This window comes from Armigeres subalbatus, chromosome 1 (genome assembly GCF_024139115.2).
Source record: "Armigeres subalbatus isolate Guangzhou_Male chromosome 1, GZ_Asu_2, whole genome shotgun sequence".
Taxonomy (NCBI): Eukaryota; Metazoa; Arthropoda; class Insecta; order Diptera; family Culicidae; genus Armigeres; species Armigeres subalbatus.
In genome coordinates, this window is record NC_085139.1 from 262333534 (window position 1) to 262394481 (window position 60948).

At 41.9% G+C, this 60948-nt stretch overlaps 5 protein-coding genes across 6 annotated transcripts in view; 3 read left to right on the top strand and 2 right to left on the bottom strand.

Annotated features, from left to right (window-relative positions):
• LOC134207148 (carbonic anhydrase 1-like) overlaps positions 1-23845 on the top strand; it is a 154752-nt gene extending 130907 nt beyond the window's left edge. For both annotated transcript variants that reach the window (XM_062682869.1, XM_062682870.1), the window contains exons 2-4: positions 1562-1648; positions 22581-22739; positions 22811-23845. In XM_062682869.1, the coding sequence (XP_062538853.1) occupies positions 1562-1648; positions 22581-22739; positions 22811-23454 (890 nt within the window). In that variant the 3' untranslated portion in view covers positions 23455-23845. The remainder of the gene's footprint in view (positions 1-1561; positions 1649-22580; positions 22740-22810) is intronic.
• Positions 23846-36099: 12254 nt separating this feature from the next.
• Positions 36100-37273, top strand: LOC134213368 (putative carbonic anhydrase 3). Its single transcript, XM_062692378.1, has 2 exons — positions 36100-36501; positions 36558-37273. The coding sequence occupies exons 1-2, from the start codon at positions 36219-36221 to the stop codon at positions 37220-37222; spliced, it is 948 nt and encodes a 315-aa protein (XP_062548362.1). The 5' UTR covers positions 36100-36218; the 3' UTR covers positions 37223-37273.
• Positions 37274-48208: 10935 nt separating this feature from the next.
• On the top strand, positions 48209-49747 carry LOC134213375 (small lysine-rich protein 1). The gene is made up of 2 exons (XM_062692390.1): positions 48209-49026; positions 49086-49747. Exons 1-2 carry the CDS (start codon positions 48763-48765, stop codon positions 49152-49154), a joined length of 333 nt encoding a protein of 110 aa, XP_062548374.1. The 5' UTR covers positions 48209-48762; the 3' UTR covers positions 49155-49747.
• A 5926-nt stretch (positions 49748-55673) lies between these two features.
• LOC134207277 (uncharacterized protein K02A2.6-like) lies at positions 55674-58199 on the bottom strand. The gene has a single exon (XM_062683001.1). It carries the CDS (start codon positions 58197-58199, stop codon positions 55806-55808), a length of 2394 nt encoding a protein of 797 aa, XP_062538985.1. The 3' UTR covers positions 55674-55805.
• A 1081-nt stretch (positions 58200-59280) lies between these two features.
• On the bottom strand, positions 59281-60243 carry LOC134207278 (uncharacterized). The gene has a single exon (XM_062683002.1). It carries the CDS (start codon positions 60241-60243, stop codon positions 59281-59283), a length of 963 nt encoding a protein of 320 aa, XP_062538986.1.
• Positions 60244-60948: the final 705 nt, after the last annotated feature.

Consider the following 60948-nt stretch of genomic DNA (forward strand, 5'->3'; position numbering starts at 1 on the left):
CATGGACTTGTCACGCTTTGCACTTTGAGTTTACGGTGGCAGGCATGAAAATATTTCTCACGTTCAAAACTATATTTTGTCCATTTATTGCTTAAACATTTTTCATAGTGCCACTTTTTCGCAACTGTCACTCTCATCTCTCGCATAATTTTATGACACCAATAAACAAAACAGGAGTAGAGTTTTGCAACCGAACATGGTTTCGGTTACATCCTGTAATCTTCTGAAAATATATGGCGACGTGGCGTAGAAAGTGTCTACATCGAAGTCCTATTCATCACACTGAACCGGATGGTAAGTCGTAGAATGGATGAAATCAATATACCGGAGAATAAACCTGTCTATCATAAACATCGTCTTACAAGAAGTGTTACAAAAACAAGTTCGCCGTTGGGCGTTGCTTATGCTGGTACCTATTCAGAGCATATCGAGGTATTTATACAATATTCTTGCTTTTTTGCAGATGAATTGCATGTTCCGGTGGACATAAACTGGCGTCAAACAACTGCGCAATGTTGTGCCTAAAATGCGCTTCCGACGAGTGGCTATATTATTCGGTCAGCGGTCATCCTGACGTGGGAGCGAGAATAGAAGACAATTGTAAATGCATTTAAATAAATAATGAAATTAAAAAGAATTATTATTTTTATTGGACGGAGGGTGAAGAATATGCGGGTTCTTTCTGGTTAAATAAATAATTTTCAAATGAAAATATATACTCTCCTTTTCCATAGTTTTTCTGCTATTCGGATTGACAGTATACTACAATTTCGTTTTGAATGCTCGAACTTTTAATTCCAGAGCGGTATGCAGCTTTTTCCCCCATGGTTGTCGTAAAAGTTGGCGTACTTTTATTTCTAATGTGCACAGCTCTCTACGAAAAAGAACCAACCCACCTTTTATTTTAACCAACGGTTTTCTTAATTTTATTAACGATTTTTCTTTCTGTGTATGTATAAAAAATAATTTGATAAGCATATACCTAATCATAATTTGTCAATTGCATATTGTCACAGTAATTAGTCAGTTTTCCATTCATCATAGGCATTGATGAATCGAATAATAACCTAATCTACCGTAATTTAAATAGTTCATAAACATAGTCATTCCATTCTTTTATCTGTATTGCGAACACATCACAAGGGCCAATATAAAAGTTTTATGACCTCTTCAAACCATTCTGTTCAATTTCCGTTTAAAGTTGAAAAGTTCCACCATGAATAAGGTAAAATAATTTACAAATGGAAAGAAATCCCATTTTCAAGGAACAAATATAATTGTGAATTCCCTTCATGTTATCAAGTGTCAATGACTAATGTTAAGTCGGATACTAGATAACTAGTTTGAAACGCATGAATGTGATATCACACAGTGAAGTGTTGAATCAAATTTCTCCAACTTTGTTGCGGACAAAGCATGCTCAACGTATTTTAGTTTGATTCCATACACAGCTTTTCCAGAAAAAAAGGTTCTAGTTTAGATATCTGTACCCCATATATCAACCAGCATTGCTTATTGAATAACCATTTTATTAAACAAAAAAATTCCCATCTCATTGCAGCTATCTTCGTAGCATCACTTCTTCCTTGTACATCCCGAGCGGACGAATGGCACTACCCGACAGCTGCCCCAAATGGCGTCGTTAACGGTAAGCTTCCGATATCTTAGGAAAAGATTATCTAATTAAATCATTGCAGTGCATCAAAGATCTTAATAGGCTTCTCCCTGTTGACGAACAAAGAACTTTATGCTAGAGGGTAGACTTTGGAGTTTCTCGAGCTGGCGAAGGAAACCGCAATCTCCTGCCCTGGCGAGTGCTCTGGAAGGCAATGAGATAAATAGCGGATACGTTTCAACGTTGATTATCTTGATCATTGTCATCGCAATATCAGCGCAGTGACCGACCGACCCAGAATTGAATTTATTTACCTACATTTGCGTTCTTGCATGCATATTGCTTGGCTCCACACAACACGACACATATTTATATGTAGGCATGATCGTTTTCATTGCTGGGCCCGTTCAGATTGCATGTTGTGAGAAAATTTGCGGACAATCAAGTCCCGAACTCTGAACTCTTCGTACATCAGGCTTCTGTTCTGGAAGACAGAACGAGACTGGCCACGGTGATGAAATAATCACAGACTAACAGATGGTATTTTTTGAACAACTTCAAAACGCATTGAAATTTTCAAGAGATGCTTCTGTCCGTCTGGGTTAACAGTCATAAATCACGCCAACAATGTTTGATGTTTTGCTCTCTCCCCTATCGAAATGGCGTGTTGAAACATCTCATTAGCAGTGACCCCTACCCCGGATCAGTTGCATTTAATTTCTTGAGCTACGGGGTTATCGGTCAACGTACTTTCCTCAGCCACTGGATCGAGTTCGACAGCTTCCCATACCAATCGCTACGCCACATAAGAAGATCATAAATTATGTAAGTGACCGAAAAACAGACAAATTTCCTTGATCTCGGTCCGGGATTATCAGTTGCATGACCAAAGTGTTTGCAAGCGCTTTTGACAGCCCACATCCCGTCACTGCCATGATGCATCGAAAGAAGTATTATCAATTGATAAATGGCGCCATTCGCATCCAGGTAAATTTTAGTGATGAGTAACGGCTGGATTATCGCGCGTGATGTTCTCCTGATCTCTGACGGAATAAACGGTTCGGTTGCCCAAAAATTTCCCCCAAATTCAACATTGTAAATAACCACAATCAATTCGCTAGCAGACAACCGTCACAATTGGATGGTGCTCGTAAAGTAATCAACGAACAATCTGGTTTATCATCGCGGGGGTTATTTGGCAGCTTGGTAGGTAGTGCGTTCCTGTCTCATGATGGGTTCATTCATAGGAATGTTATTGTTTATGGTATTTTTGTCTTATCGATGCCTTTCCGTTTTGAATAGTGAAGGCGAGATATGTATAAAACTGACACATAGCGGCACGATATTCGGAAAGTCATTGCAACATATTGAAATGCGCTACTACTGATCTACTCAAATATGGCATGCAATTTGACTGAAACTGGTAAAAAATCGACCCAGATTGCTCAAACATTAGTGGGAAGACTTGATCCCCCCTCCCCCCTGTTTTACCACGAACCAAATTAGTTTTGTTCTAGCATATTTTTAAGTATAGGTAGATCCTCTAAGTCATAAATATGCTGTATAAATAATCTGTACTGGTCAAAATGTCAAAATTCCATTACAATTTTAGGATACTTGGAATTCAAGTTGTTGCGTCAATTCGTAGACACTTGCTCCCTCATTTGTCCAATACAAAAAATTGGCAAAAAAAACTCTAAGATTGCATGCGCTGTCGAATTCCGTACAAAAAACCGTTCATGAATACACACAGCAAGTCGGAAAATCTGCGTATTTTGGAGGAAAAATATTTATAAAATCAGAGAGCACCTTTCTACTTTTATCAAAGCAAGTTCTTGGAGAGGAATCAATTCTGGGCGAAAATTTTTAAATTCGATTTTTGACAGTACTCCAGAAATTCGATTGTATTTCAATAACATTAACACATCAATAAAGTTTTGCACGAATTTGCAACAGATTTTACTCGAGTTTTATTTCGTTCAGAACAATAGAAAATGACGTCATCAGCTACAAAAAATACTATTTCATCGACATCACAACAGTTTGACATTTGAATTTGCCTCGGAAGATTATTTTTTTCGTTTTCCAGTATGAAACATGTGCATCTTCAGTTGACAGCCTCGCCTTATACGAATCGGTCGCGTTTTCTCTATCCGTGAAAAAATGGGTGCAAAAAGAGAGAACACTTTGGTTATTGATTTTAGTGTTTTGCCTAAACGTCCTGATGCATCGGTGGTGCACAAATCCATGTGCGAAGAACTGAAACTGGACAGAAAGGACATGATAAATGTCCAATTTCATAATCTACGAAACTGTGCCTATGTGGAGATGGTGGATATGGATACTGCCAGAAGATATGAAACCACTCATCACCTGCTCCATCTTCTTCAATCTGGCGACAGTGTTTATAAAATACCAGTGTATCAATATACGTGTCCATGATTTACCACCAAAAACACCTCACTCGGTGCTGGCTGAGCACTTGCGGAAATACGGTACTATTCTCTTCATTGCCAGGGAAGTGTGGAAGCATTATTTCCCTGGCCTTTACAATGGCGTTCGCGTAGTGGGAATGTAACTCACTCAACCTATTCCCTCGTACGTGACCATTGATGGCGACGTCACTTTGATCACATACCAAAAGCAATCAAAACACAAGAAGGTAAACCAAACCAACACCACGGAATCTGCGTTGGATTCCAACAATATCAGCATACTTAACAACACGGACTTTCCACGATTGGATACTCCCGAACACGTCGATCAAATAAATCATCAAAAGCAAACGAAACTAAAAAAATCCGAACAAACCCATCAACAACGTGAGGACAACGTATCTAATACCATCTCCAACAATAGCAATGTAGATCAATCAGAGAGTGAGTCTGCCGAAACACAAACGGCAAACAAGCGACGGCTGTCAGCGGATCGAAAAGAGAATACTCCAAAACGGCGAAGTACGGAAGAAACCGAGAATGATAGCGAGTTCGAATTAAATGATCATATAGTAATAGTAAATTCACCAGTTCTCACTAGAAGTACGAAAAAACATATGAATAATAACTAATGTAAAAATCATATCTTCCGAGACGAGCCAGCCACGGGCTGAAAGTCTCGTCAATAAAGACAAAAAAATAAGTGCAGCTTATAACTGCTACTGAAGATGCATTTCTTGTTTTATATCTTTTACAGTTATAAAATGTAAAACTTAGGAAATAAATATAACTATAACTGTAACTGTTATTTTTTGTAGCTGATGATGTCATCTTCTATTGTTTTGAACGAAATAAAACTCGAGTAAATTCTGTTGCAAATTCGTGCAAAAATACAACTGAGCAGTATTCCAGTTATAAATTTCCCGACGAAACTGTTCGAATTTTTAAAACTATAACGTCTGTTGAAGATGGCATTTTTACAGTTTCAATTTTATTTCCTAACTCCCATACGATTTATAACTCTACTAAAGATGCCCTAAAGGAGCCTAGGATTACCGAGGACAGTCTGTGCGAAAACCGCGTAAGTTTATTAATTTTTGGCATCGAAATTGAGAAAAGGGAATCAAATCCTATTTTTTATAACGTAGTCAGTTTAAAACCATTGTTTTATTAAATCAATCAATCTGCGTTTTCACAATTAGTGTGAAATGAAATTCAAAATTAGTTTTATAGCTTTTTAGTGGAATTTTTAGGTCGAGGGCAGCACTGCACTATGGTCCAGGATACAGATTCACGCGGAAAGATGAATTTTACGCCAAAACTATTTTTTTAGAAAAAACTGTTGTTCTACAAAATTGTTCGAAATAGTAAGGCCATCATTATGGTTTTACCAAAAAATAGGGTGGCCCATCATATAAAAAAAATTAGAAAATATTTTTTTTATTTCTTGGAATATTGACATGTTATGTTCTACAAAAATGTAGCGTAGCTTATTCCAATCAATTTTGCTAAAAAAAACTTTTTCTGTAGCTCTTAAGTTGGCTGATTTAGAGCAATTTTACCTAATTGGATTAGGGTGTACCTCAAAAAAACAGTATTTTTGATCTATTTTTTTTTGTTTCAGATTTCTCGAAAAAGTCGTCTTCAGGTGACTTTTAGAGCTCGAAAAAATGCAACTTTTGATGGGTAAATATGCACAATATATTTTTCCGATCAAAAGTTATAATCGTTTTTCTGTCAAAATTAATTTTTTTTCATAAGTTGATATCTCCAGTTAGGGCAGACCAAAAAAATATGTTTACACGGCATTTGGAAGATAAATTATTATTCTTTATTATGTCAAAAAATTGGGGATATGTTATTTTTTTTATCTCAAGTTTTACCAATTTTACTAAAATCATGTTTTTTCAAATAAATTAATATAACTCGACAACGGAAAAAGATACAGACGATATTCTTATAGCAAAACACGCGTTTTGAAAAGCCTCAAAAGTCATGACATTCGTGAGAAATGAAAAATAAAAAATCTACAGCTCTAACACTTTTTATAAGTTTTATCATTATCATCGTATTGCAAGATTTACGAGAAAAGCTGCATTTTCGGTCTGAAGCATACTTTTAAGAAACAAAATTTGTTCTACAAAGTTTTTCTGGATACTTGGGCCCTTATTATAGAGTTACCGAAAAATAGGGTGGGCCATTTTATAAAAATGTAAAATCTTCATTTTTTTATTTTGCGGAATATTGACGTAAAATGTTCTACAAAGTTGTAGCGCAGCTTTTTCCAATCAACTTTGCTATATAAACTTTTTATGTAGCTCTTAAGCTCACTTGTTTAGAGTAATTTTACTTACCAGGATTAGGGTGTCCCTCAAAAAACAAGATTTATGATCTGCTAATTTCATTTTTTATTTTTCACGGGTGTCACCTTCTGAAGACTTTTGAGGCTTTTCAAAACGCGTGTTTCGCTATAAGAATATCGTCTGTATCTTCTTCCGTTGTCGAATTATATCAAAAACACGATTTTAGTAAAATTGGTGAAACTTGAGATAAAAAATAACATATCCCCAATTGTTTGACATAATGAAGAATATTAATTTCTCTTTTAGATGCCGTGTATGCATATTTTTTTGGCCTGCCCTAACCGGAGACATCAACTTATGAAACAAATGTAATTTTTACAGAAAAATGATTATAACTTTTGATCGGGAAAGATATTGTGCATATTCACCCATCAAAAGTTGCATTTTTTTGAGCTCTAAAAGTCACCTGAAGACGACTTTTTCGAGAAATCTGAAACAAAAATATTAGATCAAAAATACTGTTTTTTTGAGGTACACCCTAATCCAATTAGGTAAAATTGCTCTAAATCAGCCAAAGAAAAAGTTTTTTTGGCAAAATTGATTGGAATTAGTTGCGCTACAATTTTGTAGAACATAACATGTCAATATTCTGAGAAATAAAAAAAATATTTTCTTTTTTTTTTATATATGATAGGCTACCCTATTTTTTGGTAGAACCATAATGATGGCCTTACTATTTCGAACAATTTTGTAGAACAACAGTTTTTTCTAAAAAATATAGTTTTGGCGTAAAATTCATCTTTCCGCGTAAATCTGCATCCTGGACCATAGTGCACTGGCGGCACCAGAGTTCTGGTTTGGTGGGGCACCAGTATTTTTGGCGTATTTGGTTCGTTTATAATTTGGCGTCAGTAGTAAGAACTAAATGTTAGGTAGTTTCAAATATAACGAAGTTTTTATTGCATATTATCGTCCACAGTCAAAAATTGTAACTCGTTTTATTGTCTTATTTAAGGTCAACTTTCCCAAAGAACCAATGTATTTTGAAGCCTCTAACTATTTTTAAAATCGAAAACAAAAACCGAAAAAGTGCTGCACGTGTGAACCGGTCTGAAAAATTCACCCGATGTTCGTTCAAAATCGGGCCAATCTTTAAAAAAACTGTACTTTTTTGATTTTTGTTTTAAATTTTAAAAATACTTAGAAGCGTCAAAAAAAATGTGGGTTCCTTCTTGGGAAAGTTGACCTTGAATGAAATAAAGAATCGATCGGGCAAATAAATTTTTTGACGGGAAAGGTCAATTTCAAAGTCAAAACCAGTTTTTACTATTGATCAGAATTCTTCAAGGGCCATCCATAAAGTACGTCACGCTCCTAGGGGAGAGGGGGTTCCGAGCAGCTTGACGACGTACTTTATGGATCTTCCCCAAGTGTTTTCAATAATGCCTGGGAAATAATAACTTTTTCGCAAATAACTTAAATAATTAGGATTTTTCCAAAAGAATCAAGAATACTTTCAGAAATTTTTGAAGAAACTCTTTAGAAAATCATTTCAAGTATTTCTCGAATAGATTTCGGTATTGTTTGACAAGATATTTAAATGACTGATAATTTATTCCCGCGATATTACTTTCAAATTATCAAGTGTTAAAAACTTGCCAGCGATTGAAAATCGTTTGAAAATCGTATCTTGATTTGATGCATTTACCGTTACATTTTGAACTCTTTTTCCTTACTACCACGAAACCATAACGCCAAATGGAAGATATAACGGGACTGTTGACAATTAGTAAAGATTAATGTTTGAATGAAAATTCTGTGTTTATTATCGTTTGAGTACTTTAGTAATTCCTCTGGAGCTCACAGCAAGAATTCTTTCTACAATGCTTGGACAAAATTAACCTCTTGGGATTTTCCCAGAAAATTCCCAGGAAATTACTTTAGAGATAAATTCAGAAATTCCTTTGGATATTTCTCAAGAGATTCATTTGAAAATTCAATGAAAGAAGAAGAATTTCAAAAAAATCTTCGTTGATTATTTTACGAGTTATTTTAGGAAATTCTTCAGAAATTCTTTAAGAAATTCCTTTGGAAATACATATAGGAATTCCTTTGAAATTCCATTAAAAAAAAATTACGGAAGTACCTGAGGAAAATCCTTCGGATATTCCTTCACGAATTGTTGAAATTGTTTTAGAAGAAATCCTGCAGATATTGGTCAAGCAAGTTAAAAAAAATATTCGAAGGAATTCCGTGATACAATCTCCGTAGGTAGTCAAAAAATCAAGTTCGTTTAAACATTCCTTTAGGAATTTGTTCGGTAATTCCTGAAGGAAATTCTAGCGGAATTACGGGAGCCGAGGGAATGAAATATCTGAAAAAAATAATTCTGATCGTATTGCTAAAGGAATTCCTAAAGGAAATTCCGGAGGATTTTCCTAAAGAATTCCTAAACATGTGGAAGATTTTTCGAACAAACTTTTGGGTAAATTCATGAAATATCACCTGGATGAATACTTTAAGAAATTTCTGGGGAAATTTCCGAAGCAATTCCGGAAGTAAATTCCACAGAACTGTAGAGAATAACCGAAGAAGTATGATGATGGATCAACTGCGATATTTTAGGAAGGAATTCTTAAAGATGCCTCTGGCGGAATTTATGCAGGAGTTTTTGAAGTAATTTCCGAATGAAAATCAAGAAATCAAGAAGTTTATATAAAAATTCCAGTAGTATTTGTCTGAAAATTCCACTGGAAATTTTTTCGTGGATTCTTTTGAACGTTCCTTAGGAAGTTTCTTCAGAAATTGATTAGGAAAATATTCTCAAAAATCTATTCTGGTTGTTCCTCGGTAATTCCTTCAAGAATTCATTCGGAAATTCCTCCGGCAAAACATTTGGAAATTCTTGCAGTAATTTCTCCAGAGAATCTTTCGGGAACTCCTCTCGGGAATAATTGAACCGTTTGTTTGAAAAACTGCATATGTTAAATTTTTGGCCAAAATGAGAATTAAATATATTCTGAATCCTCATCCAAAAATACGTATTCTGGCTAAGCATATGCGGTATTTCGAAAAATTTCGTTTCAGGTGGTTCGAAACGAAATTCCGCGGAATTTCGCGGAATTTGAACATGACGAAATCTGATTTCTTAATTTCGTTTCGTTTCGAAAAATTACAAAAATTTCGCTAGAAAAAACTAGCTTCAAACGAAATTTAACGGAATTCCGCGGAATTTCGAAACAAATTTAAACTTAAACCATACTTTATATTATCAAAAATTTTGGCTGCGCCGCTGAACTATATCGTGAAGTTGTTTTCAAAACTTAAGGTTACACAAATGTTTCTATTACCGCTTACTACATAACCCCATTCTTAGTAGACAAATACGTATGTAGTTTTCTTCTATAAACGTCTTCAGTGGATTCTTCTAGTGAGCAAATGTATGCTATATGGAAAGGAAAGGTATTCTACCAGGATTTGCGTAACAAATGTTTCATGTGCCGAGCGGAAGGTCACCGGAAGGTTGCGTGTCCATAAAGAACAAAAATTAACGGTCAAAAGGAACGATCAATCGAAAAGAAAGAGGCGAATATGGCAACGGAAATCATATTACGGTGTCGTTATCGGATTTAATGCAGCAACCCGTCAAACATCATCGGATGCAGCGCAGAACGGCGTAATTGAAGTGGTTGAGGAAGAAGTGATTGGATTGGATACCGGCTCAACTGAACGGATGAAACCATTTGAAATTCCCGATTTAATGGTGAAACGCGAAAAACTAGCAGACACTATGACATTCAAGAATAATACAGATCGGATCTAATTCCTGAAGAAAGAAATCATGGGCTACACGGACTCCTACAAAAAATGAGAGAGGAAGAGGATAAAAAGCAATCAGCGCAGTCTACGAGTCAGCGACGGGATCGTTTGGTTACTGAAGGATCAATGGACCGATCCGCACAAAAGAAGACCTCACGCAGAAATGTTTCTGAAACTTCTTCGGAATAGTTAGTTTTATTATTTTTATGTTTTCGGCTCCGTAGAGTTTATTTATTTAACATCCGAGCCTCATAAATAAACAGATTGGTAAAAATGTGTGCTATATATATGTAGACGAAGAATAAGAAGGAAATGGCTGTTACGCTCTTTTCAAATGTTGGTCTAGTAATATCAATTCTTTATCTGCGTATACGCTTGGGAGATAAGGATACATAACTGAGTATCCCACTAAATAAAAAAAAAGCTTTAATTTCCTAATTTTGAGCACGATACTATAAGACCAGGCTGACAAGATAATATGAATAGAGGTGTGCGCTGGTCTGAAAATCGTCGGCGGCGGCGTTTGTAAGAATTTTGATCGGCGGCGGCGTGAATCGGTGTGGAGATTTTTAGCGTTCGTTTTTTAAAGTTTTTTTTCCGCATTTTTATAGAATTCAACGGGAGAATCTTTTGCATTTCGTCGGAAAAATCTGATGAATTTCTCTCGAAAACTCTCTGAGCTCCTCCAAAATATTAATTTGAAAATTATTTTCGGACTTTCCATGGCAACAACTTTGAAGTTTTGATAATTCTTCGGAATTTCCAAGGAAGCACTTTGGAATTTCCAAGGAAAATTGTATGAGTTGCTACAGGAAAATGTTCGGAAAATCCTCGGAAAGTTTATGTTGAGTATTCTCCGAAATATACACAGAAAATTCTTCAGATTTTCCGCTGGAGATTGTTACAAATGTGGACATCAACAAAACAAAATAAGATTTCAACAGCGAATTGATCATAATTTTCATAAGAATATCATTAGAATTTGCACGGGATTATTTTCAAATTTTCTTTGGAAAATTCTTCGGAAATTCCGAGGTGAATTTTATGGAATCTTAACCAAAATTATTCAGAGCTCCAACGTGATTTTTTTTTTAGTTTTTACGGGAAACCGTTTAGTATTTCAACGAAAAAAAAATCGGATTTTTGAAGGAATTTCTTTGGATTTCTACAGGACATTTGTTGTATTGTACACGTAAAAAATAACCTTATATGTTATGGCAAAAAACCATTCGAAAATACTTATACTCTTCATTATGCCACCTAATGAATGATCCCATGTAAAAAGCTAATAACATTAATAAGTTAATGAAAAGTATAAGTTTCGGAATGTATGTGACTAATGCGATGTATAAGTTTTTTCTTATACATATCATTAAGCGCCTGCTTCGGCAAAAAAGTATTAGAAATCTTAATAATATGTAACATTACATTTTTTTACGTGTAGAAATTCGTCGGAAAAATTCAAAACAAAATTATTAAAAAGAAGGGTCGTTTGACCGAAAATCATTTGGCGAAAGCCATTAAGCCGAATAATACGATAAGTCGAAAATCATCCAGCAGAATTGTATTTGATCGAAATGAACGTTTGGGCAAAACGGTTATGCAACGAAAACCAGTTTGGCCAGAAATTTCATTTCGTCAAAGCACTCTTCCCCATTACGTCATTTGGCTGATATGGACGTTTGGCTGAATAGGTTATAAGGCCGAAAATGTCGTTATTCCGAAATGGATGTTTGACAGAAAAGGTCATTTGGTCAAAAATGTTGCGTACTGTACGGTAATATCGTCAAAAATATCCAACAGTTTTTTTGTCATTTTGCCAAAATGGTAGTTTGTCCGAAAAAGACATTTGATCGACTAGAGCATTTGGTCAAAAACGTCATTTGGTGGGAATGGTTGTTTGGCAGAAAAAATCCTTTGGCCCGAAAATGTCCTTTCTGCAAAACAAACATTTCAGCCAAACAGCATTTTCTGCCAAATGACCAATTCAGTCGAGCGACACTTTCGGTCGAATGCTTATTTCGACCAAATGACCCTTTCGGCTAATTAAGCTATTCGGTCATCTGTTTTTTTTTCAGTCTAAGGAACTGTTCGTCCAAATGACATCTTCGGCAAAGTAATTTTAGACTAGATGTTCAGCCAAATGTAGTATATTAGGCCAACCAACTTTCCGACTTACCAACAAACAACTTAAGCTCTAGCTGGAATAAGGGCGAATGTCACAAGAGAGGATTCTCTTCACCGACTTTCCCTCTTTTGAATAAAAGTGACAAGCAGGGGATTTCTTTGAAGTTTATTACCGCAGAAAACTAGAAAACAATGAGAACTTGCATTCTGAGGTTACTTCTTCTTATTGGCATTACATCCCCACACTGGGACAGAGCCGCCTCGCAGCTTAGTGTTCATTAAGCACTTCCACAGTTATTAACTGCGAGGTTTCTAAGCCAGATTACCATTTTTGCATTCGTATATCATGAGGCTAACACGATGATACTTCTATGCCCAGGGAAGTTGAGACAATTTCCAATCCGAAAATTGCCTAGACCGGCACCGGGAATCGAACCCAGCCACCCTCAGCATGGTCTTGCTTTGTAGCCGCGCGTCTTACCGCACGGCTAAGGAGGGCCCCATTCTGAGGTTATAAACCGCAAATAAATCTTCTGCTTGTCACTTTTATTTAAAAGAGGGGTAGTCGACGAAAAGAATTCTCTCTTGCGACATTCGCCCTTTTGCCAGATTGAGCTTGAATTTTAGTTATACAGTCGACTCTCTACATCTCGATGTTCTATATATAGATATCTCTCCCTATGTCGATAGTTTTCTCGGTCCCTCCAATCTACATACATTTGGGCCTTCTACATCTCAATAACCTACATATCACGATGTCTTCTTCTTCTTATTGGCATCACATCCCCCACTGGACATTGACGCCTCGCAGCTTAGTGTTCATTCAGCACTTCCACAGTTATTAACTGCGAGGTTTCTAAGCCAAGGTACTATTTTTGCATTTGTATATCATTAGGCTAACACGACGATACTTTTATGCCCAGAGAAATCAAGACAATTTATGACAATGGTCTTACTTTGTAGCCGCGTGTCTTACCGCTAGGTTAAGGAACGCCTCAAAAATGTCGGCGGAGGCGGCGTGCCAAAAACTGTTGGACGCGGCGGCAGACACCTCTAAATATGAAGTATGCTTCAGCATAATTATGTACAAAACTTTAAGTGAACTATGGTTTTAAACGAAATTTGAATCCCTATTTGGAAAATCCCACAATTTCTATATTTTTCTGTACTTGCAAATATAAAATTGATCAGATTGAGGAGCACACGCTCCACCATGAATTCCTTTGAAAGCGGCACAAATGCTGGAGTATTATTGCCTTATCACCAATGTTAATGCGGCGAGAATGCGTCGATTCATCACATATTGCCTCTTCTGTTATTATAACTCTGAAAATAGTTATTTGACTTCGAAAAAGTGAAATCAGAATTGCGTAAAACCATTTTAATAAAAATTCCGCGGAAAAAAAATTAAATTTCGTTTCGTTTCGAAAAATTTCGAAATAAATGAACTTTGATTTCGTATCGTTTCGAAGTCTCGAAAGTAAATCTATATTTCGTTTCGTTTCGATCCGAATCAACACAGACATTTTAAATTTCGTTTCGTTTCGTTTCGTTAGGAAAAGGTGTGTTATCGCATACCCTTAATTCTGGCAAAAAATAGGATTTTTTTTTTTGCTCAGAAATGTGTGAAGAAATTTTTGTTTGTTTGAGAATCTACATCTATGCACGCACTTTAAAGTGCAATTATGGAGTAATTCTTACAGTTTTCGCACTGGAAGTGCTCCAGAGTGTTGAGTTTTGCCAAAAACTATTGATCTGTATCGTAAAAAATCGAAAGATTCGGTGCATATTTGTTCAAAAACAATTTTTTGTTGTTTTCTCGAAATTGGTGTAAAATGGATATTATGCAGTTTCTCAAACAAATGATTCAGTTTATAAAATTCCCCTCGTAGTTGATTTGAATATTCCTTTGGGGAGTGAATATTCCTGAAGGAATTTCCAAAGTAAATCCTAAAGAAACTTCAGCAAGATTTCTCCGAAATAAATTTCCGAAGATATTCCTAAAATAATTTCCATAGGTATTCCTGAAGAACTTCCGAAGGAAAGAAATTCCAAACAGTATCCATAAAGGAATTTCCGAATGACTTTCGAAATTTTCTGATAAATCCTTCTTTGAATTTTCGAGGATTCGACAAAGGAACCTTCCAATTTATTTTCGCAGTTACATATTATTTTTTTCAATATTTTGGAAATCTTCTTATTTTTCTTATTGGCATTACATCTCCACACTAGGACGGAGCCGCCTCGCAGCTTAGTGTTCATTAAGCACTTCCACAGTTATTAACTGCGATTAAGCCAAGTTACCATTTTTGCATTCGTATATCATGAGGCTAACACGATGATACTTTTATGCCCAGGGAAGTCGAGACAATTTCCAATCCAAAAATTGCCTAGACCGGATTGTGAATCGAACCCAGCCACCTTCAGCATGGTATTGCTTTGTAGCCACGCGTCTTACCGCACGGCTTAAGAGGGCCCCTAGGACATTGATTTTACTTGCCCAGTAATGCGAATCGAATGCAAGTCTTCCATTAAAGACTCTTTCACCGAACAAACTAACGCCTCATCCAGTTCAATTGTGGATAGAACTCCACTCCACTAGAACTCCACTGCTAAAGCGGCGAATGTAAGCAACCAGACGAATCAAGTTTGAGAAGACTGGGGTTTTGAGCCACAACCGACAATGAAGTGGTGGGTCGTTCCTGCAGTTGCTCCTGGTAGAAATGCCTATCTGATGTTGGGATGGATCCAGGCCAAAATCTTTTCGGTTGTTGCAACCACATGGGCCCTTCCCACCAAAGCGGATGATCAACAAGGTCCGTTGTTGACATGCCACGTAAGATTGCGTCTGCAGAATTCTCGTTTCCAGGAACGTGGCTCCAAATTCCAGCGGCAGTGATTTGCTGTATCTCAGGCACTCGATTCCCAACAAATTTTTTCCAACGATCGTAGAATCCGTCCAAAAGAATGGATGGAATTGAAACGGCAGACTGCTTTCTACTTTTTCGAAGAGATGGCTTGAGAAAAGTCCCCGACAGAGCTCGAGACGAGGCAAACGAATAGTTGGATCCAATATCTCGGTTGCTTTAGGTGCAAACTTAGATTTCGCAGTCAACAAAAGTACAGAGATAGTTCCAGATGACGAAATTTTGCGAATGTAGATGCATGCACCGTATGCACTTTCAGAAGCATCACTAAAGCAGTGCAGCTTAACTTGGGCCGTTTTAAACCCAGTAGATACCCACCGTGGTGCGGTGAAATCGACAAGAACTTGAAGATCTATACGGAAATTTGTCCAGAACTGCTGTTGTTGCTATGTTAGAAGGCTATCCCAGGAGACTTTCTCTGTCCACAATTCCTGCATGAAAAGCTTGGAGCGTAGAACAATTGGTCCCAACAGGCATAGCCTGGCGCGCAGGCTCCGATAAAACTAGTCGTTTGGTTATAGGCGCGTCGCAGGACCAAATCGGTATCTTGAAGCGAAAAGTGTCGTCAGATGGTTGCCAAAACAATCCCAAAGCTTTTACGGGCGAAGACGACGATTCCAGCTCAAAAAGAGGTCGATATTCACGGAGCTCTGCAGGAATATCCCTTAGAATTTCTGAGTTGTTTGCCCAGTTGTGTAGCTTGAATCCAGCTCAATTCACTGCATAGCTGAACTCCTTCTTCTGCAGACTCTGCCCCTGACAGCACATCGTCCACGTAGGAATTTTTAACAAGCACCTTGGCTGGTAAAGGGTGTGTAGTATGTTCACCTTCAAATGTAAGTTGCTGCAGACAGCGGGTCGCAAGGTACGGTGCAGAGGCGGTACCGTATGTTACCGTCAGCAACTCGTAGGTTTGTGCACGTTCCACGGGCGATGTATGGAATACGATGCGTTGTAGACGACGGTCGGGTGGATGCATCAACACTTGCCGGTACATTTTTTCCAAATCAGCAATGATGACGAATCGAGGAATTCGAAATCAGCGTCGTTCAACGAGACACCCGTATTGGTGGGGCAGGAAGCGGCAAACACGACGCGTGATTTCGTCGTGACGCTTTCAGCACGAACAATGTAATGGTGAGGCATGTAATATGTTTTCTCACCAAACTTCAAAACTGCCTGGTTCGAATTGAGCCATATGTCCCAGCTGAATATTTATATTCTCGAATGCAAGCCACGTAGCCTTCCATGAGCGTAAGATCTGATTAAAGTCGCCGTTCAAGTGTCATGAAACGACGAATAGCGGTGTCTCAAGATTCTCCTATTTAGTTTCTCGATAACGTCTGATAAGAAGTCGAGTCAAGTACGAGACACTGAAGACGGCCTTACTGTTGAGGTCGAAATACTTATCTGTCAAGATACAATAAAGTGGTGGAATTCAATGGGATTGTATAAACTCGTCTTATGACAAGTGATAACGTCTGGTTTCTTCGGCAGTGAAACCACAAATCTTCCAGAAGGGTCGCGGTTTGTAGTTTCGGCAAAATGAGATTCACATTTCCGTTCTTCAACGGAGAATGCTTCGTTTGAGTAGCTTCCCAGAATCGTTCTAGCTGTTTATCCAAATCAGCATTACTGCAGACAAAAATGGCGGCAGATTTACTGTTCTCCATCTCGTTGCATTTGCCGGATACTATCCTGCCGAATACAGTTTCGCCTTCAAATGCATGTTGCCTTCAAATGAATGATTGTCATTACCGATTGCTCGCGTTCCCTTCGAAAGTCCAATTTTTGCGCCAATCCTTCACTGAGTAGATTCCGTTCAGAACAGTAATCCAGGCAAATTGAAAATTTCCATTGCAGTCCGCTATCGTTACAACGGCGGTTGACAACAGAACGGTGCTGCTGGAGCAGTATCAGGAAGCGAGACTGACAAATGGCCGAAAGTGGAAGGTTCGACCGGATTGGAAGCGGTGGGATTTCCTCCAGAGTTTTGCGATTGCGTGGTAGATGAATTGTTTGGAGGTTCTGCGATTGGGGGTGACCTTTTCGGGGGGAGGCTTTTCGATATTACGATTGTGAGTGGTCTTCTACTTGGCTAGAAGCGTTACTTGCTGTGCGCAAATGTAGCATCGTATTATGCTTCTGCCCACAAACTATAGACTAGCTGAGCTAGGACAAGCCCGTACCAAATGGGAAGAGGAAAGGCAATTCAGGCACAAACCAGCCTTTTTGACTGATTCAAGCCTTTGGGAGGGATTCATACTGTTGAAGGAATCGCATTTGAAAGGAGAATGGAAAGGTTTTTGACATAGCGGACAAGATTTCTTTATCGTCGAGGCTGTGATGAGCGTTGAGCCAATCTTGGACTTCATTCGAACCTGTTCTTGACGAGACTCCGATGTTCGCAGCTGTGGTGATACCACCGGTTGTAGTGTTGTCAAATGCTCACGCAGAAACTTCACCATATCTTCGTACTGTGGTGCTTCCCGAGAATTGTTGGCACGCTCCCAGTGTCGTCGAGTTTCGGCATCAAGACGTGTATGCAGAATGTGTGCCAGAAGATGAGACCATCCGTCCGTTGGTAATCCTATTTTATGCAGTTGCAATAGATTGCGTTCATATGAATCTATGAGATTAACTATCGGCTCATACGATTCTCGTTTGATTGGTTCAGCATTCAGAAAACTATCCATTAGAGCACGAGAAATGATTTTCTTGTTCTCGGACCATTGTTCGAGCATTTGCCATGCTACGTCGAAGTTGTCTGCCGTTACTTATATTGACTTCACTAAAGTCCCGGCTTCTTTTGTTAGTACCGAGAGAAAATAATGAAATTTATCAATCGGCGAGAGTACAACTTCCTTGCCGATCGTGCTTTGAAAAACATCCCGAAAGCTCAGCCAATCTTTAACACTACCGTCAAAGGAAGGGATTTTAAATACAGGGAGTTGGATTCATGAAGTCGGGGGGGTTTGGTGGGGCAGAGCGAAAGAGGAACCATAAGCTGCCGTGTTAATTCGATGCATGGTCAGAAAGTCTTTGACATCAAAATAGCGATTTTCGAAATCCAGCCGCGTTTTCCGATTTGCCGTATTTACGTCTTTTTTCACCTGCTTCTCCTACTCTTCTTTGCAAGCGCTATCCAGCTCTTGCTCCTGCCGTGCTTTCATTTTTGACCGATTTGTTCGAAACTCCTTGAATAGCTTTTCTAAGGCTGTGAACCATTCCACCGATTCGTTTAACTTTTAGTTAAATTTTGACAGTTCGATGGTTATTTCGTCGTGGTTAAAATAACCCTGCTCCGGAGCATGGTTGGGATTTGACAGTTCGATAGTTAAACTTTGTGCTCGAGAAAATTGGCGCCAAATCCATTTCATTCCGAATAACTATTTATCTGTCAAAACTCAAATGGGTCGGCTTCGGAGTAAATTTTTAACCACGATGCGGAAATAACCATCAAAGTGTCAAATTTTAACTAAAAGTTAAACGAATCGGTGGAATGGTTTACAGCCTAAGTGCTCAAGCCGTGAAGCAACCTTCGGTCGATCACGTTGTGCGTTGAAGCTTGTAACGAACGACTCCATGTTAAACTTTTATTTATTTATTTATTTATTTATTTATTTATTTATTTATTTATTTATTTATTTATTTATTACCAGACTAAGGCCGGAGTGGCCTGTGCAATACATAAAAGTCTTCTCCATTTAGTTCGGTCCATGGCTTCACTTCGCCAACTACGCAGTATGTGGAGGGTCCGCAAATCTTCCTCCACCTGATCGATCCACCTTGCCCGCTGTGCACCTCGCCTCCTTGTTCCCGTCGGATCGTTGCCGAGAACCATTTTCACCGGATTACTGTCCGACATTCTGGCTACGTGCCCGGCCCACCGCAGTCTTCCGATGTTCGAGGTGTGAACGATGGATGGTTCTCCCATCAGCTGAGACAACTCGCAACTTCGCCTCCTCCACGTACCATCCGCCATCTGCACCCCACCATTGATGGTACGCAGCACTTTCCTTTCGAAAACTCCCAGTGCGCGTTGGTCCTCCACGAGCATCGTCCAGGTCTCATGCCCGTAGAGAACTACCGGTGGTGGGACACTGTAGTTCAGTGGGTGGTTGGCTGCGTAGGGTGGTGGTAGAACTCAGTTTAAGACCTAGCCTACCTAGCTGACTGGAAAAAACCTACACTGAGGCACGAGTATTACCTGCATTTACAATATTTATTCCATGAAATATACTACACTAAACACGGATTTCTCGGTATAACATAACCAACACTTACAGTACGTACGATTTCCTGCCATGATGCGTATCCGAATTTATCTGCTGGTATCGTTATCGGCGGTCACCAGTGAGCCCAAGTACACGAATTCTTCAACCACCACAATTTCGTCACCATCGATAGAAACTCGTGGCGGGTGGCTTACATTGACCTCTCTTGAGCCTCTTCCTATCATGTACTTCGTCTTCGACGTGTTGATGACTAGTCCAATCCGTTTAGCTTCGCTTTTCAGTCTGATGTAGGCTTCCTTCATCCTCTCAAAGTTACGTGCCATGATATCAATGTCGTCGGCGAAATCAAATAGCTGGACGGACTTCGTGAAAATCGTACCACTCGTGTCAATCACTGCCTTTCGTATTACTCCCTCCAAGGAGATGTTGAATAACAGACACGAAAGACCATCACCATGCCGTAACCCTCTGCACGTTTCGAAGGGACTCGAGAATGCTCCTGAGACTCGAAGTACGAAGTATAAGAAGATCAACCGTATCAGTTCATCCGGATATCTGTTTTCGTGCATTAGCTGCCATAGCTGTTTCCGATCCATTGTATCATATGCGGCTCCATGTTAGTCATGGAATCTAAAAAAAAACATTTGCTCAACTCGCGCAGTGACGCCATGTTTTATCGTAGTATTGTCCAAATCGCAAACCCAATCAATTTCAAAAAGCGTCGCAAGGTCAATCAGCCAAAAAAAATCAAATCGCAAAACAAATTCCTTACAAACTAAATCGAAACTCGCATTCAAACTTTATTGATCCAATCAAAATGGCGTACCTTGATGTAGATCTACGTCTACTATTCCATCGTTATTAGCTGGTTATGGGACAACTTCTCGCAAAGGAAGTTGTTGTATAATTGGTAATACGTCCGTGTACTTAATGCAATAGTGTGGTTTCCAGTCCCACCGGCGCAGCCGAATCTTTTTTCGAAATATCTCATTAAAAACCTTAAAATAATTTTCTCAACCTTAAAATAGCAAACTTAACTATGTGTATCAAAATTGAACATCTTTTCCAAAAAGTAAAAATCTGACTTCCCTTACAAGTCATTAATCAAAAGGGAATTCTAAACAATCTTTAAAGGGAATTCCTGAAGACGAAAGCATTTCTAAAGAAATTTCAGAAGAAATTTTCATATGAATTTCTGGAGAAATTTCAGAATCAATTCTCGATGAAATTTCCAAAGGAAAGCCTAAAAGATTTTCGGATAGTTTTGCAAAGGAATTTGCGAAGAAATTGCAAAAGGTATTTCCGAAGTAATTCTTACAGGAATTTACGATGTATTTTCCAATACTTCGGAAGTTTCTCCAGAGTTTTGGTTTCTCCAGTTTTGGCGTACATAATTAAATTTCAGAAAAATATTCGATTTGATGGGTCCCGTGCCCCAGCTTAATTCCGCCAGTGTAGTGAAGTACGAGATACTAAAGACTGTTGAGGACGAAATATGCATCTTTCACGTCTCAATCGATAGGATAGAATTGAATTGAACAGTAGGTAATTAGTAGCTTCGTTTCATGACAAGTGACGCTATGCGAACTGTCAAATTTCGTCGTCATGCGATTCTCTCATAGGGTAGCAACACATAAGCCGGTTTACAGCATGTTTGCAGTTTGAATAATAAATATTTATATTCACCATTGACATCGACATAGCAACGTGTTGTACTGGGATGTGAAGAATGCAATGCAAAAGAAACGTAACCACACGGTTACTGTCGACTATGCTCAGTAGAACCACGCACTGGAATAGAAAACAGGAAGTAAAAAATGAGATTAAAACTATCGATTCCCACATTCGCGCAGAGAAACCATTTGAACTAATTTCAGGAATTAGTTATCTAAAATAGAATTGAAACAGTCGATGTCAAAACATTCGCAGCGTAGATGTGGTAAAAATCAATCCTTTCATTGTACCGGCAGCAGCCACCGAATGCGCCTTGATTTGGTCGCACTTGAGCTCGAAACATTGATCCAGTTGAGTCACACGCGTCAGCTAACCGGGGTTGGCAGTACAACCACCCGTCGCGTCGGAACACACTATTGTGCTATAGACAACGCCGACCTGATTACCGGAGTCCCACGGGGCATCTGGAGGGTAATCAAACAATTAGTTACGCCGAGTTTGGTAAATAAATAAACCACTGATAATGGAAAGCCGACGCGGCCCGGTAGCGAAAGTGTATCATCATCTGTCAACGGCAGCCGCGGCGATAGCAATCCATTATCAGTAATAGGCCAGGTCGCAACTATTCTCAGTTGTTCACTTCATCACAACCAGATCACTCAGTAGGCGTGCGATAGTTCAACCGGGTACATTGGCGCCTAATGTGATCAGTTGGCGCTGCACTCTTCCCTGATTTCCTTCTGGCGCTGCTGGGAGGTAATCCGCGTGAGATTGTTTGTAAGCACTTCAGCAGGAAAACGGTTCGGACAAATTGCTTCCGCGCCGCGTCGTTGCCTCGTGAAGCGTCATACGCATCAGCGTGGTGGTATGATAGACGTCCATAGTGCAAGATCCATTATCTATGGGTTATTTATTTTTGGACTCGGTATTGTGCGGTAATCTAGCCATTGAAGACTAATTCGGACACACTTCAATTCAATTATAGTGTGCCCTCATAAATATATGTATTATCAGCCAGTGTAAACGATCATGCTTACGCTAGCGGTTTGAGTTAGCGTTGACGTCCGTAGATAATCGTAAGGAGAAGATCTACTTTGCTACATTTACGATTATGTAAAGTTTACATTCTTACCTAGGTCATTGCATTCCGATTTTTCGCCCGTGTGCCAGTACAATATCTATTTATCGTTTCATTTTTAGAACCAAAATAAACGAAACCCCGTGCACATCGGAACGTCAATCACCAATTTATGTGGCAAATGCGAAAAATGCGTCATACCTACTTTGTATATTTTTTTCATCGTCAATGTCTGCAATGTCAACGCCTACTACGTTCAGTACATGCACTGCTCTTTTTACAAAAACCAATTTGCGAATATTATTTTAAGCTGATTGTGAATCTTTTTTTGCTCATGCTTGTTTCTAAATCTATTTCTCGACAGAACCGGAACATTGGGGTGGAGAGTGTGACACCGGCCGGCGCCAATCACCAATCGATCTTACGTATCAGGCCGCCGTCAAGGGAGATTTCACGCCTTTTTTGTTCAGCAACTACATGAATCCAATTCGAAATGCTAAGCTGACAAACACGGGACACTCCAGTAAGTTAATAAATCATCGTTGACATCGTTATCTTTATTATTAATCAAAATCTCTTGTTCCTTTTAAACAGTTCAAATCGACAACACTGATTCCTCGGTAACCCTGTACGGTGGCGGTCTTCCCGGCAAGTTCGTCCTCGACCAGATGCACTTCCACTGGGGCTCGGAGCATACCATCGATGGCGTTCGCTACGGCCTTGAACTACATCTGGTCCATCACGACTCACGCTATGGCTCGCTCACGGAAGCGGCTGCCGTCAAGAACGCTGTGGCCGTCGTTGGCGTTTTGTTCCACGTCTCCAATCAAGAAAACACCCACCTGGATGTGCTGCTCGAAACATCCAATGACATCCGTAACGAGGCCGGCAAGAGCGCCACCCTCAAGGGTAAACTCTCCCCGTACAATCTGCTGCCCAAGAACCGCACATCCTACTTCCGGTATGAGGGATCGCTTACCACGCCGACCTGCGCTGAATCCGTCATCTGGACCGTGTTCACCGAGAGCTTGCCGGTTTCGTTGGATCAGGTCGAACTGTTCAAAACGATCCACGATGATGCCGGACACGAACTGGTCAACAACTACCGATCGCTGCAGCCCCTGAATGCCCGCGCCTTAGTCTACACCACCGAACTGGACCTTGGAAGTGGCAGCGCATCGAAGGTGATTTCGTTTACTTTGGTCGTTGCAGCAGTCGCAGCTTTGCTGGCGATGTAAATTCGATCGTTGATGTGGGATGGACGCGCCACTCAGGAGAGGCGGCAATAGTCAGTGTGGAATAGAGGTGCTTAGTGAATTGAACTTACGGGTCATACGGTGAATGTCCCGGAAGGAGTTTGTGATAGTTTTGTGTTCTGATCGGTAGCATAGCTACGTGGAGGATTAGAGTGTGAAAAGCAATTCGGTTGTGCTTTCATAGTAGATGTTTGTTAGTGATTAGTTTTGTTACATTTAGCTTATAAGCCATTTCCCAAGGATCAACAATAGCTTATAAGTACAACATGATGACATGATGAAAATTATAGTATATTATTATAATTATTCATAATCATAGAGATTTTAATATTTGTTAATAATTGAAATAAATTCAATGTGATTGAACAGATAAGGTCTAGGTTTATAACAATCCGAACGATACCTATATAACAAGTTCAGTTTTTACTTTAGTTTCGACTCCATAGTAAGTGATGTTTAGATTACGGATAGTACTGTAATTATTCCGAAATCCTTAGGGGTACTAACGAATTGGAATTTCGGTAATTCCATTTATTATGTAAATGGAACTCTTCTGAACCATTACTTTAAAGCCATAATCGTTATCAGTAATCCTTGTAATATTAGCGATTTTTCAAAACCTTTTGGGCAGCTGGAACAAGCTCGAACAAGTAGAGGACATTTTCAGGTTTGACAAATTTCGCAAATCCAAACTTCTGTCCGTATTGGAATTGTTTCCATCGAACAAGATTGTAAAGCAATATCAAAGTATGGGTTTATGCAATGTCTCAGGATCTTATTCGGATTGAACCATTTTCTGTGATCTCAAGGACATCCTGGATTCATGAAACGTTTATAGTAACAATCTCAATAGTCCCGTCGGATTTCCTCGAAATTTATGGAGCTTTTTTGGAACATTCCTCTAGAAATCAAAAATATTATGTCCTTTCGATACTAAATTCCCAAAAAATCGCTGTGGATTCTCAAAACAATTTCTGGAGTTCCCTTTGAAATATTCATTCAGTGAAAATCTTACAATTTTATTCGGAAATAAGGGAATTCCATCGAATTTGTTTACGGCCAGCCGCTGACGAGGCACATCAACTGATAAGACGAAGTCAAACATGTCGAAGAACTCGTTGAAGCATCGGCTGATTGATCGAATTGGGTCGTGTAGTGTATACACTATATATTAGGGTGGCTCAAAAAACATTTTTTCAAATTTTTTGATGGGCCGCTCTCTTATTCGGTTCTATTTGATGCCATGATGCTCTGGACAAAATTTCAGCCAAATCGGTCAACGTTTGGGCAGTGCTAAACTCGTTGGAAGATTATATGGAAAAATGTATGCAGAAACATCCAAAAACAGTGATTTGCAGTTGGACGGCACAATTTACGATCAAGAACCATGATACTCATTCAGTTCTTGTAAAATAAAATACAGAATGTTATGCTGAAAACCGCGAGAAGATTAGAGCTTATTACGCAAAGATATTGGCATTTCACTGGAGTGTTGTAGGGGTGAATTTATTTCTTTTCAAAGGTAAAAGAAACGAAATTTGCTCAAACCCCACTGCAGAGAAATGCTAATAACTTAGCCGGGCAAACTCGAATCTTCTCGCGGTTTTCTGCATAACCTTCTGCATTAAATTCTCCAAGATCTTAATGAGTATCATAGTTCTTCATCGTAAGTTGTGTAGTCCAGCTGCAATTTACTGTTTTTGGATGTTTCTGCATACATTTTTCCATATAAGCTTCCAACGAGTTTAGCACCGCCCAAACGTTGACCGATTTGGCTGAAATTTTGTCCAGAGCATCAGGGCATCAAATAGAACCGAATAAGAGGGCGGCCCATTAAAAAAATTGAACAAAGTTTTTCCCATACTAATTTGAGCCACCCTACTATATATAGTTGCTAGTCCGCCCAAATAACAATTAAGGTTTCATAACGCTCCAGGGAACACCGTTTCACTTCTCAAGTGTGCTATAAAACCACAATAAATCGGTTGATATTACTGTGGTCTGGTTCTAGTGGTAAAAATACGCGTTGTCGAAGTGGTCTTTCAGATGCGTACAGATTTGATTGCGACAGTAGTGCTAGAAAATCGATGTCACTCATGAGCGGGAAGGGTCGTTTGACCGAAACTTATTCGTCCAAAATCCGTTTGGCCGAATGCCACTAGGCCGAACAAACCATTATATCATAACCCATCTGACTGAAAGTCATTTAGCTGAACGAATAATACGTCCTTTCGACCGTCTCAATCGAGAGAATATGTGGAGCGCCCTGAGACGCAAGGGGGTTCCTGAGAAAATCATCAGCCTCATCGAGGCACAGTACGAGGCCTTTTAGTGTAGAGTGCTGCACAATAGGGTCTTGTCCGACCCTATCCGGGTCGTAGCTGGTGTGAGGCAAGAATGTATTCTATCACCGTTACTGTTCTGGTAGGTTCCGTTAGGTTCTGGTAGGTGCAATTGACCGTGAACCAAACCTCGGGCTGTTATGGCAGCCTATAACCATGGAGCACCTAAACGACTTCGAATTGGCTGGTGACGTTGCACTCCTCGCTCAACGGCGCTCTGATATGCAGAGTAAGCTCAACGACCTTGCCGAGCGCTCCTCTACGGCAGGCTTAGTCATCAACGTCAACAAAACCAAATCGTTGGATGTAACTAGTTTCACAGTAGCCGGGCGACCAGAATGTTGAAAGCTTCCAATATCTTGGTAGCCAAATGGCGTCAGACGGCGGCACCAAGATCGACATAAGCGCACGGATCAAGAAAGCAAGGGCTGCCTTTGCGAGTTTAAGAAATATATGGAAAAACAGGCAGATAAGTGAACGCACCAAAATACGAATTTTCAACTCTAACGTGAAATCTGTGCTGTTTTACGCTAGCGAAACATGGTGTGTATCAGTGGAGAACACTCAACGGCTGCAGGTGTTCATCAACAGATGCCTGCGGTATATAATTCGGGCCTGGTGGCCTCACAACGGGATCTCAAACAACGAGCTTCATCGTCGTTGTCACCAGAGGTCGATAGCAACAGAAATTCGGGATCGAAAGTGGAATCTGTAAACATGCATTAGACTGGAACCCAGCGGGACATCGCAGCGCAGCAGAGGCAGACCCAGAGGCTCTTGGCGGCGAAGCCCCAATAAAGAAATAAAAGAAGTCGACCGATATCTAACCTGGCATCAGGTTAAAGCGATAGCTGGGCAATAAACTGGCGCAGGAAACAAAAAGTTGTCGAGTTCCACGGGGCACCCCCAGGATTGTTTCTTTTAGTGAGAAAATCAATCTATGAAAATTTCAGCTCAATCGCTTGTTGCATAAGCTGGCGCATTTGATTTGAAGTTTGTATGGGGATTTCAGTCAAAATATATAGGAAAATACACCTCCGACACTCATTCGATCTGGAAATTGGTTCTGATTGCTCGATTGAGCTCAGAATTGCAAAAAGGGCTGTTGGTATGTTACAGAACAATTCCACAGAACATTGCACGATGATTAAATGAACTTTTATATACTTTTCAGCTGACTCGATTCGATCAATGAATCCAAAAGTACACAAAAAACGCCCCTAATAAATTGACCGAACTGGTTTAATGTCCGAATAGGCCATTTAGCCGAATAGGCCATTAAGTCGAATAGGTCATTTGGCCGAATAGGTCATTTGACCAAATGGGTCATAGGACGTCTCACTTCTCAAACATGATTTCTCATTTCTCACTGTCTCACTTCTTACTCCTCATTACTAATTTCTCATGACCTTCGGCCTAGTAGCCTTCGGCCAAATATGACATACGGCCGAATGGTTTTCGACCAAACGGTCCTTCCCCCTCGTGAGCAGCTTCTCAAAAAAAAAAAAACCTTGCATGGCCGACTATCCGTCTTACCCCTTGCGGTTCGATGCCAAGCAAATGGAAACGTTCCTCGTGAGAGTTGTGGCAGGTTCGTTTGATCACGTCACTATCTGCGAGTGACGTATGCGATCGTATGCCACTCGGAGCGCACTATCCCAAGTCCTGATGTTTAGTAGGACGTTAAACAGACCTGACACGACTGTCCTCCGGCGATACAGGAAGTCTGTTTAAGCATTACTAATAAAATAAGATATAAAACGATTCGATATAATCGGCAACGACCTAAGAAGCGACACGATTGGAAGCTTGGAACATGGAACTGCAAGGATTCGCAGTTTTGCGATAATCGACGATGAATGTCATCCCCGCAACTTCAACATCGTGACGCTAAGACGGTAGCCTAGCCTGAGACTAGCTACTCCAGAGAAATGTTAATTACTTCGCCGGGAAAACTCGAATCTTCTCGCGGATTTAAGCATAACATTCTGTATTTAATTTTGCAAAAACTGAGTGGGTATCAGCAGCAGGCAGCAGGGACTATGTCCAAGAGCTTGACGATCCCTCCGAAGGCCATCTGCGAGTTGTGGTGCCTGCCTAGGATGTGGTGAGGTTTGACAGTGGGCTCTGTTAAACTTCTATAAAAGGCTGCATGTATCTGCAAGTAGGCTCCGCCAAAGCGACCGTGTGCCGCTCAAAGCGCACAAGCCCAAGCCCTGGTGTTTGGTGGGACGCTAAACAGACCTGACACGACGGCCCTCCGACGAGACAGGAGGTTTGCGCAGGCCCAAAAAGCCGCCTTTAAAACCAACCATTACGAACGACGTAGAAGATATTACGACTCGATATAATCGGCAACGACCTAGGCGACGAACAAAGGATCACGTTTGAAAGCCTGGAACATGGAACTGCAAGTCGCTAGGTTTCGCAGGTTGCGACAGGATGATCTACGGTGAATTACATCCCCGCAACTTTGATGTCGTAGCGCTGTAGGAAATCTGCTGGACAGGATAGAAAGTGTGGACAAGCGGGCATCGAGCGACTTCCATCTACCAAAGCTATGGCACCACCAACGAGCTGGGAATCGCCTTCATAGTGCTGGGTAAGATGCGCCAACACGTGAGACCCGACGACGAGAAAGAAGCGTTCTATACACAGCTGGAGCAGACATACGATGGATACCCACTCCGGGACGTCAAAATCGTCATCGGCGACATTAACGCTTAAAAAATAGGATTAAGTCAAACAATTAATCTGTGCAATTTATAAGTTGAAGACGATGTACAAAAAAATAAATAAATAAATAGGTAGGAAGGGAGGAAATGTATAGACCGGTCATCGGACCGGATAGTCTGCATACCGTATCGAACGACAACGGCCAACGATGCATAAACTTTGCAGCCTAGCGGAATGGTAGTCCAAAGCACTTTCTTCCCTCGCAAGAATATCCACAAGGCCACATGGAAATCACCTAATCAAGAAACGGAAAACCAAATCGACCACGTTCTAATCGACGGTAAATTCTTCTCCGACATCACGAACGTACGCACTTACCGCAGTGCAAATATTGAATCCGCTACCTCGTTGCAGTATGTCTACGCTTAAAACTCTCGACGGTGTATAACAAGCGTCTGAGTCGTCCAGCGAGGCTAAACATTGGGTGGCTACAAGACGGTAGACTACGCGCAGCAGCTGGAAGAGGCACTCCCAACGGAAGAGCAGCTAGGCACAGCGTCTCTTGAAGAAGGCTGGAGAGATATTGGATCCGCCATTGGAGGCACCGCAGCCGCTGCACTAGGCACGGTGCCCCCGGATCAGAGAAACGACTGGTATGATGGCGAATGTGAGCAGTTAGGTGAGGCGAAGAATGCAGCATGGGCGAGATTGCTCCAACAGCGCACGATACAAACGGGCGCGGTACAGACAAAACTCGATATTTCGGAGGAAAAAGCGCCAGCATTCCTGCTGGCCGAGACCGTGAAGTTCTATGAGAAGTTGAACCGTTCACGTAAGTGCCACGTGCCACAGCCTGATATGTGTAAGGACATAAACGGGAACCTGCTTCGAACGAGCGTGAGGTGATCCAAAGGTGGCGGCAGCACTACGAAGAACATCTGAATGGCGATGTGGCAGACGACGATGGTGGTATGGTGGTGGACCTGGGAGAACGCGCGCAGGACATAATTCTACCGGCTCCGGATCTCCAGGAAATCCAGGAGGAGATTGGCCGGCTGAAAAACAACAAAGCCCCTGGGGTTGACCAACTACCAATAGAGCTATTTAAACACGGTGGTGAGGCACTGGCTAGAGCGCTGCACTGGGTCATTACCAAGATTTGGGAGGAGGAAGTTTTGCCGCAGGAGTGGATGGAAGGTGTCGTAGGTCCCATCTACAAAAAGGGCGATAAGCTGGATTGTAGCAACTACTGTGTAATCACATTGCTAAACGCCGCCTACAAGGTACTCTCCCAAATTTTATGCCGTCCATTAGCACCAATTGCAAGGGAGTTCGTGGGGCAGTACCAGGCGGGTTTTATGGGCGAACGCTCCACAACGGACCAGGTGTTCGCCATTCGCCAAGTACTGCAGAAATGCCGCGAATACAACGTGCCCACACATCATCTATTCATCGACTTCAAAGCCGCATATGATACAATCGATCGGGACCAGCTATGGCAGCTAATGCACGAAAACGGATTTCCGGATAAACTGGCACTGTTGATCAAAGCGACGATGGATCGGGTGATGTGCGTAGTTCGAGTTTCAGGGGCATTCTCGAGTCCCTTCGAAACCCGCAGAGGGTTACGGCAAGGTGATGGTCTTTCGTGTCTGCTATTCAACATCGCTTTGGAAGGGGTAATACGAAGAGCAAAGCTTAACACGAGTGGTACAATTTTCAATTAGTCCGTCCAGCTATTTGGGATCGCCGACGACATAGATATTATGGCACGTAACTTTGAGAAGATGGAGGAAGCCTACATCAGACTGAAGAGGGAAGCCAAGCGGATCGGACTAGTCATTAACACGTCGAAGACAAAGTACATGATAGGAAGAGGTTCAAGAGAAGGCAATGTGAGCCACCCACCGCGAGTTTGCATCGGCGGTGACGAAATCGAGGTGGTAGAAGAATTCGTGTACTTTGGCTCACTGGTGACTGCCAAAAATGACACCAGCAGAGAAATTCGGAGACGCATAGTGGCTGGAAATCGTACGTAGTATGGACTCCGCAAGACGCTCCGATCGAATAGAGTTCACCGCCGTACCAAACTGACAATCTACAAAACAAATCACACTGCGAAAATCGGACGACTGCGGTGGGCCGGGCACGTAGCCAGAATGTCGGACAGTAACCCGGTGAAAATGGTTCTCGACAACGATCCGACGGGCACAAGAAGGCGAGGTGCGCAGCGAGCAAGGTGGATCGATCAGGTGGAAGATGACTTGCGGACCCTCCGTAGACTGCGTGGTTGGTGACGTGTAGCCATGGACCGAGCCGAATGGAGAAGACTTTTATGTATTGCACAGGCCACTCCGGCCTTAGTCTAGTAATAAATAAATAAATATAATGTACAAGACAAAGTTTTGAAATAAAAAAAATAGTATTATCCGCCATTACGCATTGTTGTCTGAGGTACCCCTGGGGCCAGTGAAGGTACCCCCAGGAGTACATGTGCCCCAGCTTGAGAACCGCTGTACTAGATTAATCATGACTTTTGCAATGTCCTCTTCGTCGGTGTGTACCAAATCCAGTTCAAAAAGCATAAGATCCTAAATTCCATGAACATAAGATGTCCAAGGGATCTCCAGTTAGCCTTGCGAGCATAGGCGTAGGATTGCCAATCAGGAGATGGTCAACATAAATATTCATGCAATGGCGGGCATAGAAAAAGGAAATTATAATAGAATACTAAGTTGAAAAGCCGGCCAAGTTCCAACTGGAATGTAGAGTAATAGAAAACAAAAGAAGAAGTCCTCCAAAATGATCTTGAGTTAAGATCAAGATATCTTCTAGATGCACAATAACTAAGGAGGTGTTTGTGTGGAGCAATTTGGCTGCGGACTGTTTTGTTGAGGCGTATAATCGACTTGGATGATTATATCGAACAGCACGACTTCCCGGATATTTTGGCCACCCGTAAAGGCAATGTCTAGTACAAGTGATGATTTAAGTCATATAACCCAAATGCATTCACTGGGATATCATATCCAACATCATTTATAAGCTAGATCATTGGATAGTTCAAAGTCGTTTTGAAAATTTGCTATTAAAATTATCTGAGATCCAGAACGTTTTGAAGAGATGTAATACAGTCGGTATTGGGGATGTTTAGCGATACACAGGTTCATCGTTCAGGACTTGGTTGATCGGCTAGATCACATGTTCTAAACTCAAGAACGTAAATTTTCAACAAGAAAAAACAATCAACGTAGGCGCCACCTAGAAAGAATAAATTTTGTTTTATGTGTTATTGTTGTTATATTGCCTGCAGTAATTTTCTTGCTGAGAATTTCGTTTTCGGCTCACACTGACAGCTAGATTTCGGCTCGGCTTGACACACACATTTTTCGAATCTGTTTCTCCCTCCCAGTCTTATTACCGCCAGTGCTTGATATATTATAAATACAACATTTGGCCGAAAACTATCCCAAGTGTGAGGGTGAGATTTAATAGAAATTGGGTAATCCAATCTGAGCGTGCATTGATGACAGACATGTAAATATCATCCATTAGGCTTTCAGCGATCGTGTACGTACACGCACGTTTCACTCACACTTTTACTCGGTTTGTTTGCAACCACGAGCAGCTGTCACGGCAAAATCAAATGGGATTGTTTGCAACCACGAACCTGCGTTCGTGTTGGTGAGAAATGTCGGCGAGACCCTAATTGACTAGTGAATAGCAGGCCATGACTTTGCCTCTTTCCTCGTCGGGCACGCCCGCAGTTGCACGCTCGAGAAGACAGCACACAAGCGACCAACTCAACGGATAGCTCGTTCGGCGGAATTAGGCCACACATTTGGCGATCTTGCCAGGTTGTTCCTGGTTGGAAATTATTGTTCTGTAAGTATCCTGAAGGCGTGATTGGGACATTTTATTCTTCTTCGGTTTCGACTTGTGATGTCGAAGGGAGGTCGCCGGAATAAATTATTTGTTTTCTCATCGGTTTCGACTTGTGAATTGAATTGAATTGCGGATTGAATGATTTGTTCATCGGTTTTGACTAGTAGTGTCGAAGGCGCTCTGGAAGAGCGTCGGATTGAATGATTTTCTTATCGGTTTCGACTTCTGATGTCGAAGACGCTCGGAAGTGCGTCGGATTATATGATTTGTCCATCGGTTCTGACTTGGGATGTCAAAGACGCTCTGGAAGTGCGTCGGATTGAATGATTTGCTCGTCGGTTTTGGTTTGTGATGTCGAAGGCACCCTGGATTTAAAAATGTGTTGTTTCTCAACGGTTTCGACTTAAAAAAGTCGAAGGCGCTCTGGAAGAGCGCCAGCATAAATGATTTATTTTCTCATCGGTTTTGATATGTGATGTGATAAGCTGCTGTGGTAGAGCACCGGATTGAATGATTTGCCCATCAGTTTTGGCTTGTGACGTCGAAGACGCTCTGGAAGAGCGCTGAAATATTTTATTTGTTTTCTTATCGGTTTTAAATATTTTAAATATCGAAAGAACTCTGAAGTAGCGTCGAAGCAAATGATTCGTTTTCTCATCGGTTTTCACTTGTAATGTCGAAGGTACCAGATTGAATGATTTGTTGTTCGTATCGGTTTCGATTAAAAATGATTTGTTTTCGGAATAAATGATTTGTTTTCTCACCTGTTTTATTGCTTGTGTTGTCGAAGGTGCTCTGGAAGAGTACGGATTAATGCATGGTTGATGGTTGTGTAGAAGAAGGGCAAATTGTTCGCGTCAAAGAAACGTTAATGCGGTGGACCAGCAGAACGCAACGTTTCAAATTTGAATTTCAAGGGTGTTGTGGGAGAGAGCCGGACTGATTGGCTTAAGCTTGAAGGACCAATCCAGTTTTCCGCGAGCGGTAATGGCCGCTAGCTTGCCTGCGGGTTGGTCTCTGATTTGACATTTCTGGAGGTCAACTGCACCCACCGTTCGAGCATTTTGATCAATGTGATATATATTGTCAGATTTTCGGGATATGATACACTGCGCGGCGTTTGTAATGTTCCCAAATGGGTACTTGCACAAAACTTCACGCGGCGAATGACTGTCGAAAGGTACGGCCGCGCCAAACGATACACCGCAATGCTATTCACCCATAAGAATCAAGTAAACGGGGTGCAGAAAGCGCGGCGGTACCTTTCATGAAGGGTTCGCCGCGTGCAATTTTGAGAAAATCAGACAATAAGAAGGCTTGAATTCACTTAATCAGCACCTTCTTATATGCCACATTGGTCAGAATGCTCGGAGCGGTGGGTGCAGTTGACCTCCAGAAATGTCAAATCACAGACTAACCCGCAGGCAAGCTGGCGGCCATTACCGCTCGCGGAAAACTGGATACAGATTACAGAGTATGTTTAGAGAGCCACCGATATTGTTTTGACTTTTCCTGTTGGAAGGCCATCAAAATTGTATTGGATATGGTCTGCCGGCTCGAATTCTATTTGGTTTTGGATTTCAATGCTAGATATATTTGCAAAAAATAAGAAGGAATACAGATGAACATAAAAAAAAGTTGACAGTTCAGTAGGTTCAAAAAAAGGTTGGATTAATTTGTTTAGTAAAAATGGACTTGCGTATTGATTGGAAAATCGTATCAAACGTAGGATTGAAATATTTGAATTAGGATGATTTTGAATATGGGAATTGAGTACGGATATTGGATACTGAATTGTAAAATTAAATTTGGCTGTAATGTAAAAAAAAATGCGTGAAAAAAAATGATGTAAATAGTTGTTTTATGAAAATCGCAAGTCAATGTTTTTTTTCTTCTCTTTTTTGATGAGAGAAGAAGGGGAATGTAAGGGTGAGATTTAGTAGAAAATTGGGCAATCCACTCTGAGCGTGCATTGATGACAGACATGTAAATATCATCCGTATAACGGTTCGGTTGCCAACATTGACTAGTGAATAGCAGGCCATGACTTTGCCTCTTTCCTCGTCGGGCACGCCCGGAGTTGCACGCTCGAGAAGACAGCACACAAGCGATCAAATCAACGGATAGCTCGTTCGGCGGAATTAGGCCACACACCAAGTTATTTTATATTAAAAGCTAAATCTCTTCAAAAAAAAAAAATGATTGAACTTTTTTGTTGATAAAAGCGGAATAATTTTGTTGACGAAATCGGAGCGTGACAAAATCAGAACGTGATAAAATCGGAACATATCTGTACAATTATTACGAATAGCAATACTTGTAACACAGCCAGTGATAACTTGGTTATTTTCAATAACATAATTTGTAATAATTTCATATCACTGTGTTACATATCGAGCTATATTTTTATTCAATTGAAAACACAATTTTGATACAATTTTTTTTATTTTAACTACTAATGGTACACCTGTGTGTAACAACCTGTTAGTAAAATGGTTTCTGACCTACTGGTCAGGTTCTATTTTCATCAGGTTCTCAATTGGGCTTCTCCGTAAATTTATGCCGTAAGGTTTATTACCTGCTATTACTGTTTTTTTGTTGTCTTTATGAGGGAGACTTTTAGCCCTAGGCTGGCTCGTCTACGGATTACTGATTTATAAATAATATATACGATCTCCACGATTTTATTCGCATAAGTGCAATCATGGTAAGTCGGCTCTGATAACGCTCGTTTGATCTATAATTACATGGTTGCACACACCCGATGAGTTTGAGTGGCGCATGTGCGTAGCTTTGATTACTTCGCAGTTAAAACCTAATTTGTCGACTAGATGTCAAACATTTGTCCGATGCTGTCCAAATTTATCTTGATGGATTCACCCCACGATGCACAATGGCATATAAAAAAAACTTCACGATTCAGTACAATGTTCATCTGGGTTTTCCGAATTTGATGCAACAATAAGAACAGATTGTAAATTAAATAGAGGGGGAGACCTTTGCAACACCCCTTTGAAACAATCAGCTGTCACGTGATTTATCAAGAAATTGAAATACCATTCATCATTTCACGAGCTTATTTATAGGAAATAAATACCCCGACAAAATACTTCATTGTTAAATGAAAATATCAACGCATATCCTCAATAAAAAAATGTATATTTCTATCGACTGTGTGGACGATGATGGCATCGAATGCTTCGTAACTACGCGCGTAGCGATAAAGGGAATCGAAAGCATCGGTAGGTATGGCGCCGACATCCGAGTATATGTGGCGTTCATGCGCTAATCAATCACCGCCATACGCCACTTAGAGATCTGATGCTACCGGAGATGCCCATAGTCCCTTGTTATCTCAATATAAAACTGTATATGCAATTGAAACAAACGTAGGAACATTCGGAATCTCCCTGAAGCGAGCGCAATGCGATTCCCTATCAATTATTGACCCTCTGTGAGAAGTGACACCAACCGGGAGCATCTTCGTTTTTTGAAGGTGTGACACTCGGCCCTGACGGGGTTGTAAACAACCGCTTAAGCTATTTACACGTGTTCACCCTTCTTCGGAAGCTCAGTGCAATTCAGATATTGATGGTCCCGTGGTTCTAAACAAGTAGTCGAAGGCTCTTATCTCCGACATCTGTAATCCCCCAATACAACAATTTTAATTATGATGGATTACTGAACAAGTGTCACACGGCTTGCGTCAATAAAAATCAAATGACCAATACGGGCTTAAGAGCAATACAAAACTGGCAGTTGAACTTAGTAGGACATAAATTTTCGAATCGATTGGTTCTGCCCTGAGCTTTTTGCGTTGTTTTACACTTGTAATGATTGATTATGGCCGATAATCGTATCGTCACAGGTCTTTCACTAATTGTGCTTGGGTTTGCGCTTTCGTTCCCTGGATGTAAGGCAGAATCTTGGCAATACCCTAAACCGAATGCGGACGGGACCGTCGAAGAACCGGAAAACTGGGGAGGTACCTGCGACACGGGTCGCAGGCAGTCACCCATCGATCTTTCCCACGACGCGGCCGTTAAGGGCGTTTACCCGCTGTTCGTGTTCGATGATTACGATCAATCGATGACAAATGCGTCGCTGGTTAACAACGGCCATACAAGTGAGTTAATGATTGATGAATTCTAAAGAAATTGATGCTTATCGAGATTATTTTAGTTCAAGTAAACATCGGAGACGAATCAGTTTCTATCTACGGTGGCGGCCTCAGCGGTAAATACATTCTAGAGCAGTTTCACTTTCACTGGGGTTCGGAGCATACAATCGCTGGCGAGCGGTACGCTCTAGAAGTCCATCTGGTTCACCGAAACTCCAAATACGCCACATTAACGGAGGCTGCCGAAGAGAAAACAGGGATCGCCGTAGTAGGCGTATTGTTCCACGTGGATGAGCAGTCAAACGAATCCATCGGGACCATCCTAAACGTGACCACGTCCGTTAAAGACAAAGTGAACGACTACGTGAGGATGACAGGAAGCCCGACACTCGAGAGCTTCATACCGAAGTCCCGAACCAAATACTTCCGCTATGAAGGATCACTAACGACTCCGGTATGCTCGGAGTCGGTCGTGTGGACGGTTTTTCCCGAATCGCTACCGGTTTCACTCGATCAGTTGGAAGAGTTCAAAAGCATACGCGACGCGGAAAATGAAGAGCTGGTCCTCAACTACCGACAAGTGAAACCATTGAACGCCCGAGCACTGGTTTGGGTTACTGAGACGGAACAAAGGGTTGATGGTGGAGCGAGCCTTCCACGGCTGAAATTGCTTTCGATGACCGCAGGTCTACTGCTGTCTATTATGATCTGTTATTTTAGGACTTGATAAGTACAATTGGCAAAATGCTTAATATAAAATAAGACTGATATAGATGTAGCGATTGCTTTGAGATTTGGGGAATTTTTTAAGTGTTTTATTCGCTAGCCAGCGCCTTGCGACTTCCGCCACGCTTTTATTCGAGTGAATACTAGAGAGGAGGGGCAATTCAAGAACCATAAAAGACAATTGTATGATAGCTCAGGCTTGCGCACTCGGGGCAATAAAAATCGTAGGTTCGATTACTGACACGGGGTGCGGGTAGTGCATGCAACCCTGTATTGGTTATCTCTCTGACGTTCTACCTACTGTCACTTATTCGTCATATTTGTCGTAACGGAAGTGTAATTGGGAATATGGGACGGTAAGCTTCCATTCGATCGATTTTTATGAATTTATGGGATAGTTAAGGTGACCTGATGTTATCGGCTCGAGCAGTTTAATCTTTTGATTGGATCAAATGAGGTTCAATGAGCTTCCCTTTATTCTTGACAAGTGAAGCTTAGTCATGTCTTATTGATAGATTAGTAGCAACTGGAGTGGATAAGCAAAGGTGTTTCACAAGTTAGTCAGTCAAAATGACTGATCAAAACACACCGGTGATTTATTCCGTTTGTCATAGTCTTCAGGAAATTTATATGGCACGTTCTATCTACAGAGCAGACCTTTTTCAACAGACGGACAGAACAGTCAATGGTGATATTTCAAACGTGTTGTTTGAAGGTATACCGATGCAGGTTATCGCTGTTTCAAAAGGTCGTCTACACTGCCATTCTTTTTGTCTCACTGCAATTGCTTTGTTGTGACTGCTCACGTGATGGAATTCTGCACATTCACGCAACCTATTTAAAGAGCTACTGTAATGCGGGGTTAGGCTGATCAGCGAACTGTGGCTGTACGTCCTCGAACTCCGATTTACATTTAAGAATATTTGAACATATTTGAAATAATGTTGGACAAAATTAAACATTATCAAACAATATTCAAATCACTTGTATTAGAATTTCGACGAATTCGATTGAACTTTTTGGTTCCGGTGCTATTCTCAGCTTAAATTAATCTTATGTTTACAATCTTTAAGCTAGTCCCTAGTAACATTTTGGTTTTATGCTGGTTTTATAACACTCTTGAAGAGTAAATTATGGTCTTCAAGAGCGTTATAAAGCTTAAAATGTTACTTGGGATAGATAATTCAAATCAAGCGTGAATCCAAACACATTAAACTCATCTCGCTTAAACTTAAACAGTGAGTTGACGTTCTTCGCATAGAACAGCGGTACTCAACCTGGGGTACATGTACCCCTGGGGGTACCTTCGCTGTTCCCAGGGGGTACCTCGGACAAAAATGCGTAATAGCGAATGTATTACAGTTTGATCCAAATCCTATTGATAAAGTTTTGATTATTTTTATTTTCAAACATTATATTGTGCATAATGTGCAAGGCGATTAGTAAAGCAAAGACTTCTGAATCCTGACCACCCTAACCACCAAATGAAGGGTTGGCATTGTGTGAGGAACAAAAGACCAAAAGGTCAAAACGTCGAATGAATTTAAAAATGTACCATATTGAATAATATGGTAAGAATATGCTTCTGAATTAAAAAAAATCTTGAATCTAAAGGTTCGGAAAGCTATATTTGAGAGACATGAAAGACTTTCTCCGAAAAGCTCAGTAGCATAGTTGAAAAAAGGCTTCCGAACTCGGAACCTTTCAAGAGGCTCGGAAGCCTCCTTTCAAGAGGCTCGGAAGCCTCCTTTCAAGAGGCTCGGAAGCCTCCTTTCAAGAGGCTCGGAAGCCTCCTTGCAAGAGGCTCGGAAGCCTCCTTTCGAGAGGCTCGGAAGCCTCCTTTCAAGAGGCTCGGAAGCCTCCTTTCAAGAGGCTCGGAAGCCTCCTTTCAAGAGGCTCGGAAGCCTCCTTTCAAGAGGCTCGGAAGCCTCCTTTCAAGAGGCTCGGCCTCCTTTCAAGAGGCTCAAGCCTCCTTCAAGAGGCTCAGGCCTCCTTTCAAGAGGCTCAGAAGCCTCCTTTCAAGAGGCTCAGAGCCTCCTTCAAGAGGCTCAGAAGCCTCCTTTCAAGAGGCTCAGGCCTCCTTTCAAGAGAGGCTCAGAGCCTCCTTTCAAGAGGCTCAGAAGCCTCCTTTCAAGAGGCTCAGAAGCCTCCTTTCAAGAGGCTCAGAGCCTCCTTTCAAGAGGCTCGGAAGCCTCCTTTCAAGAGGCCTCAGGCCTCCTTCAAGAGGCTCAGAAGCCTCCTTTCAAGAGGCTCAGAAGCCTCCTTTCAAGAGGCTCAGAAGCCTCCTTCAAGAGAGGCTCAAGCCTCCTTCAAGAGGCTCAGGCCTCCTTCAAGAGGCTCAGAAGCCTCCTTTCAAGAGGCTCAGAAGCCTCCTTCAAGAGGCTCAGGCCTCCTTTCAAGAGGCTCAGAGCCTCCTTTCAAGAGGCCTCAGAGCCTCCTTTCAAGAGGCTCAGCCTCCTTTCAAGAGGCTCAGAGCCTCCTTTCAAGAGGCTCAGAAGCAACCTTTCAAGAGGCTCAGAAGCCTCCTTTCAAGAGGCTCAAGCCTCCTTTCAAGAGGCTCAGGCCTCCTTTCAAGAGGCTCAGGCCTCCTTTCAAGAGGCTCGGACGCCTCCTTCCAAGGGGCTCAGAAGCCTCCTTCCAAGAGGCTCGGAAGGCTCCTTTCAAGAGGCTCGGAAGCCTCCTTTCAAGAGGCTCGGAAGCCTTCTTCCTAGAGGCTCGGAAGCCTCCTTTCAAGAGGCTCGGAAGCCTTTTTTCAAGAGGCTCGGAAGCCTCCTTTTAAGAGGCTTGGAAGCTTCCTTTCAAGAGGCTGAGAAGCCTCCTTTCAAGAGGCTCGGAAGCCTCCTTCCAAAAGGCTCGGAAGCCTCCTTTCAAGAGGCTAAAAAAAATTTCCATTATAATTCTAAATATTTCCCCATGGAAATTCAAGAAAAATTCCTGTGAAAACTCATAAGAATTTTAAATAAAAACTGCAAATGAATGCGTGAAAATTTACTCCAGAAATTCGGAATAATGTACTCTGGGAATTCAGAAAAATTTCCACTGAAATTTCTCTTGCATCAAAATTGCCAGAGCATTTAGAGGAGGCGCAGTATGATCAACTATCTATCCATGATAAGAAAATTAGTTTGAGCTTCTAGTGGAATGTCTTTAATTGTAATAAGACGAGTTTGTACCTTTTCTCATTTAATTCCACCACTTGATTGTACCTTTGACAGATGCGTATTTCGACCACAACAGTTAGACCGTCTTCAGTGAGTTCAGTGCGTGTTTTCTCTGGTTTCGGACAGCAGAACGATCGCGCGATCTGCCGAAATATTGTGTTCCGCATTACGCGATCGGTTATACAGCTAATCAGTTCAGTGCGTGTTTTTTCGAAGTAGCCATCGAGCATGCGTTGTGCAGTGCGTGTTTTAGTCGTCTCGAAGTAGTTAAGATATCAAATCAGTCATCGGGAAAATACGTTAGACACGCGTTGCTTTTCCGTTTTTGTATCATCATAAATATGGCGTCGTTCAAAAGAAATAATTAGTCGCTTACCAAAGCGATTTCCAATATATTTCCTTCCCAGTGCGCTCATGGAGATGCAGAGGATTCCTCAGTCTCTTGTAGCAATGAGTGTCGAACTAATTTTCCTCCCCTTATTCTAATTGACTGTGAGAACGTGGCCGGCATCGTTATTGGTCTTGAATTAAAGAAACTCCGAAGCATGTTCAGTGAGAATAGTTTTCTAGTCCCGAGAAGACTATTCAATTGGTGAGTTGTGCACAGTACTGTTAGTTTTCGTGACCGTCATCTGAAAGCGAAAATAGAGGCATTTTCATTTTCAAGAGACCAAATCAAAATGTAGTGGACTCCTGGGCTCCTGTTACATTACAAGAACTCATGATGGGAATGTTGCTTTGTTTTGAAATTTTAATTTCTAAATAGTTTTAATAGCTATGTGCAAATAACGATGACTAGTCGATAAAATGATTATATTGCTCCTGATTTTCGAGTTAGAAGTAACTTTATTGAAGAAGAAGCAACTTGCTTACAATAGTTTGATGTGCTTTCATGAAAAAAAAATCCGTGGAAATTTCTTTCATTGTTTATGCTTTCTATGAAAGCGGGAGAGAATGAAATGTAAATATCGCGTGACCTGCCTCAATGAAAATGAAAATCTCAGTACTGGTTGTGCATTATTTGTTGTTTCTCGGCCAATCACGACTAGCAACTACGATGGGTACAGTCAATCAAGCTAAACACAACAGTAAGGTGTCTCGCACTTGACTCGACTTGGAGTTTTTTCTCTGCTTTTAGTTCTTTAAGTCGTTCTTTATTTTGGTGTACAGCCGCTACTAGCATGCGGCTTCTAGCATGTCCCTCTTTGGGACTCCACATGAAACCAGTCTTTACGTTTTTTTCCTTGTGCGGTCCCATGGCCTTGAGCCATTCGGCTTCCTGCTAAACCGTTGAGCCGGTGAGCTCCCGCCTGGATCGCGGACTATTCCCCGGCGTTGGATCAATCCTACTTCGACGGGGCTTTCTCCGACGTTGAAAGCTCCCCCGCAACCGACGACCCGCTTCAACGGGTTGACGGGCAAGTGCCGTGTCGATCCAAAGATTCCGGGTGGAGATAGCTTCCGGTTCAATGGTGCACCGACAACCCGACACGGTGGACCTAGTTTACTCCGATAACTGATTTTTACTGCCCTTGAGCTATTCAGCTCCCAACTTATTAGTTGAGCTATTCAGCTCCCGCCTCGGTCGCGACTCGAGAACGACTCGGATAATCCCCGACGGCGAATCTATCCTACTCCGACGAGAAGTTCCCCGACAGCGGGAGCTTCCCCATAACCGGCCGCGGCTGTGACCTCACGTTCTACGTTGACGCGATCGCCGCAAGCTGACAACAGTTGCATCGTTGGTAGCTGGCGCTTGCGTTCTTCCTTATCGGCATGTATCTTCCGCGGCGGTGTACTCATACGGTGCTCATACGTTAATACGCTCATGGTCCGCTTTCCCCAATGGCGACCTACTGCTACTCCGTGTACCAACCTTGTCGTAGGATGCCGGCTATCCTGGTGGTCACTCTTGCGGTATCACTCCACTGTTCTGCGTTTTGCCACATTCTTCCGACGATGTTATCGGTGGTAGTAACCATTTCCCATGCCTCCGACATTGCTCCACTTCGAACCGGGGACATAACTATAAACAGGATTGCTAGGCCGTTTTTGTCACGCCTGGAAATTGTGGATAGACGAGGGAAGCCCCATATCCGAACCTGTGCATGTACCACCTGAAGCATCTGTGGCTTATTAAGAACTAGGTTAAGCCAAAGTTTAATGAGTTCTGCTAATCCATGCCGTCACACTTGAGACTAGGCGACGGCTTCACCTGAAAATCTATGACAAAAGGTAGAAGGACAAAAGGTCGAGAGGACAAAAGATCTAAGGGACAAAAGGTCGAAAAGACAAAAGTTCGAAGGGGCAGCAGGTCGAAAGGACTTAAGGTTAACGGTCAGAAGGTCGAAGGACATAAAGTCGAAAGGACAAAAGATCGAAAGGACAAAAGGTCGATAGGACAAAAGGTCGAAATGACAAGAGGTCGAAGGAAAAGAACGTAGACAAAATTACAGAAGGTTGAAGGAAAAGAAGTTTGGGAGAAATAACTGGGTCAAAAGGTCGAACTACGGGCTACGAAATGGTGAGCTGACATCCGGGAAGGATCGCCTAAAATAGCTCTGGTCCTCACAAGTTCCAATACTCACGCTTCCACGGGTCTTCCGATGACAATTGACCGCCAGCTAAGGGTTACGTACTTTTAGCTGGTAGTGTAGCCTGGGCACTGTTGTCCTTCTGACATCAGCTAGAGTGAGAGGGTACGTCCTGTGGGGTCTACCTAGGATGTTGTGAGTTGCGACAGTGGGCTCTGTTGAGCTTCTATAAAAAGCTGCATGTGTCCGCAAGCAGGCCCTATCAAAGCGACCGTGTGCCGCTCAAAGCGCACTAGCCTAGTTCTGGTGTTTGGTGGAACTTTAAACAAATTTGACCTAACTGATCGAGCGTCTGTTCACCAAGAAGGTGCGGCTCCAACAGCGTCTGATCTGGTATCCAGCGGCTGAGTATGAAATGCTATTCCCCGGAAGCTGTAACTAAGATGGCATGCCCATCCCGGTGGATAGGGACTCTGGGCCAACAACCTACTGCTTCTGAAACATCATTTTGCTCGAGAATCCGATAATGAAAGAATACGGACTGATTTTACGGCGACGACTCTTAGCGCGAAACAACGGACACGAATAGGAACATGGAACGTTTTAACCCTAGCCAAGCAGGGTAAATTGGCACTACTGGGACTGAGTGATGTGCGTTGGACAAACTTTGGAGAACATAGAACGCCGTCGGGACAAGTTCTGCTATACTCTGCTTTACGAGGTGAACACGCTCCCCGGCATCGCGGAGTTGGCTTCCTACTAAGCGCCCAGGCACAATCTGCGCTTATGAAGTTGGAAGCTATAAGTGAAAGGATAATTATTGCCAGATTTAGAACACGGTTCCAAAACCTTAGTATAATTCAATGTTATGCGCCAACCGATGCTGCCGATCTGCAAAACAAAGAGAACTTCTACAGCCAACTCAATGCAGTCGTAGATAGAATTTCGAAGAGTGAAATCAAGATCTGTATGGGCGATCTCAATGCGAAGATCGGATCCGACAACTCGAACCAAGCGCACTATGGGAAGCCACGGTCTCGGAGAAATGAGCGAAACCGGAGAGCTGTTCGAAGAATTCTAAGGTTATAATGACATAATGATCGGGGGATCGCTCTTCCCTCATCGACCGGTGCACAAGGTCACGTGGGTCTCCCGTGACGGCTTTATAGAAAATCAAATCGACCACATCTTCATCAGCCGGAAATGGAAACGGAGCCTTCTTGATGTACGGAATAAACGTAGTGCCGATATCGCGTCTGATCATCATCTCCTCATCGGTGAAATACGCGCATTGTGCGGAGTCGTCGGCAGGAAGAAAGAGTTGGACGACGGTTCAACACATGCTGACTGGAAGATGCCAGGGTGAAACGGTCCTTCGCTGAAGAACTGGAGACGCGTGCTGCAGATATTCCGGAAGGTGGCAGTGTGGAAGGCCAATGGACCACCATCAAGAATGCCTTCATCGCCACCAGCGAGAATGGGCGAACTGCGCACCCCGAGAGAACAATGGATCACCGATGAGACCTGGAGGAAGATAGAGGAGCGAAGAGAAGCCAAAGCCGCGATAGAGCAATAAAAAACCAGAGGAGCCAAAGTCTTAGCCCGTCAACGGTACTCGGCTCTGGAGAAGGAAGTAAAACGCTCATATCGACGGGGCAAGCGAGCATGGGCGGACTCTCTGTCTGACGAAGGAGAGATAGGCGCAGCAGCTGGGGTCATTCGCCTACTTGGCGATATCTCACGACGCTTAAGCGGGGCGAAGATGAATGCAACCTGTGAATGACTGTGAAAGACGCGAATGATCAGTTATTGACCAGCACTTCGAACAACTTTTACAAGTGCCAGCCAGGCCACCACCACCTCGGCATAATTTGCCTAGGATCCGACGTATAACACGCGTCAATACCGAAGCTCAGTTAACTGCTAGAGATTCAAACAGCCATCCAAAGTATGAAATCGAATAAAGCCCCAGGAGTCGATCGCATATCAGCCGAGATGCTCAAAGCTGATTCCATGACATTCGCTCAACTACTGCCTCGTTTATTTCGTAATATCTGAGACAGCGCAACTTTCCCGGTCGACTGGATGCAAAGTATCTTACTGGAAGTGACCAAAAAGGGTGACCTGACTGTATGTGATAACTGTCGAAGCATTATGTTGCTGTGTAAAGTTCTCAAAGTTCTATGCAAAGTTATCCTAGCCCGGATTCAGGAGAAGATCGACGCGACTCTTCGGCGACAACAGGCTGGATTCCGTGCCAGAAGATCATGTGTGGACCATATTGTCACGCTCCGTATCATTCTGGAGCAGGTCATAGAATTCCAAGAGCCCCTTTACTCGGTATTCATCGACTACGAAAAAGCAGTCGACCGTCTCTATCACGAGAATATGTGGGGCGCAAAAGGGGTTCCTGAGAAAATTATCGGTCTCATCGAGGCACAGTACAAGGCCTTTTCGTGTAGAGTGCTGCACAATGGGGTCTTGTCCGACCCTATCCGTGTCGTAGCTGGTGTGAGGCAAGGATGTATTCTATCACTGTTACTGTTCATCATCGTAATCGACGAGATTCTGGTAGGTGCGATTGATCGTGAACCAAACCGCGGGCTGCTATGGCAGCCTATAACCATCGAGCACCTACTCTGAGCACCTGGCGCTCTGATATGCATAGTAAGCTTAACGACCTTGCCGAGCGCTCCTCTTCGGCAGGTTTAGTCATCAATAAAACCAAATCGTTGGATGTAAACACGGTGAACCTTTCCAGTTTCACTGTAGCCGGGCAATCAGTGGAGAATGTTGAAAGCTTCCAATATCTTGACACAAGAATTGAACTGGAACCCAGCGGGACATCACAGCAGAGACAGAGACCCGGAGGCTCATGGCTGCTAAGCTTCAATAAAGAAATAAAAGAAGTCAAGTGTATAAAGAAGCCGGTGGTTTTTTTATGCTGCGCGCGCCCGCGTATATTTGACGTGCACCATTTTGTCAGATTGAAGTGATCAAAACTGCAATTTCTCATTTTCAATAAGAGATGTCACGCGATGTTTACATATCTGCCCCTTTCAATATTTATAGAAACGCGAAGAATGAATGGCATGCTACAAAAATCTCAAAAAATATTTGTTCCGTGACAGGGCATGAAAGTGTCCAATATCTGCTTTATTTTTGTGTTTATTACCACTTTCAACTTGGTGAATTAAAGGAATGTGATTAATTTATTAACTAGTTACTATTCTTCGCATATATCTATTAAAATAATTTAGAAATATTAATTTTAAAATAAGGCACAACATCCTTTCATGACTGACGATCAGGACATTTTCCAGTACTGGAAGTGACATTTTGTAGTAGCAGATTCATAGTAGGCAAATATTAGTGCTGTCCAATGAGAGCTTGAAGTAGCTCGAAGTATCTCCCTGTCCTACTCATGCCCATTTGTTGACAAAAAAGAATGAGCAGGACGGGAACAACTTCGAGCTACTTCGAGCTGCTCATTGGACAGCACTATTGAGATGTCAGATCGTTATAAACAACACTTAATTGTTATAACAGAGAATACTAAAAGATACCGAATATAGCAGACGTTATACATGAGTGCTATCTTGTTACTTCAATTGAATTCAATTAAATGAATTTAATTTAATTGTTGAAAATTGTGAAAAATAAAAGAGCAGATTTTTGCCAACTGTGTAGGACATCTCTGCCCCTAGGGGCTTAGCACTCCTCGTCTTCCTTCATCACCATTTTGCCTGCGAGTACACATGCCGCCTCGAGTAATATAGTGCGATGTGCGCTAATGACTCTCAAGTATCTCCGTGGCTGTTGTATACACCACCTCGTCGACGTGGTGCGAGCAGGAACCAGGCACACAATCACGCCTTGGTGGGCCTGCTTGCCCGATGATGAGTGGAAATACGAGAAAGTCGTGTAAGTAACGCAGCTCAACCTGAACCATTGTGCGGCCATCTAGCAGTTGATATGGCAGTCAGTAGTCGAAGCGAGCACGGACGTTGCCATCCTGGCGGATCCGTTCCGCATCCTCGCGGATAACGGGAAGATTCCAGGCCCAGGAAGTGCTGAACATAAGGGCGGAGGGTGCAGTTATAGCGGAAATAAATTGAGGTGGCCAAATAAACCACTCAGATGATCGTTCGACTGATAACAGACTTGGTGAGTTGCAAGCTTAGTGGTCCTTGCAGGCTGAGTTAACATTTTGATACGTATAAGTTTTTGATGGGCTACAGCTCTTCGATGAACCTACGCCGAATGGAGTATCCTTCTCCACTGGACTCGAAATGGACTGGAAATAGGTTTTGATAGAAGTTGTCATATACACGCAATATAACTTGTATATAATGCACCGTATCGTTATATACCTACTAAAGTGGAGGCCATATACGTAATAACAACGACTTTCTTGAGTTTTCGTAAACATTATTACGATCTAGTAAATACTGAAAAAAATGTAAACAACCATGCCTCGAACATTTGACCTTATGATCTAAAGTCTAACGCCCTACCGATGTGCTATCATGAAAAGCATGATATTACGATATGTATTACAGTATACGATGTCTATCATACTTATACGATTCGGATACCATGTTGTTGTACGTACAAATGTACAGTAGACGATAACTGGTCAGGGTTCAGCCAAATCCCACCAAGCGCCAACGAAAAATTATCAATTTTTCTGCCCAAGCTTTCGTTTAGCAGATTTAATTGATTGCATCGGATATCCCTCAGGGTTTTTATATTTTTTTATCAATGTATATATTTTAAATTAATTACAAAAAATCCATTTGATGAAAAATCGATTGATAGTTTATTTTCTGAATTTGTTCAAAGTCCTACGTCCACATTGCGGTAAATTTCTGGATTCATTTCTGGATTATTTTCGAAAAATCCTGAGAGCTATTCCGCCATATAATCGCCAAGCCTCCACGGCCGCCGACCGTGACGCCGGAAACGATGCTGTCGACGACGAATTTCGAACGGCACACCTCGACTGTACAGAAGGAACACGAAAAGTCCAAACGAAATGTCAATTCACTATCAGTTTCCAACCTATGCCAGTCGTTATACACGCGCGCAAAATGATGTACAAATAACACGTGCATCAAATCGACGAAAACACGTGATAGCTGAATATTTCTCGATAAAAAATGTTATGAAATTCTAAGAAATCGTGACTATTTTTTGGAGGAAATGCTGTAAAAGTTTTGGCATTTTAAATATCTTATTAGTATCATTCACATTTGCATCTTTAAAAACTAGAACAACTAGAATAAAATAAGCGATTTTAGAACAGAACCAGCAGCACTAGATTTGAACCAACCATTTACGCTGGGGCTTAGAACCATATTTTGTATTGTAAAACTATCGTTCAATTCAACTAAATAATTCCATAAAGTCACTCGGAACCTAATATAAACGGTGTATACAATGAACACTCGAGAATGGACTTTAACCTACCATTCATGCACGTCAATCGTACCATACCATGAATGAAGCCGGGAACCCCGATCACGTTCTCGGTAGTGATGACCAACAAATAATCAAAAATAAAAGCAGTAGCATAGGGAGCCAAGAACAAGTGCTACAACATTGGGAGATACCTGCAAAGATACATGATCCAGATAAATTGCGCGAACATTGTACAACTGCCGAGATAAGGCAGTGTACCGCATCCAGCCCACCATTCAGCAAAGTGGAGCAGGTGAAGGGGTATTGGATCCCATAGAAACGAACCCGATGTGCTTTGGCGCTTCGTTGGATCGATAAACACAGAGAAGTGTGATTCAGCATCGGAAGAGTTTTCCAAAAAATCCGTGACAGTGTCGTCCGAAATGGGCGGAAAAGGTAAGAAAAAGCCCGCCGGAAAGCCCGGCGGCAAAGAATCCCCTGGTGGAAGCGCTGGGGGCGGCGGTGGATCCAGCACTGCCGGTGGCGGCGAAGATGACGAGGTGGACGAAGAAGAATCGGAAGCGAAACCAAAGAAGGGTAAGGGTAAAAAGGGCAAAGGCAAAGGGAAGGGATCGTCCAAGTTTCAGGGCGATCTGTTCAGCGAAGCTGCGATGGAGAACGCGTACTATGTGTGTCATAACATTCAGGTGAGATAATGAGAATAATTAGAATGAATGCAATACCGAATGAAGTTATGACTTTTTAGGATGTTCTGAAATCGCGCGGTTTCGCGTGGCCCGAGGGACAGAAAAAGAAAAAGAAAGGCAAAAAATAATCAGCGGCATTGGCGGTGAACACGTTGTCATGGCAACGTTTTGTTTTCGAATGCAATAAATGCAGCAACAAAAGTGTTTCACCGGTTTCGAAGACGGAGCGTGCGTTTACTTGTCTACGTGTAGGCGCAGGATGACCGAATTTTTGAAACCTGGTTTCTGATGAGGATGAGGCACGTGTTCCGCGTATAAGCTCACACGACTATGAATGTACCCATAATCGGGTTGATCTTATTCAATTCCGTGTATAGAAGAAGCTCGCAGTGCGTCTGCGTACCCAAAATGAAGTTGTTTGGCAAACATTACATTTTTTCAGGTTTATTTTTAAATACTTGATTTTGGTAGATTATGATCACTGCAATGAAACAATAGATGCCACCACAAAACAAATCAATTAAAAAAACCCAAAGAAATATCAGGTAGTACTTAAACACCTAGGTGTAATCAAAATTCTTCTAATCGTTATTGAGTAGGATCGATTTTTTTATACGAATAATGCAGAATAGCAAGAAATTTGTTTTTGTTTGATTTTATAAATTTGTAGTAAAATATTATAAAATATCCAATGTAAGCAGAAAAATGAATGTAATGAGAGAATGCAAATGATTAATAATAAAGATTGTTTATAATGTTATAAGATCAAGAATAGTGAATGCACGGATGGTTCTTCAAAAACCAGCAAACCAGGTTTTTATGCAATTAGCTAAAAGTTGGAATATTTATTTTTATCTTTAGGGCGTCCTGCCTTTACCGGTTATATTGTACTTACTATTTTTGGTGGAGAACTTTAATAAATATAATATTGCGATGCGAATTGGGGGGATTGGATCCCGCTCAGCTTTTGGAACACGTTAACAGACGATGAAGCTGCGATGGCACCGCTCATCAGAAAATCTCTCACTTATCATGTCTGTATACACTCTCGATAGGTAGGGACACGGCAGGTATTTCCGTCCATCGTCATAGGGGCTAAAACCAACGAAAGCAACGTACATTTGCTAGAACTCCACTATAGCAGAACGTTTCTCCTGAGCCTACGATTTGGTACGTATGAGTTTTACAAAAAAGCGTCTCTTTTATTGGTTTTCGAGACCTGGCAGCTGCGGATAGAGTCAAAACGATTGTCAAAAAATATCCAAAGCAAGCTGTCAAAAAGTATCCATCGCATCGAGAGAGTTTTTGAGCATTCTGAGCGCAGCCGAGTACACGTGTAAATCAACTCATACTAATTATAGTTAATTTCTAACAAAACTCAATTATTTGGTGTCATTTCAAACCTATCGAGAAGTTTTAATAAGTGAACAGCATGATTGAATTTTACGATCGGTACAATAATTTATGCAAAGCAGTAAATCGACGAAATCTTTGAAATTAATTTTTAAAGGATAAACATAATGATAATTCAATGTGAGAAAATCGTAGCGTGTACATTGAACACTGAGAGGAAATTTGCGGGTGTCAAGCAAAATATCTTGAAAATAAGAATCGAACGAGTCCGCAGCTCCCAGTTCGAGACTATGACGAACAGACGAAAATACCTGCCGTGTCCCTACCATACCATGAGAGAAGTTTTTCGGTAGCTGTTACGATAATGAACTGATTCGGGGGGCTACAGCGCAGCCCATGATAAATTTCTTTTAATAAGCCCCAATTGCACCAGTACTGATAATGCATTTCAACTTGTTTTACACAGCTGTGCGAAAAAAATATGGTCCCCAACATAAAATGAGCGAGAACAAAGCGTTTTATCAAACCCCCTCGGTGGGGGCTGCATATCCGAATCAGTTTTTTTTTCAACTTGTATACAAGTGCGATAGTTTTGTTTTCATGGCTTGTTATGATTCGTAGAGATTTTTGCCTCTCTTCTATCGTCGTTTGTTATCTATTGGGAGCGATTTCTGCACACCCTGGTCATCTGCTTTTTGAAGGATACATTTATATACCGCCATCGGGAGTGACAATGGGTCTGGGGGTTAGAATGGGTCATCGCTCTCACCGACAGTCCGGAGGTCGGGTAACAAAATCGTTCAATAAAGTCTCTTATTTTTTCGTTTTCTTGTCCTCAGATACTCTCAATCTATTCTACATGCATTCTAAGTAGTTGAAACAGTCAGACGCATTCTCACTCCCATTTGACCCATTGTCACCCCCGACGACGGTGTTATGAAATTTAGTTCATCCATCTGTTTGTTTCGGGGATAAGTCGCTTTGCCAAAGGCAAACGGAGGTTCCTAGGTTCTATTCAAAATGATTCAAATTAATAACTTGCGTCATGGGCTGTTAGTAGAATACTTGACGATGATGTAAACATAGTTTTAAGTCATTTTATTTGGGTAGATCTTACCTTTACAGTCAATACAAGTTGAGAATGTTGTCGATTTTTAATTCTGTTAAGTCTTGTAACATTTATCCTATTGTTCATTATGTTGGCCACAACGTATACATCGCCCAAACCTATTATATTTGGCACCATTACAAAGTGCAGCCCTAAAACAAATAAAGCCAAGCCTAAACGTTCGTAAATTATTTTTGATCGCGCAGAAAGTACTCGGTCTTTATAAAGTATAAAATTATTATTGTATTATCTTCTTACTGTATTCATTGTAAAATTCAAAAGGGTACCCATCGGTACCCATCAATGAAACTCACACTGAAGCTTCATTTTTTTGTCAGGAATCCAATCCTGAAGAAATTCGGTTCCGCTACCCTCCGCCCGCTCAGTTTTTTCGGTTTTACTGGCGGTGGTCCTTTCGGTCTAGCCAATGAATTGAGGGGGTCAAACGCAAAGGGGTGTAAGTGACAAAAAGTTAGTTTTGAGAAAAACGGGTGCAAAGTTTTTCAATATTTTTTCGCTCCATACAAATTGTATGAAAGTTCAAAAAATGACTAGTTCTCTGTGAATTTTCACATTTTTTATGAACAACGTACAAACTATATCAATATATTGCCGCAAAGCTTTAAAATCAAAGCATGTTTTGCTGTAGTTAACTCAGTTTTGACCAAAATGTCACTTACACCCCTCTGCTTCTAACCCCCTCAATTTTGATAAGTGCAGCAACGCACAAATTGTTTTCACTTCTCTTTCTACTTATCATTTGCCCCAATGCAATGGTGTGACATCAGCTTAAAATTGCCTAGGGGTCGTACACTTATTACATAAGCATTTTTTTCTGGGGTTTTCGAGTCCCCCTCCCTCATGAAAGATTTATTTCAAACAAATGTTTTTTTATTTACATGGTGCGTAAGAAAACGACAGAAGAGACACCCCCCCCCCTCCCCCAGAAGTGCTTACGTAATATATGTACGCCCCCATAGCACAATTTGTTCTTGTCTCACGCATACTTTTGTTAAGGAAATCCCACGTGATCATTAGTTCTTACAGGCTCCTGCGCTCTGAGATTTTGAAAATATTAACAATGAAAGTAGGAAAACCCATCAAGTCATGTTATGTCTAGTCGCAATGGACAATTTCGTTAGAGGATTTTATTTTATCCCTTACTTCTAGTTTTCCAAACTTACTCTGTAAAAATATCATGAGTTTTTTACATGAATCGTAATATCAAGTAACAACTTGCGCCTCTACAGCTGTACTTCGGTTAAGGACGAAACAAAACCTATTCCATATGTTTACAATTTCTAACAATAAAATAAATTTTGTCTTAGCACTGAGGTGAGGCGGCTGAAAGCGGTAAATAAATACCTGTGGAAATGCTCATAGAAAGAGAACTCTACATTGGCGGCGCCAGCCATTGATATTTGATGGGGCACCACTTGGTGCAAGCACGTTGTCTTAGAGAACTATAGCGTGCTTGCGACGACTGGTACCCCACCTCTCGCTCCGATAGTTGTACTTTAGCTTACGGGTCGTTGATGCCGAGAAGAGGAACCATCTATTCAATGAAAAATCACAATATGTGGCCTGCTAGACCATTTTGTCTAATATTTATGACCGTCTTTTTTGGAATTGGTCCCACTGTGCGACGCCGGTATAAATGGCTTTCGGTGTGACGCCGAAAACGCCATCGCCGCCGACCAACATTCTGACAAACGCCGCCGCCGCCAATTTTCGGACCAGCATCTCTACATGTACAATAGATACACTATGCCGAAACATCCTAGACCGGAACGAGAATCGAACTCGCCATCTACGGATTGACAATCCTACGCCTTTGCTTGCAAGGCAAATTGGTTTCCACCAACCGATTACATAAATTAACATTCTGCTATATCTTCGAGAACTTCATAATCATTGGCGTTTAAATATTTCTAGACCAACATTTGAAAAGGGCGTAACAGCCAAAATTTATTCCTTCTGGTTCTTTGTTCACATATATAGCCATATATGTAGACGAAGAATCAGAAAGAATAAATTTTGGCTGTTACGCCCTTTTCAAATGTTGGTCTAGATTTATGACATGGACTATAAGAAGCGACGGGGCGCTACTCTGATGGAAATACGACGATGTACAATAGCAAACGACATTCGCAAACTCACTGTCGATGAGATCAGAAAATTTGGATATCGAATATTTGCCGTTTGCAAAAATATTAAGAAACATTATTTAAGCTCTTTTAGTGGAATGTCTCCCACTGTCATAAGACGAATTAAGTACTTTCCATTTTCACCCCCGACAACGGTATACAATTTTGGAAGATTTTAATACAACCATTATAGTAAACCCTTATAGTCTGAACGTATGATTCAAGCTTCAAATTAATACTAAAACAATGTATAACTTCTGCATTGCTCAACCGATTTGACAATCAACCCCCTAAAACTATCGCTCAGGTCTCTAGTTTCTGAAACTGGGATAATATTTTAGATTGGTCACTTGGTTCCGGAGATACTTCGGAGTGTACTGGGTTATGTTTTTTGGCACTTCTGTAAGGCAACGTGCTATATGTCAAACTTCATGGATTTGAAAAACAAGTTCAATTGAGACCATCCTGATAGCTTTTGAACAAGTTGAACATGTCCGAGAATGTTCCGGAAACCTGGTCCTCCGCCCGGTTGAAATGGCCATTTTCTATCAGTTATAAGCCCTAGCTTGCGACATATCACACTTCTTAATTTTACAAAGTACGATCAATGTGGATTGCGGGACATGCCCAACTTGGCACGATGTCTTACAGAAGTACTAAACAAGTGTTCTCGTGAGCGCTAAAATATCAACCCCAATACACCCCGTAATATCTCAGGAACTAAGTGGACAATTCAAAATATTGCCCTGTTTTCAGAAATCGGTTGAGAAATGCAGAAATTATTATGTTTCTTAGTGATTATATGGAAGCCAGAATCGTTCATTTAGACTATGAGGGTTAAAATCTTACAATTTTTTATTGTTTTGATACAGTATCTGCAGGAAAAGCTCATATACGCCAAGATTTTCATTTTTCAGCGTTTGGTGGGGCAATTAAAACGCAAGTCAATCCAAAGCCGATAATAGAAAGGATAATGACAGAAGACCACTGCAGACCACTTAAACGCCATGGGTTAGGATAAGGATGGGTTGACGCGAGGTTCGGGTTTGGAATCGACTCGACACTATTGCAATCGTAGGTTTTCTTTTGTTCTCCTTCGTAAATTAACAGTAAATTAACGTTCAACACATAGAACAATGGATACTCTTGCGTGTGTAAACAATAAATTGACCCAGAATTGATTTTAAACACTTTTTGGAGCGAAATGATTTTTGGGAAATGAGTGAAATGATCCGTTTTAGCATGAAAAACTCAGACGTGATGCATTCCTTTAAACTCGCAAACGAGTTAGTTCACGCGGGAGCACTCAATGATTGAGTTTTATTAATGATTTTACCAACACTGCTAATTATTAGGTTATTTAGTTTGTCAGCCACATTGAAAATATAAAAGCTTATCGCGTATTAGTGTTCTATTTTATAACTTTCATTTATGCAGAATAAAAATTAATTATTTGTGTTTGAGCTTGGGCTTGGTAGTCATATGGCTACTGCTTCTTTCTCATACACAGGAGGTCGTGGGTTCAATCCCAGGTCCGTTCCATTATCCTACTTTGTATTTTGCTCTATATTTCTCATGTGCTAGCAATCGCTAGAACTGGAAATGGACTTCCATACCGTTTCCAATACTATTCCTATACCTTCAACTTCAGTATTCTAACAGCAATCTGCTAGAATTGGAAATGAGCTATAGAGCTCGTTTCCTACATCCAATTAGAATTTCCATAAATTGCCTTCTCCTATCTATCACATTGGCAGCTCGTTAACCAAGACGGACCTCTGCCTCTCGAACCTAATCCAAAAATTCCAACAAATTCCGCATGAACTCGTGGCAAGTGCAGAGGTATATTCGGCTTGCAGTGGGCGAGTGATTGCATCATCATTTCCTCCCCCTTCCCCTACATTGACTTGTTTTATGGTTCTGGCCCGCGGTGGCCGAACTCGCGAGCGCGAATACTGGGCGCAAAACCAAATATGAATGCCACGGATAAAACAAATGAAAACTGTCGTCTATTAAAATATTCATACGACAACCGACATCTTTATTTACATCACGATCAAAATACATTGAACAAAGGTACGAATTAAAATAGTAGCATCATAGTGTGGTAGCTTGCACTTCCAACTAGAGCCCAGCAGCTTGTATGATTCGCACTCCAACATCCCCCTCTTTCAATACAAACGGTACGGATCAAACCAACGCGGTGGTCTTCGATTCCTTGAAGAACGGCGTGGTAGTACTTGTGTAGGTGTAGCAGGTCCGCTGCAGGCCGAAGCAAAATCTGGGGATGCTCCTGACGACGACGATGATAATGACGAATTGGTTGTGGACATATTCGGGTTACTTGACATATTGCGATCCGCCGCATACTTGAGCTGAGTAAATGAGCTTGACGGTGGCGTTGATAATTGATTAGGAACTGGTGCCAAAGAATGCTTCGGCAGATCACATGAATCCAACAGTATCTCCAGCGGTAGCTGAGATCGTACACGTTCCCGATTTTCCACACCTTCAGCAGTGTTCGAACGGCCGCTAAGTTGATTCACATGTGCTCGTATCAATCGCCGATCCTCTACCCAAACGGTGTACATGACTTGCCCAACACGTTCACATATTACACCCGGGGCCCAGTGCCATTTATTTTTAGCGTATAGCTTCGCATGCACAGTATCGTGTGCAGCAAAGCATCTCTTCTTTGAGCCTTCATTATCTGGCTTGGGTAGAATGGTTGATTCAGAAGATGGCGGACGAAGCAGATCCAAATTCGTACGAATGCGGCGTCCAAAAATGGATTCCGACGTAGACTTCCCATCAACTACTTGCCGGTTCGGGGTTGATCGATAAACCAGCAGAAAAATATCTAGTGCTTCATGTAGTGTACGCTTTCCCTCCTGAATCTTCTTCACCGAACGCTTGAATGTATCCACGAATCTCTCGGCTTGCCCGTTTGATTGAGGATGGTACGGAGCTGTAGTTATTCGATGAATACCGTTGTCGGCACAAAACTTCTGGAAATCCACACTCGTAAACTGTGTGCCATTGTCACTGACGATTACTTCTGGCATTCCAAAGCGGGCGAACAAACTCCTCAGAATTGTTATCGTTACTGTCGATGTTATACTCCGTGTAGGAATAATCTCCGGCCATTTGGAATACGCATCGACGGCCAACAGAAAATATTCTCCATCAATAGGTCCTGCATAGTCCACATGAACCCGCTTCCACGGACCTGTTGTCTTAGGCCACGGGACCGGCGGCGAGTGTGGAGGTGACTTCGCTACAGATGCACAATGCTTACACGACTTGACGTATTCCACAATTTCTTCATCTAGCGAAGGCCAGTATACATAACTCCTAGCAATGGCTTTCATCCGCTGGATTCCAGGATGTCCCTGATGAAGCTGACGCAGGCATCGACCACGATGTTTCTCCGGAATAACCAACCGTTCTCCAAACATAATGCAACCCTCGACCGTGCTCAACGATTCCTGGCAGCCATAGAAGCGAGCTATAACTGGATCCGCAATTTGCGATCTCTGGGGCCAGCCATCTTGCAGATAACGGTAAACTTTACGAAGTTTCGGGTCGGAATGGGTATCATTTCCAACCACCTTGAAGCTCAATGGGAGAAAGTCGGAAGCATCATTTATAACGGATCTCATATCCTCTTCAAGGATGATGCTAGCGATAACATAATCTTCTTCCGGTTTGGCGTGATTATCTATCAACCTTGAGAGGACGTCAGCATTACCAAATTTTTCAGTAGGAACATACTCGATAGCAAAATCGTATAAAAGAAGCGTCAACGCCCAACGTTGCAGTCGATTCGCTGTATACACAGGGATCCCTTTCTTTGATCCAAAAATTCTCAGCAAAGGTGCGTGATCTGTCTGGAGCCGGAATCTGCGACCGAAGACCATTTTGTGAAACTTCGTAACAGCAAAAACAATTGCCAGCCCTTCACGATCCGGCTGACTGTAGCCTTGTTCCGCCTTCGTAAGCGCTCGTGCTGCATGTTGTACCACCTTGATCGTGCCATCGGGAAATTGATGGCTAATCGTGGCACCTACTCCAACAGAAGATGCATCAGCGGATACTATTATTTCACGTCTTGGATCATAATGAGTTAGCAGAAGATCAGAGCCTAAAATTTGCTTGAAACGGTCAAAGGAGCGCTGACACTCGGCAGTCCACCGAAACTTGGCCCCTTCTTTCAACAATTCATCAAGTGGGAATCGTAGTGATCGCATATTCGGAACAAACTTGCCATAATAATTGATAGCGCCCAAGAAGGATCGAACACCACTCACGTCCGTCGGTACAGGAAGCTTGACGATGGTTTCAATTTTCGCTGGATCTGGTCTCAGCCCGTGACGGTCCAGCAACAGTCCCAAATAGCCGATCTGCTCTTCACCGAATGTACATTTATCCGCTCTCACTGTGAAACCAAACTCTTTTAGTCGCTTGAGTACCGCCTCCAAGTTCTTCCAATGATCTTCCTCATCAATACCGCCCACGACCACATCGTCCAGATATCCACTAACACGCTGTAACCCAGCGAGCATCGTATCTATAATTTGCTGGAAAGCTCCTGGTGCTGCTTTAACGCCCGTCGGCAACCGATTATACTGGTAGAGACCACGGTGGGTATTGATCGTCAAAAGCTACCGCGATGGTTCATCAATTTCTACCTGCAGGAACGCATCGGTTAAATCTATCTGACTAAACACGGTACAATTAGCCAGACTCAAATATATCTTGAGGAAGGGGCAACGGATACTGATTTGGTTGCTGCGCTTCGTTGAGACCTGTTGAATAATCGCCACATATACGGATAGATCCATTCGCTTTGCGAACCACAACGATCGGAGCGGCCCACTCCGAGAAATCAACCCGTTTTATTATTCCGTCTTACTCCAAACGATCCAGTGTGCGTCCACTGTCCGATACATTGCGTATGCTACCGGACGCTTGGGACGAAACACCGAGGTTTTCCCCGCCCTCAATTCCAGTTTGACTTTCGCTTTCATGCAGAGGCCCAATTGCTCTGAGAAGACCTCCGGGAATTTTGTTTTCAGCGTTTCCACGTATGCTGGCTTGCTGCTCACCTTTCCGCAAATCGTGTTAAAAGGCACTGACCATAGTCCAAACGCTTCAATCGTGTCGGAACCGAGCAGATGAAGATGTTCTTTGCAGACTCGGATTAGGCTACGGTTATTCTTCCCACTGATGTTCATTTCACACAAGAATTCATCAATCAGCTCCAGAGACTTCCCTGTAGCAGCCTTTGCTACTACGGACGAAGGATCCATTTAAGGACAGCCGATCTTCTTCCACGTGTCGCTAGATATGATGGTAACATCTGACCCGGTATCCAGCTGCATTCGCACCGTTTCACCATTTATCTTTGCAGATACAAATTTCCGACGTTTTTGGACGCTACACGCATTAACAGTCATCACCTTCGTAGAAACATTCGCTTTTCGCCGATTAAATCTTCCAAATTTCACTTTCTCGGCGCTCCGGCAGTACCCTTCCTTGTGGCCGGTCTTCGAACAATCACTGCACTTATGGCTCCTGTATGAGCAATCTCTCGCATAATGAGGTCCTCCGCACAGCCAACATAATACTTCCTGATTATTTGCACTATTTCGTCGAACCTCTCTTGAACTGCTTCCACGATCGCATTGCATTCACGGACGTCGGGTTCTCAATCATTTCCGTATCATGCCGCAAATTGACCAATCTCTGGCATTCTTCCGAAATCTGCTCCAATGTTACGTCATCTCGTTCCTCAATTCGAGTCAGCAATCTTGTCCTCACTTCAGCATCTCTATCTGACTTTAAGCCACAGACGAACACTAAACATTTGAACTGCTCTTCCGTTAGTTTCGTCAATTCAAACTCCACGCACGACTTATTGATTCGACAAGCATACGTGACATAATCTTCGTTGATCAACTTCGTTATTTGCAAACAACGGTACCTCCGGCTGATAACGGACTCTGAGGCGCCAAAAAGAGAATTTAGTTTTGTCACCGTCTCAATGAACGAAAAATCCTTCGGAGCCTTTGGTAGGATAAAACTAACATAGCGCTCATGCTCAGACATTCCTAACTTTCTCATCAGCAATCGAACCTTGGCACTTTCATCCAGCCGACTAGCATCCTTCTCGAACAAATCTTCGTACCTTTTGTACCACGCCGAAAACGTCACACTGCTCTCCGGATCATACCTGAACTCCTTAACATTGTTGGCAAGCGAGTCCAGTATCGCCTCCGGATTCGGTGGCACTTGTACTTGAATGGTCGTCATTATACTTCGAAGCAGCTGCTCTTGCTGTCGCATAAACATTTCCTGCTGCTGATTCATGGCCTCTTGCTGTCGACTCATCGCCTCTTGTTGTTGTCGAAAAAGCTCTGCCATACAGGATTGCTGCTGCTGCTGTAACCATTGGAAGTATGGATCCACAGGTGCAGCCGGCATCGGAGGAACTTGTTGTAGCACTGGGGGACGAATAAACGGCGGCTGCTGTCTCGGAACACCGTTACCCAACGGTTGCTGACCATTCCCGACCGGAATCTGCTGGTCGTTTCCTCCTGACGACATTCTCCTCCTTTTGCGTGGGGGGTTCGTTTTGGTCGAACTTTGTAGCACAAAATACTACACCAAAACTCCACTTCCGAAGTCGCCACTTTTATGGTTCTGGCCCGCGGTGGCCGAACTCGCGAGCGCGAATACTGGGCGCAAAACCAAATATGAATGCCACGGATAAAACAAATGAAAACTGTCGTCTATTAAAATATTCATACGACAACCGACATCTTTATTTACATAACGATCAAAATACATTGAACAAAGGTACGAATTAAAATAGTAGCATCATAGTGTGGTAGCTTGCACTTCCAACTAGAGCCCAGCAGCTTGTATGATTCGCACTCCAACAACTTGCATTCTGACGTGACAGGCGCCAGTATGACCTAACAAATGAGATCACCAGTACTTGTACATTGAAGATGTGTGCTAGTCCCAAGCAAACATCTGTTGGTTCCCTGTGCAAGAACAGCTGATCTAGTCATAATGGAGTAGCAACTACGAGCAGTCAATCAAGCTCAAGCTCAATAAAAAATAATTATTTGTGTTTGTTCTGGGCGTAGGGTATGCGTTCGTCAAATCACTTTGTTTGTCTGAGTCCATTGTTTCGTCAACGATCTTAAGCTATGTCAACGCTATCAAACTCATTGTAAGATATATCAAGTAAAAGTGTTAAAGAATTTATTTTATTTTATTATTAATTCTTTGTCAAGACTGCCT

What these genes read in the sequence shown, in the direction of transcription:
- LOC134213368 (XM_062692378.1), top strand. Translation starts at nt 36,219, where the DNA reads ATGGCCGATAATCGTATCGTCACAGGTCTTTCACTAATTGTGCTTGGG. An exon ending in GGTTAACAACGGCCATACAA is followed by an intron (nt 36,502 to 36,557) that starts GTGAGTTAATGA and finishes AGATTATTTTAG; the next exon opens with TTCAAGTAAACATCGGAGAC.
- LOC134213375 (XM_062692390.1), top strand. Translation starts at nt 48,763, where the DNA reads ATGGGCGGAAAAGGTAAGAAAAAGCCCGCCGGAAAGCCCGGCGGCAAA. An exon ending in ATGTGTGTCATAACATTCAG is followed by an intron (nt 49,027 to 49,085) that starts GTGAGATAATGA and finishes ATGACTTTTTAG; the next exon opens with GATGTTCTGAAATCGCGCGG.
- LOC134207277 (XM_062683001.1), bottom strand. Translation starts at nt 58,199, where the DNA reads ATGCTCGCTGGGTTACAGCGTGTTAGTGGATATCTGGACGATGTGGTC.
- LOC134207278 (XM_062683002.1), bottom strand. Translation starts at nt 60,243, where the DNA reads ATGTCGTCAGGAGGAAACGACCAGCAGATTCCGGTCGGGAATGGTCAG.